The following is a 63,517-nucleotide window of genomic DNA, read 5'->3' as shown; positions in this document are numbered from 1 at the left end:
TAGCAGCCCATAGACACTCAGGTGGCCAATACATACTTTTGTTTGCTTCTTTGGGGCTTTCTCTTTTCTTGAGAGTCAACTTAGGTTTGTTTGTTTTTAACTGTGGTAAAATACATTATATTGGTTTGGTCAGGCTGCTATGACAAAACACCACAGACTTGGTAGCTAACACAACAGAACTTTATTTTCTCACAATTCTGTAGGTTAGAAGTGTGAGCTCAAGATGTCAGCAGGTTTGGTTTCTTCTGATGTCTCTCCTCCTTGGCTTGCAGAAGGCCACCTTCTTGATGTGTGTTCATATGGTCGTCTCTCTATGCATGCAACTGCCTGTCATATGTCTCTCTATGTGTCCAAATTTTCTCTTCTTATAAAGATACCGGTCATATTGGATGAGGGCCATTTAACAACCCCATTTAACTTAATTACCTCTTAAAAGGCCTTATGTCCAAATACAGTCACAATTTGAGGTACTGGGAGTTAGGACTTCAACAAATGAATTTTGGGGAGATGCAATTGAACTCATAACATGTATATAATATAAAATTTATTATCTTAACCATTTTTAAATGTAGTTGTTTTGTTTACATATACACCAAAGCTCATGAATCTTACTTGCTTTCTATAGTAAGAAGATATCTCAGGGCCAAATAACATCTTTCAGGCTCATTTTTGCTGCATAATAACAATCAGCCATTCCTATAAAAATCTCAGGTTCCTATTAGAAAGTATTTAGGGACCACAATCTAGACACTAGGAGTGATCATTGCTACCGGGTTGTCTTCTTCAATGGATAATGCTCTGAAATAAGTATTTTTTAAAAGAACAAAAAAGGGGGGGTACCTGGGTGGCGCTGTCAGTTAAGTATCGGCTTTGATTTAAGCTCAGGTCATGATCTCAAGGTTCGTGAGACCAAACCCCACATCAGGCTCTGCCCTGACCACGTGGAGCCTGCTTGGAATCCTCTCTCTCCCTCTCTCTCTATCCCTCCCTCCCTCTCTTCCTCTCTCAAAATAAATAAACCTTAAAAAAAACACACACACACAGAACAAAAAGGGTTTACACTGATACTTTCTCTTCAAATTTAACCTTACAATTGTTTACTTAACCTTATCAGCTTTGTACTTATATCACTTTTCTCTTCCACTGAAAAAAACTAGTTCCTAACAACAGTAAAACAATTACCTATTTGCTTTACCATAAAAGCAGAAATCCTAGGGAGTTAGGTCCCCAAGAATAGCCCTCCATCGACGAATGGGTGGGAACTGGAGGATAACTACCCCAGCTTCCTCATTGCTTCTTTGGTACCACGTGAGGCGTGTTATACACTGTTTCCCAGAGTTCTGCAGTGGGGTCCAGCTTCGATGCCATGTCATTCACGTAAAAGAGTTTCAAAGTGATACTACCAACATTGCTCTTTATGGTGAGACTACTGAACAAAGGTTAAGATTTCTTTGCAGCTTTATATGTCTTTAAAAAAATATTCCTCCAAGGATGTGTAATCAAAATAGTATGATCTAAAGTGACTTGCAATAATTTTTTGTCTCTCTGTTGTGACACCAACTTGATATACATTTAGGCTCATTTATTCCTGCTGTGCTCAAAACTGGGTACTGGCCACCTGAGAGTCTGTGCATACTGCTGCGGAAAATAATGGGATTTTATTTGGTTTTATTTTTGAATACATAAAACATGTAAATGATTGCAAAGCTGAAAATATAGAACAAAATATATTCAGTCTTATTTTCAGCCTAGTGCCTTTCTCTCATCCTGGCCTGGATAATCATTTTATTAGTTTTTATTTCTCCTTCTGATAGTTCTTCTTGCAAAATAAGCACATATAAACATACACACAAACCTTTGTTTCAATACACATTTACATTTCTTGAACAGAGTGTAACATTTTAGAGTTAATGTTTAAGTAGTATATCATTTTTTATTCTTTTACTTTCAACCTGTCTCTTTATATTTAAAGTGTATTTCTTGTAGACAGCAAATACTTGGAATTTGCCTTTTGGTCCAGTCTGATGATCTCTGCCTTTTAATTGAGGTATTTACACCATTTCCATTTAATGTAATTACCAATATGGATGTTTTAAAATTTATCATCTTGTAAACTGTGTATTATTTATTCCATCTGTTTCCTGCTCCATTTTGTTGTTTTTGTTGTTTTATTTTAGAGAGAGAGAGAGAGAGTGCAAGCAGGGGAGAGGGGCAGAGGGAGAGCAAGTGAGAGAGAGAGGGGGAGAGGGAGAGAGAAAGAGAATCCTAAGCAGGCACCATGCTCAGCCAAGCCTGACTCAATGTTCAATCTCACAATCCTGAGATCATGACCTGAGCTGAAGTCAAGAGTGGGATGCTTAACAAACTGAGCCACTCAGCCACCCCTTTCCTACTCTATTTTTGTATTTGCCCATCTTCTTTTGGATTGAGGATTTATTTTTCTTTTATGAGTCTACTTTAGCTCCACTATGCATTTATTAGTTTGACCTCTTTATTTTTTTAGTGGTTGTTCTAGATTTTACAAATATGCACCTTTAATTTAACACAGTCTACCTTTATTTGATGTTATATCACTTCATGTTTAATATAAGGACTCAACTACAATAAAAACCCATTTCTGGCTGCCTGTCCTTTCTGCTATTTTTGTCATAGGTTTCTCATCTATATATGTTATAAACATCACAGTAAATTATCCTATTTTCTTTAACAATGAACTATATTCATAATGAATTTTAAAATGAGAGGGAAACATATGAAAAGATGCTCAAAATCATTTGTTATTAGGGAAATGCAAATTAAAACAGTAATGAAATACCACTAGATACCTATTAGAATAGCTAAAATCCAAAAAAAAAAATGAACAATACCAGTTGCTGGTGAAGCTGTGGTAGGAAAACCTAAACTGGTTGACAAAGTGCTGGAAGCTAAGTGTGGACAAATTTGGGAGTAAAACTCTAGGGGACCCAGTATTAGGAGACTGCCATATTTTTGTGCATTTTACCTCTGCCAGGTTCCCAAATAAGGAGAGGGGCACCTGGGTGGCTCACTTGATTAAGCATCCGACTTTGGCTCGGGTCATGATCTCACAATTTGTGAGTTCGAGCCCCACACCGGGCTCTGTGCTGATTGCTCAGAACCTGGAGTCTGCTTTGGATTCTGTGTTTCCCTCTCTCCCTGCTCCTCACCCACTCATTCTCTCTCTCTCTCTCAAAATAAATAAACATTAAAAAAGAGAGTAAGAAAATAAGGAGAAAAATACCCTCATGTTTTTTGGAGGGGTTGTTGGGAGGTGGAGTGCCATTTTGAAAAATGCCCAGAATATTCTCTTCTCCTCAAGAAAAATTATTTCACCAGAGCCTAACTGACCCAGGGGAAGGAAAATACCAAACCCTAGCCCCCTTCTAGCTGTTCTGTCTCCCCTAAAGGGAGGCTGAAGAGATTGAGTAGCACGTGTAAAGGTCACAGCCCAGGAGTACAGGCTCACTAAAAGACCAAGATGTAGTCATAGGACTTTCTGATGTTCCCCTCCACACAACAGCCCAAGCATCAGAACCAGACCCAGATATGACAGCGATACTAGAATTATCAGACCGGAATTTAAAATAACTATGATTAATCTGCTAAGGACTCTCATGGAAAAAGTAGACAACATGTAAAAACAAGTAGCGTAAGCAGAGAGATGGAAATTCTAAGAAACAATCAAAAAGAAATGCTAGAAATCAAAAACACTGTAACAAAAATGAATGGCTTTGATAGCGTGGTAGATAGTAGACTGGACGCAGCTGTGGAAGGAATCAATGAGCTTGAAGATAAGTCAATAGAAATGTCCAAAACTTAAATGCAAAGAGAAAAGATACTGGGGGGAAAAAAACCCAGAACAGAATATCCAAGAACTGTTGGGACCATTCCAAAGAGTGTAATGTACACATAAATGAAATACCAGAAGAAGGAAGAGAGAAAGGAAGAGAAGAAATAGCTGAAGCAACAGTGGCTGAGAAGTCCTCAACATTACTAACAATGTATCCATCTTGGCTCTTTTGGCCCTGTTCCAATTAAGGACAGACCAGAAATCCTAGGGAGTTAGCTCCCCAAGAAAAGCCCTCCATCAGCGAATGGGTGGGAGCTGGAAGATAATTACCCCAACTTCCTTGCTCCTTGGTTGGGACCATGTGAGGCATATTCTACACTGTTTCCCAGAGTTCTCCAGTGGGGTCCAGCCTCCATGCCCACAGTAGGACCCTGCTCTATCATATACCTTCTGTTGCCTTCCTTCCCTTCCCTGTCTCACTTGCCCATTTCCAGCAGGGCTTCTTGGGATCACTTCCCAGATGGAAGGCTTGCACTCAAATCCTTGGCCACAAGATTGCTTTCAGGGGTAGAACCTAGTACATATAGGTATGTTCATTATGATGTATTACTTCCATAATAGAGGAAGACTTGAAAAAAGAATCACCCCATCTATAAAGTGTTTTCAAGCATGAGCCTAAAGACAACATTTTAGCCAGTGTATTATCTAAATAGCCAGTCATTTGATGTATTTGGAGGGCAGGGAACGGAGGAGTTACATGAGGGAGAGTTCTTTAAGTTGGATATTTGATATTATGGTGACCAGGCCGACTGTAATGCAGAAACAGGAAAACTTGTAATCTAGTTGTGGCCCCATTATCCATTGACCATGTGCCATGTTTTTTTGTTTTTTGTGTTTTTATGTGCCATGTTTTTTGGACCTAAAGAACAGAGAAAACAAAACAGTGTCCCTTTATGCAAATAAATCAAGAGTATAAACTGCTTTGAGGTCTCTGGAATTCAAGATATATTGTTATGCTATTGTTTGAACAGCTAGGTGAAGTTTACTTTGTATTTTTACTTGACATATATTCACATTGCTAAGTATTTTAAAGATGACCTTAAATACTGGGTAAATATTAGATTTTAATATATTTTTAAATTATAGAGAAAGTGACTAAAACTCTGAATGGGAAAAAATTATCTCACTAAATTTAAGACCATCTAAATGTTTGTGAAGGAAAATAGAAGAACACGTATTAAAATTATAAACTGATTTGTATTTAAATTGATAAGATAGGCTAGGGGTTTTGTTTGTTTCTGTTTTTCAAAATTTTGTTTGTATGATTACATTATTTTCATAACGAATACAATATTTGAGAAGAAAGTTTGCTTCTGCAAACAATACAAGATTTAATTAAAGAAGAGTTACTTTAATATTCATCTGTCTGCTTATTTAATTTGAAATTTCCACAATAGGAACAGAAGACTCAGAAAACACTTTGCAAAATGCTGTCAGCCACTGGGTTATTAAGCAGGATCTCCTCATAGATTTTTTTAAAGTTTATTTAGAGACAGAGAGAGAATGGGCAAGGGGTGGAAGAAGAGGAAGAAAGAATCCCACTGAGTGCAGAGCCCAACACAGGGCTTGAACCCAAGAACTGTGAGATCATGACCTAAGTCAAAAACAAGAGTCAGATGCTTAACCAACTGAGCTATCAGGTGTCCCTCCTCATAGATTTTTTTAAATATTTAATTCTCTTGAAGTTTATATATTTAATTTGAGAGAGAGACAGAGACAACATGAGCAGGGGAGGGGCAGAGAAAGAGAGAGAGAGAGAGAGAGAGAGAGAGAGAGAGAGAGAATCCCAAGCAGGCTCCACACCACCAGCGAGGGGCCTGATGTGGGGCTCAAACCCACAAAACTGTGAGGTCATGACCTGAGCCAAAACTAAGAGTCGTACGCTTAACCGACTGAGCCACCCAGGCGCCCCACATAGATTTTTTTAAAGTATATTTTTAATAAACTTTTATTTTATTTTTAAAAATTTTTATTTAGAGAGAGAGAGACAGAGTGCAAGCAGGGGAGGGGCAGAGAGAGAGGGAGACATAGAATCCGAAGCAGGCTCCAGGCTCTGAGCTGTCAGCACAGAGCCCAACGCGGGGCTCAAACTCATGAACCACAAGATCATGACTGGAGATAAAGTTGGATGCTTAACCAACTAAGCCACCCAGGCGCCCCTTAATAAACTTCTAAATGATGTATAATATAAAAGGGCAAAAGCTAGACATGCGGAGGTCAGTGAAATGTCAGTCAACTCACCTGTGTAACAGCCATCCTGTTGGAGAACTAGAACATCCCCAGCACCCCAGAATCCCCCATCGTGCCCCCTCCCAGTCATTACTACTCAGTCATCAGCCTGAGTGGGTGGCAACCATCAGCCTGACTTCTAACATCGTAGATTAGTTGGCTGTTTCTGAAGTTTATGTAAATGGAATTTACAGTATGAGTTCTTTTCTGTCCTGTTTCTTCAGCATATTTTGTGAGATTACCATGTCCTATGTATAAGTGTAGCTCCTTCTCACCGTTGATGACCATGCCACAATTTATTTATTGTACTGTTCTGGGTATTTGAGATGTTTCTGGTTTGGCATTATTATTAATGTTTGTACATTCTTGTGCACGTCTCTGGATGCACATGTACATAGGCAGTTCTATTAAGGAAATACCCAGGAGTGGAAGTTCTGGATCATCGGGTATGTGTTATGTTCAATGTTAGTAAATACTCTCAGTTTTCTAAGAAGGTGATACCAATTTCCACCCCACCAGCAGCGTGTGAAAGTCGTAGTCAATCCACATTCTTTGTCAGTACTTGGTATTTTCTGATTGTTGTCTTTCTGGTGGGTAGGTGTGGTATCTCGTGGTGATTTCAATTTGCATTTCCTTGTTGACGAAAGAGGTTAAGCACCTTCTTCCATCTTACTGACCATTTGTGTGACCTGCGAAATGTCTATTGAAGTGTTTTGCTCAGTCTTCTATTGAGCTGTACCTTTTTCTTATTGATTGGTAGGAGTTGTTTATATAACCTGGATGCGAGTCCTGTGTGGGTTATATATCGCACAAAAACCTTCTCCTACTCTGTGATTATCACTTCACTCTCTTCATGGTGAACTTTCATAAACACAATAAATTTTTTTCTGAATGGTTAGCGCTTTGTGTATCCTGTTTAAGAGATCTTTGCCTACCCTAAGATATTGAAGATAGTTTCCTATATTGTCTTCTTGAAACTGTATTATTTAAATTTTCACATTTAGATCTACTATGTACATGGAATATATGTTTGTATTATGATGTGAAGTAAAGGTCAGGCTGCTTTTTTTTTTTTTTAACATAAGGATATTCACTGGACTCAGCATCATTTATTGATGACTGTCCTTTCTGCACCATTCTGCTTTGCCAATACATAAAACAAGTGATTGTATATATGTGAGTCCATTTCTGGATTTGGGCTCTATTCTGTGCCGGTAGACTTCACAGATTTTTTAACTCATGAAAGACTTTCAGAAGGAGAAAGGAAAAGTTTAGGGGCATTCATTTTAAATGTATATAAATTGTAAAATTTATTACTATCATTTTATTTGTTTTAATTTCAAAGTTATTGGTTTTTCTCTTTAAAAACAAATATTCAAAAGTATCAGCCACTTTTTTTTTTTTTTAGTTATATAGATTATTATAGATAAAGGGATGCTGAGGTCAAATCCAGCAAACTTCAAAATGATTCTTCACGGGGTGCTTTGTGCCAAATGTTTAAGGCACTAAGATTTGCATATAATCTTTTCTTTTCTTTCTTTTCTTTTCTTTTCTTTTCTTTTCTTTTCCTTTTTGAGACAGAGCATGAGCAGGAGCAGGGGAGGGGCGGGGCGGGGCGGGGGGGGGGGGGTGCGGGGAGAGAATCCCAAGCAGGGATCCCGCACTGTCAGCGAAAAGCCCGGGGCTGCATCTCACTAACTTCCAAACTGTGAGATCATGACCGGAGCCAAAATCAAGAGTCCGACACTTAACCAGGCACTCCTTGAGTATAATCTTTTAAAATTATTCCAACCAAGGTTAAAAATGTTTTCTTAGAAACGTATTTGTCTAGAAAGCATTTTATATACAAATAATTTTTAGATTCCAATAACAATAGCATACATTTCATAGTTTAAGTGCACTGGGATATGAAATGTGGAATTTAACTTTGGTATCTTTGTAGGGAAGTGTCAGCCGCTTTGTTTTGTTCTGTTTTGTTTGTTTCATACTAGTTTAGGGGTTCCATTTTCACTCTTCAATAGATTTTATGTATTTCTCATATGCTGCTTCACTCATTAATGCATCCAGTTCTGAAGCATTACTGAGTGTTCTCTTGATCAGCCAACCATTTTCATAACAAGATTTGTTGATAAGTCCTGGATTTTCTACAAGAGCTTCATTAATTTCAGTTACTTCTCCTGATAGAGAATAGAATTCACAAGCAGCCTTCACACTTTCCAAAGCACCAAACTCATCTTGTTTGGTCAATTGTGTCCGAAGTTCAGGCAGACTGCAGTAAACAACATCTCCCAAAGCTTCCTGTGCAAAATTGCTGATTCCCACTGTTCCTATACCATTTTCTCTTGTCACCCGTTCATGTTTGTGAATTTACACACGGACAGCAGAGTGGAGCCCAGCAGAGCGTCCTAGACGGCGCCCTGCTCAGCCTCCAGCCTCCAAACCGCTTGTAGCGCCATTATTATTATTATTATTATTATTATTATTAATGTTTATTTATTTTTGAGAGAGAAAGTGCAAGGGGGGAGGGTCAGAGAGAGATGGGGACAAAGCATCCAAAACGGACTCTGTGCTGACAGCAGCAAGCCTGATGCGGGGCTCAAGCTCACAAGCCGCAAGATCATGACCTGAGCCCAAGTCAGAGGCTTAACTGACTGAGCCACGCAGGCGCCCCCAATCTCTTAATTTTAAATGTCTGTTCAAGTTTTTGAGTATATAATACATATTTGTGGCTCAAACATTAAAATGTATATAAAGTTATACAGAGTAAAGTCTCTTTATATTTCTGTTGGCCCATTTAATTTCCATTTACCCTAAGAAGTAACTACTGCTATTAGTTTCTTATTTTTCTTTCAGATATTTTTAATGCATATATAAGTTACCAGGAAAATATCTTTCTCACTTTTTTTTGCAATGATGGTATGCTCTATACACTCTTCTGCACCTTGCTTTTTTAGACTTAACAACAGATCTTAAATATTTTCCTCTAACAGTGTAAAAGAGAGATTCCCCAATCTTCAATATGGCTTCATAGTGTTTTAGTTTATACATATAAAATAGAATATATATACATATATATTTATGTATATGTATATATATTTATGTATATATTATGTAATATATACATGTATAATATATATAATATATAATATAATAAATATATGTATACATGTATATATATATATATTTATACATATGATCATTTAATTGCCCTGGTGAGGGACATTTTGTTTGTTTTTAGTCTTTCGCTATTGTAAATAATATGACAAAAAGAAATCTTGTGTGAATGGTATTTGACCTGTGAGGGACTGTAATTGTGCGATAAATTTCCAGAAGTCCAAGTGTGAAGTCAAAGGGTCTCCTTGACCGACACTGACAAATTCCCTTAGAGGCCGAGGCTGTTCTGGTTTACATCCCCCACCACCAATGGACGAAAGTGCCTCTTTCTCAAGAACTTTGCTGGCATTATCATAACCTCGTCATTCCCAGACAGGGCACACGGTCTTCCATCCCAGACCGTGCCGATTAATTCAGAGGAGAGATCACAAGCTGGGTCAAAGGAAAGCATCCATGGGCTTTTCGCTCAAGATAGCTGAAAGGAAGTCCTCTTTTCTCCGAGACTGTGAGGTGTAAGAATCAAATAAGCCTGGAGCGGCCCGGGGTAGCCTTCTGTGCCCCCAAGGGTAGGAGCTGCCTGGGAACCAGCCAATCCAGGGAAAAGCAGAGCCAAGAGAGGGAGAGTGATGTGAAGGAGCGCCCGAATCCAGGAGGCTGCGTGTGTCAACGATAACTTCATCAGGGGCGCCTGGGGGGCTCAGTCGGCTAAGGTCCGACTTCAACTCAGGTCATGATCTCACGGTTCATGAGTTCGGCCCCACTTTGGGCTCCTCGCTTACAGTGCGGAGTCTGCTTGGGAGTCTCTCTCTGCCCCTCCCCCACCCACTCCCTCTCTCAAAAGAATAAACAAATAAACTTAAAAAAAAAAAAAGAATAACTTCATCATTTGTTCCTTCTTTTTCTTTTTCTTGTTCCTCCTCCTCTTTTTTCCTCTTCTTCCACTTATTCTTTTTTTTTTTTTTTAATTTGACAAGATTTAATACCCATTTATGATAAAAACTTTTAGTATAATAGGATTAGGCATGAACTTCCTCAAACTATTAAAAAAACCTATAGCTAACATAGTATTTTTTTTCAATATATGAAATTTATTGTCAAATTGGTTTCCATATAACACCCAGTGCTCATCCCAAAAGGTGCCCTCCTCAATACCCATCACCCACCCTCCCCTCCTTCCCACCCCCCATCAACTCTCAGTTTGTTCTCGGTTTTTAAGAGTCTCTTATGCTTTGGCTCTCTCCCACTCTAACCTCTTTATTTTTTTCCCTTCCCCTCCCCCATGGGTTTCTGTTAAGTTTCTCAGGATCCACATAAGAGTGAAACCATATGGTATCTGTCTTTCTCTGTATGGCTTATTTCACTTAGCATCACACTCTCCCGTTCCATCCACGTTGCTACAAAGGGCCATATTTCGTTCTTTCTCATGGCCACGTAGTACTCCATTGTGTATATAAACCACAATTTCTTTATCCATTCATCTGTTGATCGACATTTAGGCTCTTTCCATAATTTGGCTATTGTTGAGAGTGCTGCTATAAACATTGGGGTACAAGTGCCCCTATGCATCAGTACTCCTGTATCCCTTGGGTAAATTCCTAGCAGTGCTATTGCTGGGTCATAAGTTAGGTCTATTTTTAATTTTCTGAGGAACCTCCACACTGTTTTCCAGAGCGGCTGCACCAATTTGCATTCCCACCAACAGTGCAAGAGGGTTCCCGTTTCTCCACATCCTCTCCAGCCTCTATAGTCTCCTGATTTGTTCATTTTGGCTACTCTGACTGGCGTGAGGTGATATCTGAGTGTGGTTTTGATTTGTATTTCCCTGATGAGGAGCGACGTTGAGCATCTTTTCATGTGCCCGTTGGCCACCCGGATGTCTTCTTTAGAGAAGTGTCTATTCATGTTTTCTGCCCATTTCTTCACTGGGTTATTTGTTTTTCGGGTGTGGAGTTTGGTGAGCTCTTTATAGATTTTGGATACTAGCCCTTTGTCCGATATGTCATTCGCAAATATCTTTTCCCATTCCGTTGGTTGCCTTTTAGTTTTGGTTGTTTCCTTTGCTGTGCAGAAGCTTTTTATCTTCATAAGGTCCCAGTAATTCATTTTTGCTTTTAATTCCCTTGCCTTTGGGGATGTGTCGAGTAAGAGATTGCTACGGCTGAGGTCAGAGAAGTCTTTTCCTGCTTTCTCCTCTAGGGGTTTGATGGTTTCCTGTCTCACATTCAGGTCCTTTATCCATTTTGAGTTTATTTTTGTGAATGGTGTGAGAAAGTGGTCTAGTTTCAACCTTCTGCATGTTGCTGTCCAGTTCTCCCAGCACCATTTGTTAAAGAGACTGTCTTTTTTCCATTGGATGTTCTTTCCTGCTTTGTCAAAGATGAGTTGGCCATACGTTTGTGGGTCTAGTTCTGGGGTTTCTATTCTATTCCATTGGTCTATGTGTCTGTTTTTGTGCCATTCTTCCACTTATTCTAATTTTAGGTTTTTTTCCTACAACTTGCAGTCTATAGAGACTCAACTAACACAACTCCCCACCTTCAAGTTCTCAAAATAATTTAACATTTTAGTTCACCGAATAAGATGCTCTATGTTTTACCTTCAGCGTCATTCACCTCTCATTCACTTGTGGTTTTCTGTTACATAATTCTCGTTTAATTAACGAGTCGTCCAACATTGAACGTCACACCTGCAAGGCCCACTGTAGGGACTGTGGGAGATACGGTCCCTTTCCTTTAGGTGCTAAAGGCTGGGGGGGAACCCGGCATTCACATTCATCAGGGAAACATGATTGGCACCATGGGGAAGATCACTAAATGCCTAACCTAGCGGACAGGAAGCCAGAGTGGAAAAGCCTCACTCTTCCCTGGGGTAGTTAGGAAAGAACTCATGTAGAAGAGACACGACTTTTGGGTTTTAGGGTTTTATTGTAGTGGATGGTACACTGACATGGTCCCACATTCAGAAGGCACATCATGTAATGTATGCTTGACAGCTTAACAACGCTGAAGTGCCCAGGTCAGTGGCACTGAGTCCATTCACATGTCGTGTTACCGTCACCACCGTCCAGACCCAGAACTCTTTTCATGTCGCGCGACTGAGACCGTCCCCTTTAAACGCGGACTCCTCCTCCCCACTGCCCCCAGGCCCTGGCGAGCACTGTTCCACTTTCTTTTTCTATGAATGTGACTGCCCTAAGTACCTCACGGACGTGGAATCACACAGTATTTGTCCTTTTGTGACTGGCTTCTTTTACTAAGCATAACATCCTTAGGTTCGTCTAAGTCGTAGCATGTGTCAGAACATTCTCTCTTTTTAGGCTGCACGATGTTCCATTGTGCGCGTATACCACACCTTGTTTATGCGTTCAGGTTTTTCAGAGTTCTTACTCTCCTGATGTCCCACTCCTTCATGATTTGTGCCCCCAAGCACCTTTCTAGAAGGTCAAGGCCTTACATGACTCTTCTTTATTGGGCAGAAGGACCTACTGGCGTGACTGTCTTTTCCCAGAGACAAGGAGCTGACCTCCAACACCTCCAGAGGCGAGAGGCCTCGTCTCTTAGTTAGCTTGGTTTCTTCAAAGAAACACTTCCTTTCAAAGCCCTTCAGGCTGTCAGTCCTCTCAGCCCAGATGTCGTCTGGGAACTGAGCTCCCAGTGCTGACCCGGAGCCCATTAGCATCCTGCCGAGCGGCTTCTGGCAAAGGCCTCCGAGTGGATTTTCTTCGGAGCCTTGGCAGGGAGCTTCCAGAAGTGCTGCCTGTTTTCACCCTGCCCCACTCATTGGGTGCTGAGGCATGTCGTTCTTCGGGGGGAGAGGGGCCCTCTCAGCTACATCCTTTCAGACGCTTTATCTCTCATTCGCCTGGGACCTTTTGTGCCACCTGGGGCCTTTGCTCAGTCTTTCACAGGAAAAGATGGGGGGCCACTCAGTCTCCTTCAGTCTTTTTCCATTGCTTTTTCACCTTCTTAAAAAAACAAACAGGGGCATCTGGGTGGCTCAGTCAGTTAAGAGTGTGACTTCGGCTGAGGTCATGGTCTCACAGTTCGTGAGCTCGAGCCCTGCCTCGGGCTCACTGCTGTCAGAGCAGAGCTGGCTTCTGATTCTCTGTCTCTCTCTCTCTCTCTCCCCCCCTCCCCACCGGTTCTCTGTCTCTCAAAATAAATAAACTTAGAAAACAGCGCAAAACAATCGTGCTGTCCGAGAACGCCCTTGTTCTTAGGAGATACACTTACGTGGTTCACGTGGCGAGCGCACCAGGACGCCGATGAGCTGCAGGCAAGCCCGTTCCTGGATATTTAGGGGTAAAGGAGTGCAGTGCCTCCATTTTACAAGTGATTCAGAAAAAAATGCGTCTACACAAACAGGCAAAGGAAAGGGGTGACAGGGGCGCCTAAGTGGCTCAGTCACTTAAGCATCTGACTCTTAATTTCAGCTCAGGTCATGATCTGGTGGTTCGTGAGTTGAAGCTCCACACCACTGTCAGCACACGGCCCGCTTGGGATTCTCTCTCTCCCTCTCTGCCCCTCCCCGGCTCTTGCTTAAAAAAAAAAGGAAAGAAGAAAGAAAGAAAGAAAGAAAGAAAGAAAGAAAGAAGAGAAAGAAAGAAGAGAAAGAAAGAAAGAAAGAAAGAAAGAAAGAAAGAAAGAAAGAAAAAGGATGATAAAACAAATAGGGTAAGATGTAAGAATTGGTGATTCTGGTGCCGTGGGTTGAATGTTGTGTCCTCCGAAATTCACGGGTTGAAGCCCTAATCACCAGTGTGATGACAGTTGGGGGCAAGGCCTTTGGCAGGTGATGAGGGCCTCAGAATAACAGTAGGTGGAGCCCTTGTGAATGGGATTAGTGCCTTTAAAAAAGAGACACCAGAGAGCTCTGCCCCCCTCCACCATGTGAGCACACAGAGCGAACACAGTCATCTGTGAATGTGGAAGCGGGCTCTTGCCCGGCACGGAATCTGCTGTCACTTTGATTTCAGGTTTCCCAGCCTCCAGAACTGGAAGAAATAAATTCCTGCTTTTATAAACCACTCGGTCTACGGTATTCTGTTGTGGCAGCCCAGACAGACTAGGGCAGAGGGGAATTCTCAACACAGCAGATTATCGGATATGTTTATATGAAAAATTGGATTGAAAGGCTGTTGGAGGGTATGTGCCAGAGAAAACAAAGTAAATGAAAAGCCAAGGTAGATATTAACTTGGGAGGTGGGGTGGGGACGAATTGGACAAACAGTGCAATTAAAGCCCAGTAGATCAATAGGCTCAGCATTCATTCACTGCAGGTGTTTACCGATAACCTTCTACACGCCAGGCATGTTCTTAAGCCCCGGGGGACACAGTGGTTAACAAAGTCCCTTCCGTCAATAAATATATAATCAATATTTACATCAATAAGTATATAATGTAATGTCAAAGGGTGTGTGTGTGTGTGTGTGTGTGTGTGTGTGTGAGTGCACAGGATAAGTCTGTGAAGAAAAGTACAGCTGGGAAAATGGATGAAGAGGGGGAATGATTTTAGATAGGACAGTCTGGAAAGACTTCCCTGATCAGGTGATATTTGAGCAGATCCATGAAGGAAATAAGGAAGGATTTCAGGCAAACATCAGGGAGGAGAGTGTTCTGACAGCGGGAAGAACAGGTGTAAAGGCCCTGAGGTCAGAGTACAGCCTGGCCGCATGTTGGGGGAACCAGGGGAGGCCACTGGAGAGGCACACAGCAGGGGGAAGAGGGAGCCCAGATCTTTAGGGTTTTACAGGACACGGCAAAGACCGGAACGATTCGTAATCGTAACGAAGTACACACTGGATGCTGATCTAACTAAAACCTGTGGTAAGAGGATGGAGGCAAAATGTTAAATCCTCATCTACCATGTCAGAAAGTCAACAGATAACAGGGGTAACAAGAAATTTGAGAATAAGCGTATTATTTGGAAATGTGGAGATAAATACCAGAAGAAACAGCTAAAAGAGTGGACCATGGTTGCCTCTGGAAAGGAACCCGGTTGAATGGCAAGAGCGTGGTGACAGAGGCCACTGTTGATTGTTACGAGCATTTTCGTATAATTTTTCAGGCCGTATGCCATATTGCACTGACAAAACCACAAAAACAGAACAGGAAACAAAACCCACCAAAAAACCAAGGAGTGACCTCCCATGTCCTAGTTTCATAGGCAACGGCAGGGATGACCTTCCGTTCTGCTGAAGGTCACCGTGATCGCCCCCCCCCCCCCCCCCCCCCCCCCCCCCCCCCCCCCCCCCCCCGTGGCCTGGTTCGGCTGTTTGGAAAGACCCCGGGAAGGCTGCTCCCGCGTCCCCAGGGCGGCCAGCAGGCGTGTGCGGCAGATGTCTCGGGAAGTGCCCTCTGAGCCCTCCCAGCTGCTTGGACTCTTCCTCACGAGACAAGGCTTGTGCACAGAACCACCTCCGCTCAGTGATAAGCAGCAGCCACTGCGGCAGGCTGGGGCCTATGATAAGGGATGGACAAGGTTTGAGCTGAAAACCACACCGAACACCGCATTCTTGCTCTACTCCCCAACGCCGTGGGCCACGTTCAGTGGGAGAAGTTACGGGAAAGAACCTCCATTCGCTGAGTGTTCACTGTGCTTTAGTTTACGTGCTGAGGCTGTATATACGTGATTTCATCTAATCCTCACAAACAGCCCTGTGTGTTTAATGCCGCGAAGCCACACATTTAAAAATGGTTAAGATTGTAAATGCTATGTTACGTGTATTCTACCATAATTTTTGTCACTTAAAAAAATTTTTTTTAACGTTTACTTATTTATTTTTGAGAAAGAGAGCAAGCACACAAGTGGAGGAGGGACACAGAGAGAGAGGGGGAGACACAGAATCTGAAGCAGGTTCCAGGCTCCAAGCTGTCAGCTCAGAAGCCGGCTCTGCACCAACAGCAGTGAGCCCGATGCGGAGCTCGAACCCACGAACTGTGAGATCATGGGCCTGAACCAAAGTCGGATGCTTAACCAACTAAGCCACCCAAGTGCCCCTTTTTAAATTTATTTTTGAGAGCGAGAGAGAGAGAGAGAGCAAGCAGGGGAGGGGACAGAGAGAGAGAGAGACAGAGAGAGAGAGAGAGAGAGGGAGGATCTGAAGTGGGCTTTGTACTGACAGCAGAGAGAGCCCGATGCGATGCGGGGCTTGAATGCACAAACTGTCAGATCATGACCTGAGCGGAACTGACGCTCAACCAACTGAGCCACCCAGGCGCCCTCTACCATAATTTAAAAAGAACAGCAACAACCTTGTGTGGAAGGTATTGTTTTTGTTTTCCAGAAGAAGAAACGGAGGCTCAAGAAATTAAAAAACTTGTCCAGCTAGTAGGTGTGTGAGCCGTGTGCATCGGGCTTTGATGGCTTTCTGCCCTGTCGGGAGGGCTCAGTGATAAGGAAGAGAGTAAATGAAACGGAAGGAATGGGCTCTAGGGGGGAATCGGAGTCTTCCTTTAGGGCCTCACGGCTGTGCCCGCTACCAGCTTGGTGCCCCTCCCTGGCGCAGGGAGCAAACGCGGGAGTGAGGTGCACTGATGAACATTCCCCAGCTCAGCAGCTCCGGGAAAGGGGCTCCTGCCGGCTGCTCGTCCGTCACCCAGGAAGGCCACGTCGGGGACAGGCTGCGTATGCCTGCAGCAGGTGAACACAGAGCTCTGAGACTTCTTAGATACTCCACGGGAGGTTCCTTTCACTCGATTTCAGGTTCTGAATTAGCTGAATTTTTAGATGACGCAAATCTGATTCTTTCCCTGCAGGAGTCGGAGGAAATGACAAGTGCTTGGCAGAGGGCAAAGAGAGCATCAGCATATCATTAAGATGCGGTTGGGAGAGCAGGGGCGCGGTGGGGCGAGGGGAGGGAGGCTTAAGAGGGCAGGTGAAGGGATGAAGGATAATTACAATAATAACACCATCCAACACTTCTGCAAAGCATGCTGTGCGGCAGGCACTGTTCTAAGCACTTTATGTGTATTAATTCATTTAATTCTCAAAACCGTGCTAGGAGCTTAGTATCAGTTATCAGTTAGCTAAAGAGTACACAGTTTATAAAGCACTGAAGGATCCTATATGCCAATTTCTACCTAACAAAAGTATTATTTGTAATACACAAAACCTAGAAACTACCTAAATGTTCAACAACAGGGAATATTATAGCCATGGGATTTATGGAGACATAAGGCCATCACATTACCTCCCTTAATCTTTACGACAACCCTGTAAGAGAGGTGGGAACCCATTTTCCAGGGATGGAGACTGAGGCTCAGAAGCCTAATAAGGTTAGATTTGAAAGTCGATTTGAAAGCCAGCCCCATCTAACTTCAGGACCCAGGCTCTTACCTACCATGTTATCCCGCCTCGAAGACCGGAAGATAAAAGGTACTGCGCAGAACTGCCATTCAGCAGGACGACAGTCACATGAAACCTGAGGCTGTGGGCAAATGCCAGTCATGACTACAGTATCTGAACCAGGTAAGGGGGTAACTTGAGTGAAATGAGTGAAGTCGTTCTAAGTAAGATCCCCACAGGAAGCCCGGGACAGGGCATCCTTTCCCCCACCTTCACTGCGAACAGCCCCGTTTGGCAGTCACCTTGCCCTGTGCCGCTTTGAGCTCCTGGGCCTTTGCGTCCTGGGTTCCAAAGTGAGAGAGGTGGCAGAAAACGGTGCTTTTCTTTCTCGGGTTCCCCTGGGACCTGCTGACCCGCCTGGACGAACCGTCCGCTGAAGCCACCCCTGCTTGGAGCAGAAGAACCCGGCCGGGGTGTCTCTGAGGACAGCGTTTCCGCCGCGTCCCACGGCCTCCGGGAGCCGGGACTCCACGCACACGGCCTCCTCTGTGCCGCGGACGCCTGTGTCCTTACGTGCACTGTCAAACGTCCAGGGGTCTCGGGCGAACCTTGGCTCCTTTGGCCGCCACGAAGCAGACCACGCCCCCAGAGCTGGTCACCACTGCTGAGTTTGCAGCCGACCTCAGAGGGGAGGCGAGGAGGCCCCACAGTGTCGTCACCTGTCGCAAGTCCTTTGCCCTTTCTCACCGGGGCTGGCTTCCTGCCACCGTTCTGGCTCCGCTCCATGTCTTTCGTGGGTCCCCTTGACCCTCCTCTCCTCACTGGTCTCCTGTCTACAGGAGCCAAGGCCGGAATTCCTTCCTCTGCTTCGTGCACAACAGCTCGCCCTCCCCGCCCCTCCCCTCCCTGCCAGTTCCACTCACAGGTCACACCGACCCCGGAGACTCACCAAAGGTTTTCTCCTCAAAAGAAACTTCTTCCTTCCTTCCTTCCTTCCTTCCTTCCTTCCTTCCTTCCTTCCTCTCTCTCTCCTTTCTTCTTTCTTTCCTGCTTTCTTCCTTCCTTTTTAAATATTCTTATTTATTTACCTGCTTGTTTGTTTGCTTTGAGAGAGAAAGGGCACACATGAGCAGGGTAGGAGCACAGAGAGAGGCAGAGACAATCTTAAGCAAGCTCCACGCTCAGCATGGACCTGCTGAGGGCTGGTGGGGCTCAATCCCACGGCAGTGAGATCCTGACCTGAACAAAAATCAAGAGTCGGATGCTTAACCAGCTGAGCCACCCAGGCGCCCAACGCCTTTCTTTTTCTTTCTTTCTTTCTTTTAAATTTTTTTAAACGTTTATTTTTGAGAGAGAGAGAGAGAGAGAGAGAGCGAGCATGAGCAGGGGAGGGGTGGAGAGAGACACACACACAGAATCTGAAGCAGGCTTTAGGCTCTGAGCCATCAGCACAGAGCCCAAAGCGGGGCTCGAACCCAGAGACCCCAAGATTATAACCTGAGCCGAAGGGGGACACTCAACTGACTGAGCCACCCAGGAGCCTTCTGACACCTCCTTTCTTAAGAGGAATTCTAGTAACAACTGTTTAGGGGGGAAAAAACATTATTTAAAAAAACTTTTACATTTCCATTCATCCGAGCTTACCCAGAAAACAGAGGTTTAATGGGACATTCTCTTCGAACGATGCCTGTAAAGAAGGAGGGAAGCAGGACTGAATAGAGGGAGATGTTAAGGTTCCGTGCAGTTGCAATGAGTCTTCACCTAATCCCACGGCAAGTTCTGGAGGTGCAACGGCCCCTGGAGTTACGCCATTGAGGCCAAAGGGGCCAGGCCTCTGTCCTCTGTTTTCCACACACACATTGACCGGTCGTGCACTGTATGGGAGACAGCACAGGCTCAGGACCAGTCGAGACAGGGACAGAGCAGGCCAACGCCCAGCGGCTGAGGGTATGAGTGCCTCCCTCCTCAAGGCGGGACGTGGATGGTGCACCGCAGCAGCCGCTGCAGTAATAATAATTTTATAGAAGGGTGAAACAATCTCAGTGCCTATCTATTGGAGATTTGATAAATAAACAAGGGAACATCTACACCAAAGAATACTATATAGTTGTTAAAACTTATTTGTCGGGGCACCCACGTGGCTCAGTTGGTTGAGCGTCTCACTCCGGCTCCCGTCATGATCTTGCAGTTCACGAGATTGAGCCCTGCGTCGGGCTCTGTGCCGAAAGCTCAGAGCCTGGAGCCTGCTTTCGATTCTGTGTCTCCCTCTCTCTCTGCCCCTCCCCCACTTGCACTCTGTCTCTCTCTCTCAAAAATAAACATTAAGGAAAATTTCTTTAAATAAAAAAAACTTTGTTTAGTAACGTAGAGTGATAGGATATATTATTATTATTATTGTTATTATTATTATTATTTTGGGAGAAAGAGTGCGAGGGGGATAGAGGGGCAGAGGGAGAGAGAGAGAGAGAGAGAGAGAGAGAGAATGAATTTTAAGTAGGCTCATGCTCAGTGAGGAGCCCAATTCAGGGCTTGATCTCACGACCCCGGGATCATGACCGGAGCCGAAATCAAGAGTCTGACGCTCAACTGACTGAGCTACCCAGACGCCCGTCAGGATATATTCTTAAGTGAAAAAAGTGAGTTGCAAAACAGTACTATCTCATGACTCCATTTTTATATTTAATAAATAGTCTAAAAGTATCGAGTCCAAACTTTTAATACTGACTACCTCTGGAGAGGTGATTATACAAAAAAAAAAAAAAAAAAAATTAACCATAAACATTACTTTCACTACGATAATCTTGAGAGTAAAACGTTTTAGGAAAAGATTTTCTTTTTAAGTCATCTCCACACCCAACGTGGGGCCTGAACTCACAACCGCGAGACCAAGAGTCCCATGCTCCACCCACTGAGCCAGCCGGGCGCCCCAGGGTGAAACTTTTCTGGAAAAAAAAAAAAAAAAAGGTCGGAGCCAGTTGAAACCAGGTAGCTGTGGATGAAACGTCAGTCAAGGCAGTGACTGTTCTTGCCGACCTGAATTCCTCTCCCATCCGTTCTCTGGGAGAAATGGCATTTCTCTCCACTTCCTGCCTTAAATTGTGTGGCAGCCCGTGCAGCTGTTGAGCAGCTGTCGCATCCCCTTCCCACACCGCGGTGGCTGCGAGCACCTCTGGAGGAGGCTGTTGGCTCCGTGTGGGCGTCGGAGGAACAGGAAGAGCTGGGGTTGCCCACATTCCACAAAGCCCCGCAGCACACCCCCGGGGCTGCAGCTGTGGCCGGCATCCCTCGCTCAGGGTGGGAATCCTGGGCCGCTCCCTCCTCCCCTGTCCTCCTCCTTACCGTTGTCATCACAGTGACAGTTACCGCTAAGTCAGAGTTTACCCCCCCCCCCCCCCTCCCCCCGGCCTCGCGACGTACCGGGCGCCTTAGATTCACGATCTCCTTTCCGCCTCGCAACAGTCTTAGGAGGTTATATGCGATTATCTCGGTTTACAGACAAGAAACTGAAGCCTTTGCCCAACCTGGTGAATATATTAAAGCCCGCTGAACTGTCCACCTTAAATGGGTGGCTTTTATGTCGCCTCAGTAAAACTGGTTTTAAAAAAGAGAAAACTAGGCACCCGGGTGGCTCAGTCGCTCAGTCGGTTAGGCGTCCGACTCTTGGTTTTGGCTCAGGTTGTGATCTCGCGGTTGGTTAGTTCGAGCCCCACGCTGGGCTCTGCGCTGACAGTTCGGCACCTGCTTGGGATTCTCTGTCTCCTTCTCGGTCTGCCCCCTCCCTCTTGCTCTCAAAAAAAAAAAAAAAAAAAATCAACATTAAATAAAAACAATAAAAAAGAGAAAAGTAAAGTCCACGTGGGTTAGATAACTTGCCCAAGAGCACAGAGGCATAAAGTGGCAGGACGTTGTTAGCAAGAAGGAAGCAGGCAACGGATGCTGTGCAGGGTCTCTTACACCAGACCCTCCCGACTGTCTCAGTCCACCAGTATCTCAGTCCGTGGAGGTGACGGGTCGGGAGTGGGCAAGCCATCTGGGCATTCACTTCTAGCTGTGAGCAGCAGCATCTGGGCTCCTCAGAGAGTGGCTCTAACAGGATGGGGTGGGGAGGGGCTGGTACGAGAGAGAGAAAAATGAGTGACATCTGTCACTGGATGCCCCATGCCGCAAATGCTCGAGGTGGAGCAAGGGCCGGAGGAACTGATGGGTTTCTGTCTAGTGTCCCGGGAGCCCGGCGTTCAGCTAAGGCAGTGGAGAATGGATTGGGGGGGGGGGGGGGTGCCGGGAGAAGGCGGCCGATGGAGGGGCCGCATCAGGCTGGGTCCCAGCTCACTGTCCTCCCCCGTGCAGGCACCTCCCCACGTGCCTACGAAGTGGTATCCAAGCTAGGGGGCATGGGTGTTGCTCTAACGACACGTGCATGTTCTACTAACGAGACCATCAGCATTCTCTTGAAATAGTTGGTGTGAAAAAGTTTGATGGGTTTGAAATCCTCTGCCTTATCACAAGAAATTTCCATAAGAGCTGTTAAACTCTTTAAAGATAATTTCAACTGCTGTAAAAATTTGAAGGGTGATAAAAACACTTAAAATTTTTTTTATCTCCTACTTGGGCAAAATTTCTCATTGGTGGTGATTACCAAGGACTTGAATAGATCATTATCTTAAAATCTCCATTGGCAATTATTTATTGCGAGGCATATAGAAAAGTTTTAAAAGGGGTGCCTGGCTGGCTCAGTCGGTGGAGCATATGACTCTTGGTCTCAGAGTTGTGAGTTCTAGCCCCACGCTGGGTATAGATATCACTTAAAAATACAATAAAATCTGGGGGCGCCTGGGTGGCTCAGGCGGTTAACTGTCCAACTTCAGCTCAGGTCGCGATCTCGCGGTTCATGGGTTTGAGCTCCATGTCGAGCTCTGTGCCGACAGCTCACAGCCTGGAGCCTGCTTCGGATTCTGTTTCCCTCTCTCTCTGCCCCAGCCGCCCCCTGACCTCTCCCTCGCAAATAACCATTTAAAAAAATAATAAAATCTTAAAAAAGAGGTTTAAAAGAATTATGCCTGTGCTATATTTATTACCCTCACTCCAGAGCAGTGCTGTGCAGTCGGGCGGCCACTGGCCACATGTGGCCACCGAGCCCTTGAACTGTGTGGCTGGTCCGAATGCAGGTGTGCTGTATTTCACTTACAAGTGAAAATACACACCAGACTTAGTAAGAAAACAGGAATGTAAAATAGCTCACTATCGATGTAATTATTTCATAAAATATCTCGTTATTTAATTTTTATAATATTGTGAATATATGAAGTTAAATATATTATAAAAATTTTTTTAAGTATGTTCATGGAAACAAGCTCAAGTTTCTCATTAAAAACTTGAAAATATTTTATTTGGAAAATTTTATACAAATTCACTCTTTAACATGTTCTCTAATGACTTTATATTTTACTTTTATACTTCTTTAATATAAAGAAAACATAATTATTTTTTCCATCAAGCCCCACACAGATGTCCCCAAATCCCCTCCAGTTTACTTGAGCGTGCCGTAAATGTTTCCTGTGAGTGCGATGACGTGAAATCGTTTCAAAGAAGGTAGGACTGAGCATCTATATTGTTCAGAAAGATACTTTTGAGTACCTTTAAGGTTTGAGGGGCGCCTGGGTAGCTCAGTTGGTTACGCGTCCAGCTCTTGATTTTGGCTCAGGTCTTGGTTTCACGGTTCGTGAGTCTGAGCCCTGCACGGGGCTCTGTGCTGGCAACGCAGAGCCTGCTTGGGATGCTCTCTCTCTCTCCCTCTCTCTCTGCCCCTCCGTGCTCTCTCTCTCTCTCAAATAAACAAACGTTAAAAAAAACTTTTTTTTTTTAACGTTTATTTATTTTTGAGACAGAGAGAGACAGAGCATGAACAGGGGAGGGGCAGAGAGAGAGAGGGAGACACAGAATCCGAAACAGGCTCCAGGCTCTGAGCTGTCAGCACAGAGCCCGACGTGGGGCTCGAACCCACGGACCTCGAGATCATGACCTGAGCCGAAGTCGGACGCTTAACCGACTGAGCCCCCCAGGCGCCCCTAAAAAAATTAAAAAAAAAAAAGTTTGTAAAAGGCATTTTTGTGCATCTCTGCGTGCCAGATGCCGTGCTGGGTTCTGGGGATACACAGCTCCGCACCCTACATTACGGTAGGGCGTACAATATATACAGCGACAATCATGTGAGGGAAATCTTTGTGGTCCCACTAAGCAAAGAAACACCTGGCAAGGAGCTCCCACAACCTGCTCTGTTGGCTGCAGAATTCATGGACATCTTAGGCCCAGACCAGCCACTGAGCAGTGGGCCCCGAGACCTCAGTCTGAACAGACGGACAAGGGAAGGTGGGGCCCTTTGCATTTTTGAGCTTTACGTTTAAGCAGAGCCCCTAGCAGGGCTCCTTACTGCATGTTTCCGCTCCGCGAGGCTCTCTCTCTGTCCTCCCGTAAACTCCAGAAGCCCTGCCTCAGCTGTGGAGCATCTGTGTTCGGGTTTCTTATAATCCGTATGCCTGAGGCGAGGCATGTCCTGAAGTCAGAGGCCAGGCTACCCTGGTGCTTGTAAACTCGGTTATTTTTTACATGTGTGACTTTGGCAAACCATTTAGTTCTCGTTATGGGCGAGTATAATGCCAAGGCTGACTTTCTGTTTCCAACTTCACCCCACCCCCGGGGTGGAATCCTGCATTCTCCATAATCGGCCTCTGCAATGCAGGAAGCCACCCCTGTCCTTCACTTGCATAATTTGAGATGCTAGCATTTTCTCGGCTCTTCCGAAGTGGAGCCCAGGACACTGTCCATCTGGAAAATCGCCAGAGAGCACTGAAGGTGACGGATATCAACATTAGATCCAGACTATGGAATCACTTCCTGGAAATGCGAAGAAACAATACGGCATCTGTTCAGATGAATATTACTTTCTCAAGTTCTGTATGGCCTTGGGCCTGCTCTGTGATGTAACTTTGTCATAACTTTCTCCATCTTTGCCCCCAAATACCCATGTAATTGTGCCTACAGCAACTGATATACAAATGAAGGTACTGGCGGGGCGCCTGGGTGGCTCAAACGGTTAAGTGTCTGACTCTTGATTTTGGCTCAGGTCATGATCTCACGGTGCGGTGCGTAGGTTAGAGCTACCTGCTGGGCACGGAGGTTGCTTGGGATTCCGTCTCTCCCTCTCACTCTGCCCCTCCCCTGCTTGCATGCGCACGCACTCTTTCTCAAGAACTTAAAAAAAAAAACAAAACCCAAAAACAAATGAAGGTATTGGCATACACATTTATCATAAAGACTACGTAAATGTATGGATGTAGTGGAATGGGTGTACTTAGCTATAAGAAGTGTTATCCGTGTTTAAGAAGGAAGGAATAGACAGGGGAATGGCAAAGTAAATTCTAGCACTTCTATACGTGAACTGTTTGGGCAGCTTTCTTAAAATGCAGCAGTTCCCTGGGCACCAATGCTGTGACATGAAGAAGCTGGTTTGGGGCCATTAGTTAAAAAGCTGTTTTGTAGGAGTGTACAAAAAGGTCTGCAAGGATGAAAACTAAACTGTTAAAAGTGGTTTACCTCTGAGGCATGGGTGGGGGGGGGAGAAAGGAGGAGGGAGGGGAAAGTTTTACCTTTTCCTTGATATTATTTCTGAATTGTTTTAATTCCTTACGGTGAGCGGGTATTACTTCTGTAATTAAAACAACTAATATGGAAAAAATGTTAATGTTTTCAACCAAGTTTTAATGATACGGGAAAATATTGTAACAAGTGAAAAAAATCGGAGCATGAAATTATGTATACGAGTATGATCTCAGCTGCAGAAAAATGCATTTAAACTCTAGAAAGGAAATCTATCAAAATGTTAATAGGGACTGCCTCTGGGTGGCAGGATTATAGGTGGATTTTTTTTTTCTGCTTTACTTTTCTATACGTTCTAAATGTGCCTTATTATTTTTATAATTAGAAAAAAAATTAAGTAGGTCTGCCAAAGGTGCACGGCGGGTTGTAAAACACGAGCAGCTGCTGCCCATACTGGGTGGCATGGTCCAAGATTCCTGACCACCGAAGGAAAATGTCTTAACTGCCAGGGGACAGATGAGGAGCCAAGATGGGTTTTCTTCATTTTGACTTTCTGATTAAACTGCAGGAGGAAGGGGCACCTGGGTGGCTCAGCAGGTTAAGCATCTGACTCTTGATTTCAGCTCAGGTCATGATCTTGAGGTCCGTGAGTTTGAGCCCTGCATTGGGCTCGGTGTTGACAGTGCAGAGCCTACTTGGGATTCCCTCTCCCCCTCCCTCTCTGCCCCACCCCTGCCTGCATGTGCGCGCACACACACACACTCACACACTCTGTCTCTCTTTCTCAGAAATATAAAAGCAAACATTTGAAAAAAAAAAAAAAAAGAAATTGCAAGAGGAAAATGGAGAGGGAAATACCAAAGGAAGGGAGAGTCTCCTGGCAGAGAAGGTGAGACTTCTGAAGGTGAGGGCACTGGGCCCCCCCTGGGAAGGTTTCCCAGCCTGAAGGTCAGTGATGGATTTTGCAGGAACTGGGGATCGCTGTGGCTTTATTTAATGGCATGTGCATGCCACAGTGACCGGGCGCAGAAGGTTGCTGTGGCCCAGCAGCACCACAGGGGATGGTTGGGGGGGGGGGGCGGGAAGTGGGCATCACACCGGAAGGACCTGTGTGGTTTCCGGACTGGCTGGATGCTGCATGACACAGTGCAGAGGTTGGGGTCACAGTGTTGGTGGCTGCAGGGAAAGCAACTGTGTCACTTGACCCATATGACCCACTTCTTGAAGTATCCGAGAATTCCTGGGGTACTTCATGGACCAATCATAATGGCAAGGTCTAGGACTCTGGAGGACAGTATCTTGAAAGCGTATCTCTTTTAAAAGTAATTCTTTTGGTAGAGAGCTCTTGTCTTTTGTGCCAGTCCCAGGCCGGTCAGTCATCCCTTTCTTGCTCTTCTCTTGCTCTGCTTCTGTGATACAGAAGGGCTGCTTCCTGAAGGCTATGTTTCCTCGCCTCCCTTGCCTGCTGAATTCTGGCTCAGTGTGGCCAATGGGAGACACCGTTGAGAGGCTGGAAGACAGGAGGCTGGGAGAAGTTGAAGCATTTCTCCTCTTCCTGCCTCAGGGGACATCTCTGGCAGCAAATGAGCTTCCTCCCTCACATCAGCTTCCCTCGGGTAATCTTGGGTTCCAGTAACCCCACCTCCTCTCCTTGTCCCCTTGAGGGTTGGGGCAGTCGTGCTTCCTGTTGCTGCTGACCTCCACTTGTTTGGCTTCCCATCTAACTCTTCTATCACATACGTAATCAATCCCTTGCATTCAATCCTCTCTACTCAAAGTACTGTAAGTGGTTTCTGTGTTCCTGGCTAAATCCTGAACTGATGCCTTCTTGGTCTAGGGCAGTCCCAGTAAAGAGAACCTCAAGATGGCAATATTGAAGAAGACTTATTCTGTGAGACTGGCTTACCCCCTCCCTTACTATGTCCCCCAGGAGTGCAGGTGCTTCTCACCCGTTAGCTTGTATGCATATAACCTGGAGGTCTCATTCAAGTGCAGATTTGAATTCAGTAGTTGTGAGGCAGGGCCGGAGAACCTGTATTTCTAACACGCTCCCACGTGGTGCCAATACTGCGCTGCAGACTTGACTGAGTTGCCAGGCACGCAGGCGTCTAGAACCGCATTAAGGAGGGAAACGGCGCCCTGTGATAGCTCCGAGGCACTGGTCCTCCGCAGCACTACCACTAGGGGGCATGACACTTGGTGGAACTCTGTTAGAAGTAATATAATTCCACATTTGAATATACTGTCCCGACATACTCATTGAGTGCGAGGTGGAAGCCAGCTACCTGACAGCAGGTTGACTACATTCATGTAGCTGCAAGCGTCGGACTCCTTTCTTCTGACATCTAGATTTGTTGTGCCTGAGTATTTACTTATTGAAATAAGTTTTATTTTTTCTAAGTTACCTATGTCCCCTTTAGTACCGAGGACATAGTTAGATTTTTACCTCTGAATTTCATTTTCAGGGTAGTCAAAGGGATGTTACAAAATGTTTGGTTTACAAAGAGGCCTTGGGGTGGAAGAAGGTTGTGAACCACTGGGTTAGAGGGTCTAGAAGAGGGTGGACACCACCCAGAAATCCTGGACCAGAAGCAGAAGTAGGCACTGATAAAAGACTCTGGGTTGTTCCCCTTGCGGAGGGGGGAGACTGGGGGACCGCGCACACTCTTGATTATACAAGCGGTAGCGTCATCGTGTCGGTGACAGCATTTTCATTTTCAAAGTGTAAGAAGAAGGAGAATTGTCTTTGTTGCTGCCAAGCAGCCGGAGGCGTGGGCTGTGGCGGACATCTGTCATTCCTCTCGGCCGCCCAGCTCCCGGATGGGGGCCATTCCTCGTCGTGTGTGTCCTCAACAGCAGGTAGAGCCTGCCTCCTACGACAGAAGCTAACCGCCCAGACACTCCCTCTGGGGCTCCCTTGCAACTGGATGTGGACTCCTGTCCTAGGCACACAGGCACAGATGCACCTGTCCCGGATGCTGAAGGAAGACACAGTGACTCTTCCCTGAGTCGGGAGGAAAGCCATTACTGGGGAGGTGATATTTAAGCTACGTTTCGAGGGATAAGTAGAATTCCAACAGGTTGGGAGGCTGGAGGAATGAGTAGGATAGGCGGATCAGAGGGTTGGGTGAGTGGGCGGGCATTCCAGCTATGGCAAAGGTGTACGTGTGAAGATATTTCAAAATAGATAACATAGATAAAATGCCATTAATTTTACTCAAGGAGCTTGGCACTGGAAAGAGGTCAGAAGAACGAGGTTCAAATATGGATCCCGCAGGGGTGCCCGGGTGGCTCAGTCGGCGAAGTGTCCAACTTTGGTTCAGATCATGATCTCGTGGTTCCTGAGTTGGAGCCCCAGGTCGAGCCCCGTGTTGGGCTCTGTGTCGTCAGCGTGGAGCCTGCTTGGGATCCTCTCTCTCCCTCTCTCTGTCCTTCCCCCACTCACACTTTCTCTCTTTCAAAATAAATAAATAAACTCAAAAAAAAAAAAAATATGGATCCTGCCTTGTACGACCTTGGGCAAGTCCCCAACCCTCTGGGCTCAGTTCCCTTATCCGGAGAAAAGGTAATACCTACGACTACCACCGATTGCCATTCTCACACAGTTCTTTTTTTTTTTTTTTTTTTTTTTTAATGTTTTATTTATTTCTGAGACAGAGAGGGACAGAGCATGAACAGGGGAGGGGCAGAGAGAGAGGGAGACACAGAATCCGAAACAGGCTCCAGGCTCTGAGCTGTCAGCACAGAGCCTGATGCGGGGCTTGAACTCACAGACCACGAGATCATGACCCGAGCCGAAGTCGGACGCTCAACCGACTGAGCCACCCAGGCGCCCCTCTCACACAGTTCTTGTGTGAACATGAACATGAATGTAAACTGCTGTAAATGGGAAAGTCTAAACGAAAATTAATAATTATGAATAATGTGTGCATAATGAGAGTACAAGCCCAGGCTAAGAGAGGTTAGAGAAAACTCAAGGCTGAGGAGGAATCTGGGAGAGACCACTCTTCCTGAAGTGTGAGTTGGGTTGGGGATGAACAGACAGCAAGTAGCCAGGAAGCTTTCACACCTGGATAGCTGGCAGGTGTCAGAAGGAGGGCAGATACTCAGAAAAGGAAGGACACTTGCTTTTCTCCTCTTCTGGGGCAAGGCTCGTCCCGTGTGTCCCAGAGGTTCTGGGCTGACGCGGCCAACTGCTGTGTGGGCGTTTCCAGTCTTTCCGCCACTCTTGCTACAAATGCCTCGTGTTATTTGCTTTCTCTGGTTGGCCAATGTCTTCGATCACGTTCTGGTTCTTAATTTTCACCCCAGAAAGTAACTCTAATTTCATTTTTGAGGAGCTCTGCCGACTCCCCCGTGTTGTCTCAGGTGGAGAACGTGAGGTATGGGAGTCAACAGCCAGTCAGCCTGGTGCAGGAGGGCACAGAGGCCATTGTGCCCAGAGGCTACTTGTCAGCCCTGTCCACGTAAACAGCACAGGAGGGCTCCTCAGAGCCCTCAAGGTCAAGCCTCTACCCTCCTACTCAGATAGCACCTTCCTGTTTGCATTCCAAACCATCACTAAATCTTGATAAGGCAGGAGGCCTTTGGGAATTCACAAATTAAGGAGTCAAGGGTGTGATTATTTGGGAGCAACTCCAAAGTCCATGATGTCCAGCCCTTTGGAATGGGATCACCACTCACCGTGTAGGGGTGTTGTCAGGGGTTTCCTAGAAGGTTCTACAAAGCCCAGCAGGAGGTGAAACTGCACCGTGAGAGCAGATAACCTGCAGCCTGCCGCCCCTTCAGCACAGTGAATGCTGCTTTTAAAACCAGAGATTCCAGACAGTCTACGAAAGCACCCCCTCTATGACAAGGATCCGTTCCCCACTCTGTAACTCTGCGAGGTCCCCCTCCTTTCCACCCCCGCCCCGTTCCGGTGCCCATCTCTGCAGCACCTCCTCCCGTTTCCTCCTGTCCAGGAGCACAGGCCGCCTCCGCGGATCCCACAACACACCCCTGGCTGCATCCTGCTCAGACCTCCGGAGGGAGCCCCTCTGCCTGCCTCTCAAGGCCTCACCGCCAGGCCCGTAGCCCTTTTTCCACCCAACGGGCCTCCCCCCGCCCCGCCCCCCCCGAGGCCGCCCCTCCTCTTCCAGCCAAATTCATCTGTGCCATGACTCCACCATTGAAAAGGCTGAAAAGGTGCCCACGTCACGTGCTCTGTCCAGTCAGTGTTGCCAGTATCCTGTGCATCATGTCGTCACTCTTACTGACCTTCCAAACTACACCTGGTCAGCTAAGGAAGACAAGGCCAGCAGGCACTGAGACTGAGCTGATGGTTCAGGTGGCATAAATGAAGCGTGCAGGGGGGAGGAGGCGGCAGGACAGGGGCTACTGCCCCAGTGGCCCTGGGCTGGAAGGCAGGCCCTGACCCCCTAGGGCCTGGAGAGCTAGGGAGGAGCCCTGCCGCTCTGAGAACCCAGAGCCTTGGTAGATTCCAGCAGGGGTTGCAGTGAAGGAAATGGAGGAATTGAGGTCAAGGTCCAGTCCTTGATCCCGTCCCGGGCCTGGCCTTGGGCTTTAGGGGAGGGGCGGAAGAGGCAGGAACTGGAGAAGAGGGGCTCTATCCTGGAAGAGGAGGGCAGGGAGAGTGCCAGGTAGGAGGCTAAGCCCAGAAGAGGATGTCTTCTTGCAAATGAACCCAGGATTTTGGTTTTTATCCAGGCCAACAGATCAGACGACTGCCACAGGAAAAATACTTTGTTACTCTCTTTCTTGACTCCATCTGGGTGGAAGCGGCGCTGGTGGTCACGGTTCAGTCACTGACATGCAGCTCTTTGTCCTCACCCCGAAGCTACACGCCCTTGGGTTGACCGGCCACGAGATGGGTGTCCAGATCAAGGCTCGCGTGGCCTTGCTGGAGGGTGTCCCTCCAGAAGATCAAGTCGTGCTTCCGGCAGGCACGCTGCTAGAGGATGAGGCTGCCCTAGGTCAGTGTGGAGAGGAGGCTCTGAGCACCCCGGAAGTAGCTGGCCGCATGCGTGCAGGTTCCCTGGAGGCCATGGTTCCCTGGCCCGTGATGGGAAAGAAAGAAGCGGAGCCCCAACGCGGCCGAACAGGGGATAAAGAAGACAGGCCGAGCCAAGCGGCGGATGCAGTAAACCGGCACTTTGTCAGTGTTGTGCCCAACTTTGGCAAGACGGGTCCCAAAGCCAACTCTTAAATCCATCGTAATCCTGCCTTTCCCCTGCAAAGCCGCTTAGTCCAGGAAAACAAAAAACAGAAAACAGGAAACAAAACTCTTGTTGCTCACAGTTCCCAAGAGGAGGGGCACACCGCTGCTCGAGCCTCACTGGGAGCCACCAGCATCAGGAATGAGGAGACAGCACGGGCCGGAGCCTTTATTGTGGCTTTTGCTGGAAGGATCGGACAAGGCAGGGTGTGTAGGCAAGCAAGGCAGGATGGGCTGGTTGGGGTAATTTCGGGGGCCTCTGGCTCCAGGGGCAGCCCCTAGTTGTCTGCTATCTGGCCCTGGGGCGATTTAGGGTAGGATAGTGTCCTGACTGTAGGAACCTGATAAAAGGAGGCAAATGTGGGGGAGAGGGGCGGATTGGTTGGTTTGCGTATCAAAGGTAGGCTCACAGGAGAGTTGTCTGCTATTTCTAAAAAGTAACCATGGGAGGGGCTGTCCCTCTCCGGGCCTGCAAGGCCCCAAAGATGCCAAAACATCACAAAATACAGAAAATAGAAAGCAGAATGTCAGAATGTGCCAGGGCATCAGTGAGCCTTTGAGATGGTGTATGTAACCTTGCTATGAACCCCACCCAGTGAGCTTGGGCACAAAAGAGCGATGTGAAAGCAGGAGGCTCCCAGGTGCCGGCAACAGCCCCCCTGGATGGTCCGCTGGCGGAATGGACCCTTCCACTCTCACTCACATGGGGTGGACTCAAGCTCTGGCTTTGGAGTCAGATCTAGTTGAGTACCGCCGTGTGACCAGGGGTAAGTTACTTCACCCTTCTGAGCCCAAGAGGATCGCTGGGAGAATTCAAGAAATGTGAGGACAGAATCTTCTCTACTAGATCAGGCTCCTCTCTCTGAGTTGCACGACTCCTGCCTCAGAGACCTCTCTGTAATTGGCTAAAAAAAAAAAATGCTGATTTCCTGGCTCCGCCCAGACCTTCATGTGAGCAGTGCCTGGGCCACACTCAGTAAATTGAGTAAAGAGAGCAAGACCAAGAGAAATGGGGGGTGTTGGGGAGATGGTTTAACAGGGAGACACTGGGGCAGTGCTGAATCGCTCCAGGGAGGTGGAAGCCAAGGCCACTAACGCCATTAACGGGGGAAGCTGGCCAGGCTGGGTGGGCTGTCACCACTAGCGGCTGGCAGCAGGCAACCAGGGCCCTGGGACACAAATACCAGCCCCAGAGTGTGAGGAGCTCTTTCTGGTGCCACACCCAGGGCTGGCACCCCTCGGCCGGGTCCACAGACCTGCCGCAGCCCCGGGACTGGAGTGGGAGGTGTGCAACCTCCCACGACAGCATCTTCAGTCAGCTCTCTGAGGCCCAGAAGGAGAAATGAATTCACATCCTCAGAGGAAAGCAGAAGTGTCCTATCCTTTTCAAATTCCTAGTAGTACCTGTACATTCCAAGCTTTGGAGAACGGACTCTTTGCTTATTTATTTTAAAATGGCCTTTTTTTTTTTTTTTTTTTTAAAGCAAGTCCATTTTTTCCTGGTCATCTCTGATCTGCAAATTCCGTGAAGGCTAAAAATCAAGAGTGCTTCTCTTGGAACATTCCTCAACCCTGCCCACTCCCAACACCACCACATCTTTGTACGACTTCTGATGGAGCAACGTTTTGCTGAGGTGATTTTTTCTCCCCCCGAGGTGATTTCACCGAACTCTGCAGGCTACCCCCGGCTATCCCCATCTTCCGGCCGGCGCTGGGGCTGTGAGTCCAGACCTCGGGTTCTAGGGCATCCCTGTTTTCTGAAATGCCTGACTCCTCTTACCCAGGCTTTCTTGAAGCAAGTGAGGTGAAATTAAGCCCTCCCACACTCCTTTAAAAATGTATACTCTAAGTTCCAGTTGTCGTAGTAACATCTTCACGCTGCCCTGCTGCCTCTTCTATATTTTGGTGCTGATGGACCATCAGTTACCATGAGAACGGGAGTGCCTCTGAACAGTGAATCTTGTGGAGCTTAGCTTTGTGTCTTGTGAAAAACAAAGCCCACGTCCACACGGACCGCCTTGACGGAGCCCCGACAGTTTAACCACAGAATGGGACCTGGGGACCACTAAGAGTTTCACTTGGCCTTCTGAATTTTATTTTGAAAACAAGATGTAGTTTTTGAAAAGATTCAGTTGCTCTCTTGTCACTCTGAAGTGGGTAGATTAGTTTTAAAAGCACATGACTTCCTTCAGACTTGAAGACAGGTCCGTTCGCTCCCGCCACGAAGCTGTAATCATTTCCCGAGCCATGCTTCGCTCCACTTCCCCAGCCGGACCCGCTAGTGACGGGGCAATGCCAACTGACCAGGGGTTCCCTGCTGTTTCGGAGCCACGGTCGATGCATTTATTCCCTTTCGAAGCTGAGTGTTTGAAAAATGTAAGCTCTCTGAGTTCAAGGACATAACACATGCTTCTTCAGAACTCTCTGCACAGTCCCTTTTTTTTTTTTTTTTAATTTTAATGTTTATTTTTGAGAGAGAGAGAGAGAGACAGAGCACAAGCAGGGGAGGGGCAGAGAGGGGGACACAGAATCGGAAGCAGGCTCCAGGCTCCGAGCTGTCAGCACAGAGCCCGATGCGGGGCTTGAACCCACGAACCGCGAGATGATGACCTGAGCCGAAGTCGGACGCTTAACTGACTGAGCCACCCAGGCGCCCCTGCACAGTCCTTTTTGTTAATTGATTTGACTTTAAGCTTTCCGTTCTGATGTACAGAATGAAGTGCTGGCTGAGAATTTAAAATAGTTAATTTCAGAAGATTTGTGTGTGGGAACAAACTTGAAGGCAGGAAGAAACCAGTCCCGCGGTCTGAATAGCAGGCTGCATCAAAAACACATCCCTTAATAAGTCCTATTGCCGTAACTACGTAACGTGTATTGTGTGTTTCCCAGGTTCTGGGCACTGGGCTGAACATGTGACGTGTCGTATCTCATTTCTATCTTCGCAATAGCCTGGGAAATAAGTTCTGTTTTTAAGCTTTCGTTTTACAAATGAGGAAACTCGACCCAGAGTCACACACCCAACTGCCCGGTGGAGCTGGGATTTGATTACAGACATCTTGCTCCACATCCCATGCACTTGACCTCCAAGCTAAGTAAACCTACAGTTTACGATGACATCCTAAATCCAGGGCCAACTGGATAGGTTTTGTACATCTGTGCAAACGTGAGCAGCAGATGACAGCGTGAAGACCGTGCTTTAACTGGTCATTCCCTGAATTCTGCCCTCCATTACTACTCCACCGTGCCTTCTCCAGCAGAAGCAAACCAGGCTCAAGTGCAAGTGTGAGAATCAAATCATTACAGTGGCCCTGCAAGTCAATTCCTGGTCCTCTGGAAAATAATGTGCCCCATTTTTGACCCAGTAATCCCACTCATGGGAATTTACTGCAAGGAAATTATTCAAAACAAAAGGCATTGTTTTGAATTATCTATATACAAAGAGGCATTCATCCAGCATTATATATAACAGCAAAAAATGGAAGCAATATAAACATCCCACTATAATGGATCTTCAGGTAAATTACAGTACGTCAACTGAATAGAATACCACACAGCTATTAACAGACAGCTTTGAAGACGATGAAACCACACATTAAAAAGATTATAATTCTGCAAACATCCAGTTCAACATCTAAAAATTGCCCTTCGCTAAGACTATGACAGTGCTTAAAAAAAAAAGTTTATAAGATGGCCAACAGACACATGAAAAGATGCTCAACATCACTAATCACCGGGGAAATGCAAGTCAAAATATAATGAGATATCACCTCACACCAGTTAGAATGGCTAAAATAAGAATGACAAGCAAGAACAAGTGTTGGTGACGATGTGGAGAAAAAGGAACCCTCATGCACTGTTGGTGGGAGTGTAAATTGGTACAACCACTGTGGAAAACAGTATGGAAGTTCACCAAAAAATTAAAAATAGAAATCTCATATGATTTGGGGGGGGACCCGGGTGGCTCAGTCAGTTGAGCCTCTGACTATTGATTTCAATTCAGGTCATGATCCCAGGGTCATGGGATTGAGCTCTGCTGAGCATGGATCCTGCTGAAGATCCTCTCTTTCCCTCTGTCCCTCCTTCCCACATTGTGTGCATGCTCGAAAGAAAGAAAGAAAGAAAGAAAGAAAGAAAGAAAGAAAGAGAAAGAAAGAAAGAAGAAAGAAAAGAAAAAGAGAAAGAAAGAAATCCTATAAGATCTATAATTTCACTGCGGCTTTTTACCCAAAGAAAATGAAAACACTAACTTGAAAAGATACATGTACCCCTATGTTTACTGCAGCATTATTTACAATAGCCAAAGTATGGAAGCAATCTAGGTGTCAATCAATAGATGAATGGATAAGGAAACACACGCACGCACACACACACACACACACACACACACACACACACACACTAGAATATTATACAGGCATAAAAAGGATGAAATTGTGACATCTGAGACAACATGGATGGACCTAGAAGGTATTATGTTGTTATGTGAAATAAGTCAGATTGAGAAAGACAAATACCATGATTCCACTCATAAGTGGAATAAAAAAAACTAAATGAATAAACAAATGAAAAGCAGAATTGGTCCTATAAATTCAGAGGACAAACTGATGGTTGCTAGATGTAAGGGGTGAGAGGGTTGAGCAAAATGGGTGAAGAGGAAAGGGAGATACAAGCCTCCAGTGATGGAACGAGTAAGTCATGGGGAAAAAAGGCACAGTACAAGGAATACAGTCAATGGTACTGTAATAGTGATGTAATGAGACAGATGGTAGCTACCCTCATGGTGAACACAGTATAACGTATAAACCTGTCAAATCAATAAGTTGTACACCTGAAACTAATGCAGCACTGTGTATCAACTAAGATTTTAAAAAATTATAATATTAAGTAAAAAAAACAAATAAAATGTATTTGTGTTATTACAAGAGTAAATATATAATGATACATTGACTGCGTTTGCAAAGAACCTGGAAAGACTGGAAAAAATATCCAAAATGAACAAGGGTCAAGTCTGATTCATCTTGATGTTGCCAACACCCAGATAGTGCCTAACACATAGGAGGTATTCAGTCAAGATTTTTGGATAAATTCTAAAATATGAAAAATAAAGTCACCTGGTATATTAGTATGGAAGAATCCAGATTTTTCCTTAATAACTAATTTAATGCTATTATAATAATGTTAATAACCATTTTTTAAAGGTGGGGTCCTAAATGTGTCTTCTGGATCTAGAGGGTGATCAGTGTATTAGTCTGCTTGGGCTGTTGTAACAAAATGAATGGCTTAAACAACAGCAATTTATTTCTCCTCATTCTGAAGGCTGGGAAGCCCATGGTCAAGGTGCCAGCAAGATAGGTTTCATTCTGAAGCCAAAAGGCTTGGCTTTGTCTCCTTCTTGCCATGTGCTCACGTGATGTCATCTTTGTGCACGTGCAGGGAGAAAGTGAGCTCTCTGATATCCCTTCTTATAAGGACACCAATCCCCTCTGACAAGGGCCTTGCTTTCATGACCTCATCTAACCTTAATTACCTCCCAAAGGCCCCATCTGAAAATCTCATCACACTGGTAGTTAGGGCTTCAACATATGAATTCAGATGGGGAGGGGGATGACATCAAAATTCTGTCCATAACAAGCAGTTCTTGCCCATAAGCCTCCTGTACGTGATAGCAGTTGAAGACCATTCTGGGCTGGGCTGACCCCAGCAGTGGTGTTGGGGCTGGATAAGGCATTTTGATGTTCCTTGACCATCCTGGAGCCCACAAAGGGATGCGGTCAATATATAGGCTCTAGGAAGACAGTGGGAGACCCCAGTAGTGCCAATGAATGGAGGGATCTGGATAAGGAGCAAAGATCTGGGGCAATGGGTAGGACAGATGGACCTTGGTAAGCTCTGACTGGGCATGGTGTAAGTCAGACTGGTCATGGAGGGAAAGAGCAGTCAATAGGCCGCTTCATTTTGGCCAGAGATTGAAACTAGAAAAGGATTTTAAATTGATCCATCAATCACAGCAAAGCTGGGTAAAGGGATTCTTCATGCCAACACTGCTCCCATAGTAACTCCTTCCTCGTACATCCTGTGCAGCCCTCCTTTCACTGTCTCTCAAGGCTCCTATCCTTGGTAGGTTCTCACAGGGTGACTTCCACAGTGGGGATAGAGCTCAGCAGTCTTATAGAACAGAAGCCCATGGGCTGCACACAGCTGGGGGCAGCCTTCCAAAGAAGTCCAGGCTGAAGGACACCTGGAGACAGAGAATGAGCCAAATGGCACTGGGTGATTCAACTCCCATTGCCAATGGGTAGACCCAGATGGGTGGACATTGTTGTTTTATAGCTCTCCCAGTGACCTATCTGCGTAAAATAGGACTACGGTCAGTATGATGGTGACTGGTGCCCCAGAAGCCAGAGTCTGAGGGTCACCCAGTGGCCAGGGGCCTGAAACTGATGAGCCTGCAGGCCTGAGTCTGCCCAGCCTCCAGATTCCTGCATGCTGTCCTTGTGCTGACCCCGCCATGAGCCTGACCTTTCACTCATGGCTTCTCTGTCTCATTTATCATTAAGCATTTTACATCCTCAAACAGGAGAGAAAACACAAGGCTGATATAACTGGGGAAGGCTGTTCACAGAGTAGCAGATCCAAGGTGCACATTAGGAGGTAGGAAGTGCAGACTCTGAACCAGGGAATGTCAAGCAAGGCCAGGGATGAAGTGTTTTCTGTGGGAAGTAGGTGAAGGCAGGTGGAGGGTCAAGGGATGGGTGGTCCAGTGGGTGGTGGCAAGTATGTGGTTTGGGGGCCTTGAGTTGAGTTGTGCAGGCGGCCAGAAAGAGCATCCGGGTTTCTCTGAGTCACAGGGAAAAGATGAACAATAAGGCTGCGTGCAGAGGGAGGGAGCCAGGTAAGGGAGGAGTCCTGGGGGGTGGGGATCACATCTGCTTCCCACCCTCCCACCACTGCTCCATTGCAGACAGAAAGTTTCTTGTGGGAAGTCTGTGCTGCATAAGCTGTCCCTTCCTTCCCACTTCTACAGGAGATCTAGAACAAAGAGCCTTGGTTGGGTTTGTGTTTTGTTTTTTTTTTAAACTTAAATTTTAGTTAATTAATATACAGTGCAATATTGGTTTCATGAGTAGAATTCAGGGATTCATCACTTACAAACAGTGCTCATCATGACAAGTGCCCTCCCCTTAGTACCCATCACCCATCTAGCCCATCTCCCACCCACCTCCCTCTGTCAACCCATGGTTTGTTCTCTATCACCAAGAGTCTCTTGCGGTTTGTTTCCCCCTTCCATATGTTCATCTGTTTTGTTTCTTAAATTCTACATATGAGTAAAATCATTTGGCTTTCTCTGGTTGACTTATTTTGCTTAGCATCATACAGTCTAGCTCCATCCATATCATTGAAAATGGCAAGATTTCATTCTTTTTGATAACTGAGTAATATTCCATTGTGTGTGTATGTTATATATATATGGCCACATCTTCTTTATACATTCATCAGTCAATGGACATTTGGGCTCTCTCTATAGTTTGCCTACTGTTGATAATGCTGCTATAAACATTGGGGTGTATGTACCCTTCAAATCTGTATTTTTGTGTCCTTTGGGTAAATACGCAAGAGCTGGATTGTAGGGTAGTTCTATTTTTAGTTTCTTGAGGAACCTCCATACTGGTCTCCAGAGTGACTGCACCAGTTTGCATTCCCCCCAACAGTGCAAGAGGGTTCCCCTTTCTCTACATCCTTGCCAAGACCTGTTGTTTCTTGTGTTGTTAATTTTAGCCATTCTGACAGGTGTGAGGTGGTATCTCATCATGGTTTTGATTTGTATTTCCCTGATGATGAGCGATGTTGAGCATCTTTTTATATGTCTGTTAGCCATCTGGATGTCTTCTTTGAAAAAGTGTCTATTCATGTCTTCTGCCCATTTCTTAAGTGGGTTGTTTTTTGGGTGTTGAGTTGATAAGTTCTTTACAGATTTTGGATGGTAAACTTTTATCAGATATGTCATTTGCGAATACCTTCTCCCATTCCGTAGTTGCCTTTAGCTTTGATTGTTTCCTTCACTGTGCAGAAGCTTTTTATCTTGATGAAGTCCTAACAGTTCATGTTTGCTTTCGTTTCCTTTGCCTTCGCAGATGTGTCTAGTAAGAAGTTGCTTCAGCCAAGGTCAAAGAGGTTACCGCCTGTGTTCTCCTCTAGGATTTTGATGGTTTCCTGTCTAACATTTAGGTCTTTCATACATTTTGAACTTATTTTTGTGTATGGTGTGAGAAAGCAGTCCAGTTTTCCCAATACCATTTGTCGAAGAGACAAGCTTTTCTCCATTGGATATTCTTTCCTGCTTTGTCAAAGATTAGTTGACTATATAGTTGTGGTATGTTTTCTAATTGTGGTAAAATATATGCAACAAAAAATTTATCACTTTAACCATTTCTAAGTATCCGGTTTAGTGGCATTAGGTGCATTCACAATGTACAACCTTCATCACTGTTCAAGAGAACATTTAAGAGAACTCATATAAGTGAACCATACAGTATTTGTCCTTTTGTATCTGGCTTAGTTCACTTAGTATAAGGTTTTCAGGGTTCATCCATGTCGTAGCATGTACCAGAATTTCCTTCTTTTTTTAGGCTGAATAATATTCCATCGTCTGTATAGACCGCATTTTGTTTATCCATTCACCTGCTGATGGACACCTGGGTTATTTCCACCTTTTGGCTGTTGTGAATAATGCTGCTATGAACATTGGTGTAGAAGTATTTGTTTGGCTCCCTGCTTTCAATTCTTTTGGGCATATACCATTAGTGGGATTGCTGGATCATACGGTAACTCTATGAGGAACTTTCTGAGGAACCACCAAACTATTTTCCACAATGGCCACACCAAGCCTTGAACTATTTAAATGAAGAATGAATCTATTCCAAAAGTCTCAGGTCAGTGTGGACCGGAAAGATGGTCTAAAGTCCAGAGTTCGGGAGGCCAGAGCCTTGCTGGGATGTGAAATATGGATGCCCCATCCTAGCTACAGAAGAAATGACACACTGGAGGCATCCAGAATAGCGTGACCAAGATGAGTTATGTTAAGTAAAAAGTGGTAGAAGGGACTGGAGTGTTCGGCCTGGAGCAGAACAGGTGTCCTCTCCACAAAGAACTGTCTCTAGGAGTGTGGAAGGCTGTCAGGTAGCAGAGCGGATGGACCTTTCTGCAGCCATAGAGGTAGGAGGGGAGAGCCAGGTGAAATCCACCAGGGGACCACCTCTGGCTGAATGCTGCTTCGAGAGCAGCAGTGCCAGCCCCCCAACGCCCCTCTCCCAGGGCAGTGGCAGCAGGCTGTAGTCAGGGTTCCGGTGATGGATCATTGCTAAGGCTCCATGACTTGGGGAGGCCACTGAAGAAGATAGCACAGAGCAGGAACTCAGGCTTCATGGTATTCTTTCATTGTTGATCTGTCTTGAACAAATGGGAAGGTTGAACTCAGGGGATTTCTTTTCTTTTTTTTTTTTTTTTTTGCAATTGACAAAATCTTAGGTTTTTCTTTTTACATAGGAAATCAGGAAGCATGCAGTCTCAATACAAATAATGTAATTGCTGGATTATGAGTTTCATTTTGATAAATTTAAACATCGATCAAAATAAAATATTTAAGAACAGTCATCTTATTTGAATAGTCTCTCAAGAAGTTGGAGAAGAAAATGTGATCGGAGATAAGAAGAGTTTTGAAGCTTAAAACTCTGTTTTGCTCAGGTATCCTAACACCTGTGAACCCCTCTATGGGTGGCGCAATAAACAGAACACAAGAGCACAGATGCAGCATCTTGAGGATGCATTCCTTCTTGAATCGGACTCTCTGTACCACTTGTTTCTCAGCCTTAATTATTGTGTTTCCTTTTTGTTTTCTGGGTCTTTTTTATTACAAAGGTAATGCGTGCTTCAGATGGTCATTAGTGCTGCTCAGCAGATATTCCTGGTCCCCCCGGGGGGGCGGGGGTGGGGTGGGGACGGGGGTGGGGGGTGGGGGCATGTGTGGCATCGCATTTCCCCACTCCCTTAAAGTTAGGTGTGGCCATGTGACTTGTTTTGGCCAATAAAATGAGAGAAGTGATCTGTCACTTCCAGGTGGGAACTTTAAGAATCCATGTGCAATTTATACTGCTTTCTTTCCTTCTCTCTGCCTGGCAACCTGCAGTACTCCAAGTGGTGGCTGCTCTGTAAGCCTGGGTCCCTGAGTGAGGATGACCAGGGGCAGGACCCCAGCCCATGCTCAGTGGACGTGGATCCCAAAGGAGAAATAAGCCTTTGGGTCAGCGCTCCATGAGCTGAAGCTTTAATAAGAAATAAACCTTTGTTGGGGCACCTGGCTGGCTCAGTTGGAAGAGCCTGTGACTCTTGATCTCAAGGTCATGAGTTTGAGCCCCACATTGGGTGTAAGAGATTACTTAAATAAATAAATAAATAAATAAATAAATAAATCTTTAGGGGTGCCTGGGTGGCTCAGCTCAGGTCATGATCTCACAGTTTGTGAGTTTGAGCCCCACGTCAGGCTGTGCACTGACAGTGCATAGCCTGCTTGGGATTCTCAATCTTTCTCTCTGTTCCTTCCCGTTTGTGGTCTCTCTCTCAAAATAAATAAATAAACTTTAAAAAATAAAAAAAAAAATAAACCTTTGTTGGGATGCCTGGCTGGCTCAGTCAGAAGAGTGTGTGACTCTTGATCTCAGGGTTGTGAGTTTGAGCCCCATGTTAGGTGTAAGAGATTGCTTAAGTAAATAAATCTTTAAAAAAATTCAAAATGGAAACAAACCTTTGTTGTCTTAAGCCACAGAGATTTTGGGGTTGCTACTATAGCGTAAATAGCTTGTTAGAAAAATCCTTCGACAAATATTTATATGCCAGGGTGCTGGCAATGTGACAGGGCACAAGAAAGTCATCAACAAGGCGACAAACCCTGCTCTCACAGAGCTACATTCCAGCAGGGAAGATAACCATTAAACAATTAGCCACTTAATTGCAAAAGTATGGAAGATACAGAGCACTGGAGAGTGCATACAGCACATGACCTGCTTTGGCCCAGGGTCAGGGAGACTTCTCTTGGAAGATAGGAAGCTGGGGTCTAAAGGATGGCCGGGAGCTAGCCAGGGGACAGGGAGAATAGTGTCCCACACAGGGGGAACAATAGGAGAAAATCTCTGAGGCAGAAGGGAGCTGGAGTGGCTGGAATGCCGAGAACAGGGCGCAGAAGTGCAGGGAGGCGGGAGGCAGGCAGCACCCTGGCCACCCAGCGCTGGTGGACCTCGGTGGGAAGTTTGGTCTCAGCCCAAGAGCGGTGGGTCACCATGGGAATATTTGAGGCAGAAGAGTAACATGATCATATCGTATTTTTAGAGGGCAACAGCCAACACGGGATTTGTATGTGGTACAGAACGTCAAGTGAGGAGAAAATCAATCCGGAATTGGCTTTGACCAGCAAGACAAAACATGATGCAGCCCCCAAAGCCACCAGCAGGTGGCTCTGCCTGCACGTCTGCCCAGCCACCAGGAGTACCTGGCCACCAGTGTGACCCAGCTTCAAGCAGGGGCATCTCTGGGCTCTCACAGGAACTCAGGGACACGCGCTGCGTCTTCCTACCACCAGGGGGATATAAGGACGCATGGCTCCAGCCTGCGGGGCAGGGGGCAGACCCGGATTCTGACAGGAGGAGGACTGGGTTTGTGCACCAGCTGAAGCCCCCTTGTTCCTCCCTTCCACTTTCATGCTCATCCCCTATTATACAGAGGAGACTGACACAGGAGAACCCTTCATCCAACAGATCACGGTCCCTGTTCCCATTCTCTCACCCTCCCTGACACCTTTGCAGCATGTAGTCCCACAGACCACCCCCTTTTCTTCCAGGTTTCCTCACCTTTCTCCTCGTCCTCCTCCTCGTCCTCCTCCTCGTCGTCGTCGTCGTCCTCCTCCTCCTCCTCCTCCTCCTCCTCCTCCTCCTCCTCCTCCTCCTCCTCCTCCTCTATCTGTGCCAGTCCCAGTGTGCCTGGGTGGCTCAGTGGGTTGAGTGTCCGAATTTGGCTCCGGTCATAATCTCATAGTTTGTGAGTTCAAGCCACACACTGGGCTTACTACTGTGAGCGCAGAGCCTGCTTTGATCCTCTGTTCCCTTTTCTCTCTGCCCCTCCCCAGCTTGTGTGCTCTCTCTCAAAAATAAATAAAACATTAAAAAAAATGCAATTCTATCTGTGACAGTCTCTCTTCTTCCTTCTGCCTCTATGAAAGGAGACTATCCCCAAGGCTCCTAACTCTGCACTACTTTCTTATTTCCACAACTGACCAGCCCTTGATTTCAACCATGAGCTTCCACTGGATACATCTAAACCTACACTCCTGGCCAACATTTCTCTTCTGAGCCCTAGTTCCAAATTCCCCAGTGCCTGCAGGACCGCTCCCTGGATTTTCCAAGGCCACCTCATGTCTCCCAGGGAGAAGGTCTGATTCACCAAGCTCAAGGCTTACAGGCCGGTGCCCAAACCTGGTGCAATCGCCGAGGGTGAGGAGGGTGGGGGAGTGGAAAGGAGAGAAGTGGGCACAGCCAAGGTGGGGCGGCATGGGGAGAACCTGGTGGGCAGGGAGGAGAGAAGCACAAAAGATGGAAAAGCACAGTCAGAGCCAGGAGAGACGGCATCAAAGAAGCCAAGAGAGGGAGTCTCAAGAAGAGGGGAATGGATGCAAGCATGGCGTTGGCTTCAGCAATTACCACATTCTATCCGTTCTAAGACATTTTTTTTTTCACATTTGGGCATAAATGTGTCCAATGTGTCATAAAGCTGATGGTATTTCATTGTTAATTGGTGACGGGCTTCCCCCCTTCCTTAGTGGTACATAAAATGATGGTATGGTTTGCAATCCATGGAATTTGAGCATTGATGGAACAACGGCACTTATCAAGCAATTTTACAGGAGTAATGGAGGCAGAAGTCTCAGTGTAGTAGGTTGAAAAGAGAGGACATCCCAAAAAAACAACTGGGTCTGGACTTTTCAAAAATGTCAACGTCATAAAAGACCAAAAAAAAAAAAAGTGGGGAACTTTTTCAGATTAACAGAGACTACAGAGACACAACAACTACATTACCATGACAGAGATATTGCTGACCAAAAATCCATAAAGAGTATTAGTGGGATAGTTAGAAAAAAAATGAATATAGGCTATAAAAGAATGCTGTATTGATGTAAGTTTCTTGACCATGATAATCTCATTGTGGTTATATACTGGAACATCCTTGTCCAAGGAGCTGAAGTATTTAGGAGGAAGAGTAATGATGTATGCAACTTACTTTGAAATGTTTCAGTGGACTTCAAGCTGCATTACAAAGCTGTAATCATCAAGACAGTATGGCTCTGGCACAAAAACAGACACTCAGATCAATGGAACAGAATAGAGAACCCAGAACCCAGAAATGGACCCACAAACGTATGGCCAATTCATCTTTGACAAAGCAGGAAAGAATATCCAATGGAATAAAGATGGTTTTTCAGCAAGTGGTGCTGGGAAAACTGGACAGCGAGAAAAATGAACCTGGACCACTTTCTCACACCATACACAAAAATAAACTCAAAATGGATGAAAGACCTAAACGCAAGACAGGAAGCCATCAAAATCCTGGAGGAGAAAGCAGGCAAAAACCTCTTTGATCTCGGCTGCAGCAACTTCTTACTCAACACGTCTCCGGAGGCAAGGGAAACAAAAGCGAAAATGAACTATTGGGACCTCATCAAAATAAAAAGCTTCTGCACAGCGAAGGAAACAGCAAAACTAAAAGGCAACGGACAGAATGGGAGAAGATATTTGCAAATGACATATCAGATAAAGGATTAGTATCCAAAATCTATAAAGAACTTATCAAACTCAACACCCAAAAAACAAATAATCCAGTGAAGAAATGGGCAAAAGACATGAATAGACACTTCTCCAAAGAAGACATCCGGATGGCCAACCGGCACATGAAAAAATGCTCAACATCACTCATCATCAGGGAAATATAAATCAAAACCACAATAAGATACCACCTCACACCTGTCAGAATGGCTAACATGAACAACTCAGGCAACGACAGATATTGGCGAGGATGCAGAGAAAGAGGATCTCTTTTGCACTGCTGGTGGGAATGCAAACTGGTGCAGCTACTCTAGAAAACACTATGGAGGCTCCTCAAAAAATTAAAAATAGTTCTACCCTACGACCTAGCAATTGCACTACTAGGTATTTATCCAAGGGATACAGGGATGCTGTTTCAAAGTGGCACATGTACCCCCATGTTTATAGCAGCACTATCAACAATAGCCAAAGTATGGAAAGAGCCCAAATGTCCATCGATGGGTGAATGGATAAAGAAGATGTGGTATATATATAATGGAGCATTACTCGGCAATCACAAAGAATGAAATCTTGCCATTTGCAACTACGTGGATAGAACTGGAGGGTATTACGCCAAGTGAAATTAGTCAGTCAGAGAAAGACAAATATCATATGACTTCATTCATATGGGGACTTTAAGATACAAAACAGATAAACGTAAGGGAAGGGAAACAAAAATAATATAAAAACAGGGAGGGGGACAAAACAGAAGAGACTCTTAAATATGGAGAACAAACAGAGGGTTACTGGAGGGGTTGTGGGAGGGGGGATGGGCTAAATGGGTAAAGGGGCACTAAGGAATCTACTCCTTAAATCATTGCTGCACTACATGCTAACTAACTTGGATGTAAATTTAAAAAAATAAAAAAATAAAAAATAAATAAAATAGAAATGTTTCAGAAAAAAAGTGTGCATATATACATATTTATGTGTATGGAATATACATTTTAACATGTTGCCACATTTGCATAAATACACATATATGCATACATAATACATATACTTGTGTAATATACATATTATAGAGATCCACAAATTAATATTTTGCCCCATTTGCTCACTATGATTATATGTATATAGAAAAAATATACATACATATATGGGTGTTTACATGAATATACATATATTTGTATTATACATGTATATAACATATGCACATTTACATATGGGTACATGTATATACACAGTACGTGTGCATGTGCAAATATGACAAAATGTTAGTTCCTGAATCTCAATGGTTCTCAACTGGGAGCTATTTTGTGTCCCAAAGGACATTTGGTGATGTCTGAGATATTTTTGGTTGCCTCAGTTAAGGGGATGCTACCAACATCCAGTGGGAGAGGTCAGGAATGAACATCCCACAATGCAGTGGACAGGTTCCCACAGTAACGAGTTATCCAGCCCCAAATGTTAATGGTGCCAAGATTGAGAATCCTGGTCTAGGTAAAGGGTCTGTGTGTTCATTGTACTTTCTTTCAACCTTTCTATAGGCTTGGGATTTTAAAAAATACAAAAATGGTGTTTAAAAAAAAAGGTGAGAGGAAGAATGTGTGACAGAAAGGTGAGGAAGTGAAGAAAAACGCAGAAGCAAATTCTTTCCAGGATCTTGTCTAAGAAGGGATGAATTACAGCCAGAAGGAAAGAAAGCACTCCTGTCAACCACGCTAATACCCACCCCCCATCCCATTAAGAGTCATCTTGGGTGTCCGTGTTTAGTAATACCTGACCAATAATACCAGTCCTATCCCTCAGGCACAGCTGGTTGGACCAGCGGGAGGCCCCTGACCCCCCAACAGCTCATCCACTGGCTGCTACGACAGCGCCTGGTCTATTGTAAGACCAGGTGGGTCCATCAGAGTCTGTCCTGTAGACCCAGAGAATGAAGCACGTAGGAAGCCGACACTTGAAGGAAGCACAGTAAGAGACCACAAGCTACAACGGGACCCACAGGGGTCCCAACAAGCTGAAGTTGGGGAAAAGCAGAAACCTACAGGAAGCAGAACTCAGGAGGCAGAGATGGGTGGAGCGCAGAGGGAGGACACGGCATCAGCGGCCGGCCTGACCAGGTGGGCACATCATCAAAGGTGAACCAGAGACTAACTGCCCTCCTCGTGATGGAACCTGTGCATCAGCCTCCTTCACTAGGTGTCAACCGTGCCCGATCCAATCAGATTAGCGCTTCCTCTAGTCCAACGCTTACTAGCCTTTCTGCTCATCATTTATCTCAAAAGAAAGCGTTTCCACTTCCAGATATCTCCTTGGCCTTTCAATGTCTGCTGCCTGGCATGTCTTTGTAGTCCCCTAAATGAGGTCATCTATGCTGGGGACAAGATCAGAAAAAAGCTCTGCAAGTGCCACCTCCCTGGCCTTCCAATAAACATACACTGCTCAGATACGAGCTCCTGAACCAAGCGAGGCAGAGAAGGGCATTAGACATCCTATAAGCTTAAAGACTCAACTAGCCTTTTAGCACCTGGTTAGGCAGCCTTAACTAGAGCAGTGCTTCTCCAAGGCTGTGGTCTGGCAGCAGCACTATGGCGGGGGGGGGGGGGGGGGGGGGGGATTAGAGGGAATGCAAATTCCCGAACCCACCCTTCCGCGGAGCAAGGCCCAGGGGTCTGGACTCCGACATGTCCTCCAGGTGACCATGAAACCGGGTTAGTGTGATCACAAACATAAACCACTTGGATCCATCCCAGCAGTGTCTAGGAGAGTGGGAAGGTGTTCCCTTTCCAAAGCCTGTCAACAGAGGACTGAGAGGCCCCCCTTCAGGTGAACAGCAGCACCAACCTTCGCCCGAGCAAGCAAGGGCCCCTCTGACAACTAGCCAAGGTCCCACACAGAGTCGGCACATTCGGGGCAGCTAGACCAGTGCCATTTCCAACAAACACACCCAACTTGTCTAGTGCAAGGTTTCACGTGATTTGCCTTTTTCTCTGATATTTATGAAATCCTGAGTCTTAGGTTGCAGCCTTCCTTGGCAAACTTTATGAGTCTTTGAGATCCTCACAAGGCAACCTGTGGAACCATTATAAGCAATTCAGATGAACTAGATCATCCCTGGACAGGTGCTGCCTTAGAGGAATCGGCTTCGGGCTCACAGCTGTGACTGGAGACCACAGTGCAGGTGTCAGCGTGGGGGGAAGTGACACGACCTGCCAGGAAGACAGAGCAGAAGCAGGGAAGGAATGCTAAGTGATTTGGGGATGGTGTTTATACTTAAAAATGCCTTTCCTTCCAAGTTGCAGATTTGGGGCTTTGGGGTCTTTTGGACTGAAGAGAAAGAACCGTAGTTTTATCTCTTAAGCGTCTCAGCACAGCCTGGGGAGGTTGTGGAATATCAGCAAAATGCCCATGGCAAGTTTCTAGCACCAATTCCATAATTAGGGTCAGCCAAGTTTAAAAGAAAGCCTGCAGAAAGTGGAAAGAAGATGTAAGTGTGGAGGAAACCCTGGTGAAGAGTCCAGTGAAACAGAAAGAAGGGAGAGATTTGCTCAGTCTCCCCACCCCGGAACACGCTCCTTTGAGTCATTTGTTTACATGTCCTAGCAAAGTCAGAGCAGGGGGGTGACAATCTTAGTCTCCACCGGTGTCCCTGGCTAATTAAAATCAGCCAAGAGTCAGACGGCTGAGAAGAAAATTATGGAAACGAAGTATTTATTATTTTTCCTGAAAAAGATGGGGAAAGAGTGCCCACGAGAGGGATGTTCATAAGCAAATCCTCTGCTTTTTGCCACGCCTTTTCTAAATAACAAACCCTGTTTGGCAAACAAAAACAATTCATGCGAGCCAGAACTGCCTTTTGAGAACAGGTTTAATTCTGACCCAGAATTATAATTTGAAAAATCCTATCAATTCCACCACGCAATTCCTGAGTAGGAACTACTCAGACTTTTTTCCCCCTTAACTTCTTCTGAAAAACCAAACTGGCTTACTGTAGCTGCATTTAGCTGGGAAGTAAAATGCACTTCTTTATCGTTAACTACCATAGAAAAGCACACTTAGCTTGCGTCTCAAGTTGTCTTCGGTAAAGTCTATTTTGCTTGCAGTAGTTGTATTTTCCCGATTTCTCTTCCCCGAGTTCTGCTCTCTGTGGAACGCCATTAAGTCTTGTTTTTCCCCTTTGACTTGGGAGCACCGGGCCAACGGAAGCCTCGCAGGTGCAGGCAGTCGGCAACGTTGTGGGCGATGTAGTAGAGGTTCAGCATGGCAGCTGGGCTGAGAATGTCCACTTCCGGTTTCTTCTGTTTCTTCCCGCGAGATTTGTCCGGGCCTTTTCCTTGTTTCCCTTTACCTGGCTTTCAAAGACAAGTATATTCACAGGGCGTAAATTAGTTTTTATAACCTTGACATAATTTTCAACATTTCTTATTGAACTGAAAGGGGGGGGGGGAGGACTCATGAAAGGAAAAAACTGTAACAATAATAAAGACTTTTGCTGGGAGTGGGAGAAGTCACATGCAATCGAATTCAACAAGTGAAGCACCCGGATTAAAGAGAGACCCAACCCAATGTAACAAACAGGTGGCCCTTGTCTGCATTGATTTGAACAAATTATAAAAAGACATTTTTAGGCAATCAGGGAAATTTGGTAATCTCAAGGAATTATTAATTCTGTTAGGTGTGATAATGGCTTCTATTGGGTCATGGAAGAAAATGTTTACACATTTCAGTGATGCACACTAAAATCTGTGGAAATGAAATGAAAGAAGGCCTCAGATGTGCTTTAAAATACTGCAGCTCCGGGGGCGCCCAGGTGGCTCAGTTAGTTAAGCATCCAGTTCTTGGTTTCGGCTCAGGTCATGATCTCATGGTTTCTGGGTTCGAGCCCTGCGTCAGGCTCTGTGCTGACAGTACACAGCCTGCTTGGGATTCTGTCTCCCTCTCTCTCTGCCCTTCCCCTGCTTGCTCGCTCACTCGTGCGCTCTCTCTCTCTCTCAAAAATAAATAAACATTAAAAAACAACTTTTTTAAAATAAAAATACTGCAGCTCCCCCTTGCACCCCACCCCACAGAAGGCCAGATGAAGCCAATGTGGCAAAATCCTGACAATTTTTGAGTCCGAGAAATGGATATGTGGGGAATCATTTTACTATTCTATTTTTGTGTATGCATACAATCTTTCGTGATAAAAATGTAATTAAAAGTATTAGCTAATCGGGACGCAAACACACATTTTGCTTGGCATTTCTTATGTTGTAGTCTCGACCTCATTAAGTAGTCGTGAGGGCGGAGACATGAATGTAAGGCGCTTAACCGCAGTGTTTGACTTCAAGGAAACAATAAGTGATTGTTCCCATCACTTTATCACCACTAACCCCCTGAGCTGTATTTTGACGGAGAGAGACCTTATTTATGTCTTCAAAATGGAAAAGTGGAGGCTCAACAAGGTCACAGTGCAAACCAGTGTCCAGCAGCCCAGCACCTGTGCTCTTGCCATGACTACACAGCCAGGCCGGTGTCTTTTGGGGAGAGGAATGGATCCCATCCTAATCTGGGAATAAACTGTCTGAAGTTTTGCTACAGCCACACAAAGCTGAGTTGACTCCTCATGTCCTATGACCCACCATACATACAAGAACAGAAGGAAGTGTATTATTTAGAAAGTGACTCTTCTAGGCAAGGGAAGGGAGAGTGTAAGTTATCAAGAACATCCGCAAGGGCTAAATGTTTGTATAAAATGGATGTTATGTTGATAGCATCTCACTCTAAAAACGTCCCAGGCTAAACAAGGAGGAACACAGGCAATGTGTTAAAAAATACTAAAACACATTTTTGTTAAGTGAAACGGAATACACTCCTAGATAGAAAACCCAGGAATAAAGATGAGAAGTATCTTGCAACACAGTGGCCTGGCTTTCAGGTGGAAATCCAAATTAAAAAACAACAACAACAACAATATGAAAACCCATATGATAACAGTACCTCCTGGTAAAACATCCCCTGGGGGTGTAGGATGCACGTTGCCATAAGCTCCTAAAAATTCTGAGTCTTGGCTTTCTTTATGATTTTACACTTTTTTGCATGTCAATCATACAACTTACCTGGAATAACTGACAAAAAAATGTGTTTTAATCTCTAAAGTGGTTTGATGACTAAAACTCGCACAAAGGTTTGATATGTTTATTCAAAGTTCTCATCTCTCTGTAGAAATTGGCTAACTGACTCTAAGATTCATATGGAAACGCAAAGGACTTTGAAAAAACAAAGCTGAAGGACTAATTCTACCTTGTTTCAAGAATTATTATAAAGCTACAGTATCCAGACAGTATGGGATTAGTGTCAAGATAGACACATAGATCAATGGAAAATAATAAAGAGACCAAAAATAGGTCCACACATATATGAACAACTAGTTTTCAACAAAAGTGCGAAAGCAATTCAATAGGACAAGGACAATTGATGAGAGACAGATGCAGAAAAATGTTCTTTAGCCCAGAAGGCTGACCTATAGCCTGCATAGTTCTGATAAGGATCAAATACACACTGGTTGCTCTATTCTTTTTTTTTTTTTTTTTTTTTTTTTTTTAATGGTTGCTACATTTTTAAAGGGTCTCATGACTGCCTGGGAATCTCACCAAGAGTTAATATCAAGCTGAATAATGCACACAAGAGAATTCTTGCGAAAGTAGTTTTACACGTAGAATTTGAAGAAAACATTTACGATCTAATACTCTCTGCACATACCCTCCCGTTTGAGCACTAAGCATATAACCACCAACTTCATTCAGGAAAAGTGCAGCTCTTCCTGCCTAAGGGTCCTGTCCCCATGCTACTTAAATAAACTTACTAAGTTGCACCTAAAATGTCTCAAGAATTCTTTCTTGACCGTTGTGCTCAATGATCCCACAACAATAATTTTTTCAACAAGTGGGGCTGGAACAATGAATATCCATTTGCAAAAAAAAAAAATAAATAAATAAAAATGAACCTTAATCCAATGTTTTTACCATATACAAAAATTAACTCAAAATGGCTCATACACTTAAAACCAAAAAGCAAAATGTCCTAGAAGAAAATACAGGGGAAAACCTTTATGACCTTTGGTTAGGCAAAAATTTCCTGGATATGACACCAAAGCACGATCCATAGAAGAACAAATTGATAGAGTCACCATCAAAATTAAAAACTTGTGTTCTTCAAAAGATATTAAGAAAATGAAAAGCTAAGCCACAGGCTGGGAGAAAATATTTGCAAATCATGTATCTGATCAAGCCCTTACATCCAGAATAAAGGACTCGCGAAACACAGTAAAAAAAAAAAAAAAAAAAAAAAAAAACAGCCCCAAAACATGGCCAACAGATCTGAACAGACACTTCCCCAAAGAAGATATACAAACGGCTGATAAACACACGAAAAGGTACTCAACACTAAGTCACGAGGGAAATGCAATTAACACCCCAATGAGGTATCAGTACACGCTCATCCAGCCACGGATGGATGGAATGGATCCAGGCATTCCACTGTGAAGTATTTACCAAAAGAAATCAAAGTGCATATCCATTCTAAGACTTGTACATGGAACGTACATAGTAACTTTATCTGTGATAGCTAAAAACTGAACACAGCTCAGAAGTCCATTAGTGAGTGAATGGATAAACAAACTGGGTATAACCATACACTGGAATACCACCCAGCAATAAAAAGGATTAACTATTGACGCATGCTACAACATGAGTGAATTTAAAAGGAATTGATTGGCTCAGTCGGTGGAGTGTTTTGACTCTTGACCTCAGAGTTGTGGGTTCAAGCCCCACATTGGGTATAGGTATTACTTAAAAAATAAAATCTTGGGGTGCCTGGGTGGCTCAGTCGGTTAAGCCTCCGACTTCAGCTCAGGTCATGATCTCACGGTCCGTGAGTTCGAGCCCCGCATCGGGCTCTGGGCTGATGGCTCAGAGCCTGGAGCCTGCTTCCGATTCTGTGTCTCTCTCTCTCTGCCCCTCCCCCATTCATGCTCTGTCTCTCTCTGTCTCAAAAATAAATAAACGTTAAAAAATAAATAAATAAATAAAATAAAAAAATAAAATAAAATCTTGGTGGGTGCCTGCGTGGCTCAGTTGGTTAAGTGTCCGACTTCAGCTCAAGGTCATGATCTCATGGTTTGTGAGTTCAAGCCCCGCACCAGGCTCTGTGCTGACAGCTCAGAGGCTGGAACCTGCTTTGGATTCTGTGTCTCCCTCTCTCTCTGCCCCTCCCCTGCTCATGCTCTCTCTCTCTCTCAAAAATAAATAAACATGAAAATTTTTTTAAAGAATTGGGGGCGTCTGGGTGGCTCAATCAGTTGAGCATCCGACTCTTGACTTTGGCTCAGGTCATAATCTCATGGTCGTGGGATTGAGCCCACCATAGGGCTCTGCACTGTCAGTGCTTGGGATTCTCTCTCTCTCCCTCTCTCTCTGCCCCTCTCTGGCTTTCTCTCTCTCTCAAAATAAACAAATAAACTTTTTTTTTTTTTTTTTTTTTTTTTTTTTTTTATGAGTAAAGGGCTGATTACAGAGGAGCACAAGGAGACTTTCGGGGGTGATCAACATGCTTGTCATCTTGATCGTGGTGATGGCTCAATGGGAGCGACAGATGCCAAACTGATCAAATTGTACGTTAAAATATGTGCAATTCACTGTGCATCACTTATACCTCAGTAAATCTGTTAAGAAATTATTGTAAGCGAGTGAAAACTTTCAGTTTCTCAGCTGGTTGGGTTGGCTTAATACAACTCCATGGCCCTTGGTTGTTCCCAGTCGCAGAACACATAACTCGTGACTTGAAACTCTCCAAACTGCTTAATGAAGACCACTTGGCTCCAGCCACACTGGCCCTCCTTCTAGTTCCCTAACCTGCCCCACTCCTCCCTGATCCCCCTGATCCCCCTGATCCCGCCCTGTTACTTCTCTTCGTGTGGGGCTCTGCTCAGATATCACCTCTCTAGAAAAACCTCTCAGATACTGTACCTATATTCTATCTATAACTAGGGTGACCATATAATTTCTTGCCCAAACCAAGATACTTCAACAAACATAAACTGGGACTGTCCAAGGCAAGCAGGGAGGGGATACAGGTGGTTCCCAGCCTCCCCCTCAGCACTGTCACTTTCTAGCTCCCTACCCCAAGCACACTCCACTATGTCATAGGGCTATTTTGTTTATTTATTGTTTGTCTCCTAACCAGAGGTTTGTCTATGAGGTCACCACTTGAATTCCCAGGGCCTAGACCAATGTCTGGGACGAACAGATACTTGCCGAGTGAATAAACTGCAACTCAGATGTAATACAGTCCTAGGATTTAGAAAGCAAACGTAGATAGCTGCTTTTCTGAATTTTAAGAGGGGCTCCTTCGTTCATTCGACAAATATTTAACAAATATCTACTGAACACCAGGACCTGCAGTTCTGGGCTCCTGTCTTCATGAGGCTTACTCTCCAGTGAGGGAGAAATTACAAATACGTTCACTCCCTCTCCCGTGAAGGAGAGGCCAGGTTATCTGGCATTCCGATGACACAGGATGGGCAGGGTGTGACCCAATCTGGGACATGAAGGGTTCCTGAAGAGCCGCCTGTGGGCTGAGGGGCAGGGACTTCCCAAACAGCCTGTGCAAAGACTTTGAGGTTGGAGGGCACATGCCAAACTGAAGGGACCTCACAAAAAAGGTCAGTGTGGCTGGCCTATACGCAACCATGATGGGGGGCGCCAAGTGAGAAGAATTTAGGCTGGAGAGGTAGGCAGTGTGCAACTCTGGCCTGCAGGCCTTTGAAGCTACAGTGTTTGACCTTTATCTGAGGAGCAGTGGAAATCCATTAGCTTAAATGGCTTTATTGAACCGTTTTTGCTTCAGTTCCCTGGGCTCTGAAAGAAAATGACAATACCAACCATGCGAAGTAACCCGGGGGATGACACAGTTTAAATCAAAAGAAATCTATTTAGGGGCGCCTGGGTGGCTCAGTCGGTTGAGCGTCCGACTTCTGCTCAGGTCATGCTCTCACGGTTTGTGAGTTCGTGCCCCGCGTCAGGCTCTGTGCTGGTGGCTCAGAGCCTGGAGCCTGCTTTCTGTGTCTCCCTTTCTCTCTGACACTTTCCCGCTCATGCTTTGTCTCTCTCTGTCTCTCAAAAATAAATAAACATTAAAAAAAATTATTTTAAAGAAATTAATTTAAAAAAAGACATCTATTTAGTGCTTTTACGTGCAATGAAGTAGAAGGAACACAGATTTACCAAACACCTTTCTATACTACAGTCAAATGGGGGTGAGGAGTGAGGCTTTCCAAGGTGAAATAGGTGAAGCTCTGTGAGGCATAGAGGGTCATAGATACTTAGGGGGCAATACGGCAGCAGGAGGGCCCATCTTGGAGAAAAGTAGATCTGTAGCTTGAGATGGGGCAGGAGGCTTCGAAAAGAATGTGGGTCTAGTGTGGAATGTGTTTTTTGTTTTGGTTAAAGCAAAGAATATGGGAAATAGAGCTCAAGAGGTTGAGGCCTTTTTACCCCGAACTCTGAGCAGTACTTAGTTGAGCAGACAGTAGAAATTCCTGAGGACGTGGGGTGGGGGTTACAAGGTCACAGCCATTCTGGGACCATCAGCCTGGCATCCAAAAGAGATGGAGAGCCCTGGGACAGAGCTGCTGGAATCCAGGTAGGTGGTAAGGAGGGCAGGACTTGGCCAGTGGCAGAGAGGGTGGGAAGCAGGTCGAAATGACTGGATGAGGGCTGATGAACGGTAATGTTTAGGAGTTTGAGGCCAGGGGAATGAACATGCCATTGGAAAATGCAGAGAAGGTAGCGGTTAAAAAGGAGCTGGATTTTGAACACAGTTGGGAAATGCTCTCTGGTGGAGAGATCCAGTAGGAAGTGGGAAATAAGGTTTAACATTTCAGAGTGGTTTGGCTTAAGATGGAGCTCTGTGAGCCAACGACTTGGAGGGGAGATAGAAGTTTAAGGATGTTGCAAGCCTTCCCAGGCATAAAATGCAAGCATTTCCTCTGCTAAAGGTTTCCTCCAAAGTCTTTCCTCAAACTAGGGTTGGAAGAGAGACTCACTCCTTAGAGCCGGCAGTCTGGATCGCACCAGGGCTCATTCTCTACTTCTTAATCCGAAGAGAAGAATCCCGCAAGGGACCCCAGAAGGCAGCGGCAGCAGGAGGTAAGGGCATGGGCCAGTCGCTGTTGCCACGTACTGGCACCCTGGGGTTTCACAGCACTGCACCAGCCTCTCTTTATTGCCCACACATATGATTACGAAAGTGGCTCAACAGAACCAAAGAACGAAACCTCACAAAAAGAGGGCTCAGGCTGATTCTGCTTGGCTGTCCCCTGTGACGCGCGCAGACCACCTGGGGAACCCGTCTTTCCCATCATCTTTATACCCCAAGTGTTCAGATCACTAGGTTGGACACCACCCACAACGATAGGAGACGAAGGCGCCACTCTCGTGGCGCGGGTAACAAATCTTGCTAAAGCGTGCCTCGATGAGGCAGAACGGTATTAAACTAACCTGGCGAGAGCCTCGGTATCTCTTATACTTAAATAAGACGTGTATTACCATGGTAATTCCTCAGTTGAGCAGGTGAGTGTGGCATGGGTTCCCAATCCTGAAATAGAGAGCCCGGTTCTCCGCATCACTTGGAGGCGGCACCCCCGCTCCCATCGCTGCCGCACACCGGGCTGTCTCCGCACTCCACAGCGAACCTCCGCGGGTCCGGGGCCTTGCCACGCTTCTCAGGAGCCCCAGACGTTCAGGGGAGCCCGGCGGGGTCAGGGGGCAGCCAGCCACCCAGCTGCCGCCACGCGGAGCCTGGACACCCACCGCACGGAGGCCGCTGACCGCGCGACTCACGGCGAGCACGCCCCGCGGGCTGGGAGCACCGGGCTCACGGGCGCCTGCTGGCCGCGCGCACGAACACCCGGCGCGGCGCGCCGCGTGGGGCGGGGCGCTCAATGTTTACCTGTTGCCAGGACACCGGGGCCTGGCGCCCAGTCTTGGGGCCTCACCCGGCAGTCCTAGCGCGCAGGCGGGAGTGCGCGCCAGCCTTCCGGGGAGCGCGCGGCTGGCTGGGCCACTTCGCCTCGAGCGACGTTGATGACGGCTGCTAGTGCCCGGAAGCCCTGCCTCGCGCTGGGGGGCCTGACCCGGCGGAGCAGGGGCGCGGGGCGGGTGTGGTTCTGGCCTTGGGGTGGGCCGATTCTTCTGTTTGAGCTTGGCCTTGGAGAAGTCCTCGAAGACTCCATGACCTGTTTTGGAAAATGAGATAAAGCCTTTGGAGGATTGAAGTGAGAATAACATGGGGGGAATGTTCATACAGAGCCTGGTACAGGTTCCAAGAGAGAAAAGGCCTGAGAAAAAGGTTCTTAGGCCCCAAATGGGAGTCAGGAAGGCTACAGTCGGTGCAGTTCCAGTGCCAAACTTGAGTTCATCCCGATATACGTCTGTGTTCTCCACAGCGAGCAACCTTTTCTTAGACTCATTTTTTTGTAAGCTGCAGCAGAAGTGAGAGACACTAATGGAAAAATTTTCATGATTTGGTAGGAAGTATTATCCCCTTCATTCTATCAACCGGGGCGACTTGTTCTCATTGACGTCTGAGCCTAAGTTAATTGTTGCTCCCCACTTCCCCTACTCCTGGTAAGTCTCCCCACTTGCTTCCGACATGAGCGTCATGCTCCTTGCTCATCCAGACCTCAGTCATCTCATGTCTATCTGCCTCTTGCTGCACTCCAAGTGTTGGCAGATTTCAAAGTCCAGTCCTTAGTTCTCTGCTGTTCCTCAGTGTCTCCTCACCTGATGGCTCATCTGATAATGTCAGTGACTACCTGCCTTGGAATGACACAGCCACCGTCTGAAAGAATGGCCTCCATCTGAGCTCCAGTCTTCAGGCCACACTATTCCCTGGATTTAGGGCATCTCTCCCTCTGTCAGCCTCTCCATTTCCATTGTCAGTGGCAACACTACTCTCCCAGTCTCTCGCCCTTTGTCATCACTAACTCCTGTCTCCAGTGATGAGTCCAAGGCCTAAGCATCCTTTGTAAATTCTTTTATGGATCCCCCCTTTCACATTTTTATCATTCTAAACTGGACCTTAAAGGACCTTCATCATTTCGTATTGCAAATAATAGTTAGCAGTGAAGGAGCACTGATGTCCAGCACCTTGCTGAGCACTTTGCACACATTGTAGCATCACACTTCACTACAACTAGTGTGATAGTTTCTGTTACGTTCTCCAATTTGCATGAAGTCAGAGAGAGTAACTAACTTATCCAAGTTCCCACAAGCAGAGTCAAAGCCAGCAATGTCTGTCCGTCCAGCTGGTACATTAAACACTCAAATCAGGGGCGCCTGGGTGGCGCAGTCGGTTAAGCGTCCGACTTCAGCCAGGTCACTATCTCGCGGTCCGTGAGTTCGAGCCCCGCGTCAGGCTCTGGGCTGATGGCTCGGAGCCTGGAGCCTGTTTCCGATTCTGTGTCTCCCTCTCTCTCTGACCCTTCCCCGTTCATGCTCTGTCTCTCTCTGTCCCAAAAATAAATAAAAAACGTTGAAAAAAAAAATTTAAAACACTCAAATCATTCAGGAGGGCACCCTGGGCTTGAGGCCAAAAGATGTGGGTTCAAAACTTGGCCTCACTACTTATTAGTTATGCAATTTTGAGCAACTCTCCGAGCTTCACTTTCTTGCTTTGGGTTGCTGTGAAGGCGGTATGATGGAATGAATGTGAAAAAGCTTTGTGAATTCAAAGTATCTCCAGTAAGCCTTGCTCTAAAGGACATAAATTTATTCCCAGGTTAGGGAAAATGGAATGGGGAGAGGCTGGTAAAAAGGTACAAACTTTCAGTTGTAAGATGAATGAGGTCTAGTGTATAATATGGTGACTACAGCCAATAATACTATATTGTATAATTGGAAATTGCTCAGAGTGGAACTTGAGTGTTCTCACACACACAAAAAGTGAGGTGATGAATGTGTTAACTCAGTTGTGGTAACCCTTTCACAATGTGTGTCAAATCATCACGTTGTACACTTTAAATATATTACAGTTTTGTCAATTATACCCTAATAAAGCTGAAAAATAAAAAAGCATGCCAGTGGACAGGCAGGACATAAAATGAATGGTCTAGTGACAATCAGAACGACTTCAATGGCAGCACCATTTCCCATTGACCAAATGGGTGTTCAGCTTTTGCACCAGAGAAAGGCTTAGCACTGACCTGCAGGGAGGGGAGGAGGGCTGCTGAGGTGTGTGGCTGACAGACTTTGTTATATAACACAGTGCAGGCTGCTCTTAGAATAAAAAAAGTCATTGACAACATATGCATTTTTCTTAAATACCAGTCCACTTAAGAATCATTTAATGATTAGGACTTAAGATAGATGTGTTTCTTCTGTAAGAACTGAACAAATCTTCCTGTGTAAATTGGAAGATGAGTTAAATTAAGATCACCATTCAAATTCACATTACAATAGTACTACTGAGGTATCTGGCTTGCTCAGGCGGAAGAACACGTGACTCTTGGGGTCGTGAGTTCGAGACCCTTATTGGGTCTAGACATTATTAAAAAAAAAAAACTTAAAAGAATAGCACTACCTCATTTTATCTGTTTATGAATATATATCCTTATGTCTTCTTTATAAATAGTAATACAAACTGTGCTGTTCTTTTTAAAAAAAATAACATTACCAGAATTGAAGCATGCATTCTTAGAACATCCAAACTTAGAATATTCTATCATTATCTTTCTTAGAAGTTGCATTTAAAAATTCCCATTTCCTACTTTCTACTCTAGTCCCTCCCTCTCTTCCTCCTTTCTTTTTATCTCATTAAGTTCAACAGTATAGCACTGCATTCACTTCATCCTTTATAGCCATAATATTGAAGAGGAAGTTACAGGAAAAAAAAAAAATTCTTTGTAGGTAATTTCCTCTGGTCAGCCGCTAGGGTCCCAGCAGTGAGAACCTTGGGGTACAGTAAAGACCAGCTGGAGCGGATTCAGGAGACAAAATTATCTAGAGCAGGGGTCAGCAAACTCAGTAACTATTTTAGGCTTTACAGGCCTTCTGTCCTCTTTTGCAACTACTCTGCTGATGTAGAATGGAAGCATTTATAGACAACATGTAAACGAGTGAGCGTGGCTGTATTCCAATAAAACTATTATGGAAACTGAAATTTGAATTTCATAGAATTTTCATGTGTCATAAAATATTTTTCTCCTATGGATTTTTTTTCCCCAACGATTTAAGAATGTAAAAACCATTCTTAGCTCATGGGCTGAATAAAATCTGTTAGTGGGCCAGATTTGGCCAATGGGCTATAGTTTGCTGATCCCTGATCTAGAGGGTTAAAAGGCTATTAATTATTCTTGCTGAGGGATTCTTTGATAGGGAGGGGAATGAGGAGCCCGACACGGGGCTCTATCTCACAACCCTGGGATCCTGACCTGAGCCAAAATCAAGACAATCAACTGAGCCACCTAGGCACCCTTAGCAAGCATTATTCTAAGCACTATATGCGCACTGACTTATTTAATCCTTACAATTCTAGCAGATAGGCAGTAGTATTATCCCTATTTTACAGATGGGGAATCTGAGGCAGAGAGAGATGAAATAACTTGTCACTCTTCACTCAGTTACTGGATGCAGAGCCTGTATGTAATATCTCACCAAGTCGGGTTCAGCACCCTCAGTCTGAGCCATTATGCCGTATGGCCTTTCTGGGTAAAATATCTCACATCTTACCGTGAAGACATATTTTCACAGGCGTCCACATGGAGGATCTTTGTCCTGCCAACTCCATTAAGCATTTGAACAAAAAGTTACAGAATGTTCAAACTAATGTTTCCTTTTGGAGGCAAGGGGACAGATGGTATTGTCATATTTAGTAAGGAAGTCACTGTCACCAAAGGTGTTTGAGCAGAGATGGGATGACTTTTGTACTCTTGTAGTTCCTCAGAAAGACTTTGGTTATTTCCTGTAAAACATGTACAAGTAAAAATTTTAAATACTTGCTTTTTGAAATTTAAATCTGGCTAATTACTAAAGGAGCAAACAGCCTGAAAACCTCCCCATAGCCCACTCAGGCACAATCTCATTACATTTATAGGATCTGGGAGTCTGAATGGCCAGAGGAACTGCTGGTCAGAAATTATATTTCAAGTTGCTTTGAGCTATTGCTATGAGAACTGAGTAAATTTCCCTTAACCTCATCCCCCCCACCACACACAAATATGGATGCATGTGTGTGTGCACACACACATACATTTACCCTTTCTTCTTAGCTGAAACATACTTTAAAAAGCAGTGTTAGGGAAGAATGATTTCATTATTAGATATATTGAAGTTACAGTAAGACAATATTCATAGGGAAATATAGGTCTCTGGAATAAATATGAGAGAAGCAAGTACAGAACAGAGTATATTGTGCTCCCATGATCTAGAGGATTAAAACTGTTGTGGGGAAGAGACGGGTATTATCACGGGACTTTTCTGAAAGGATCAAAAATTGAAAAATAATATACTGATTACTTCTGGGAAATGAGGTAGGGATCTGGGGTGGGATGTTATATTTTTCATTGTGTACTCTGAAAAATTACTTGACCCTTTTACATGTATCTTCTTAACAAAAACACCAATAAATAACCTAAACGTATTCTTCAATTTTACACCTGCTTCCTCATGTCCTATCCTCTACCTAAGCTTGCAACTTTCTTTTTTATTTTTTTTTATTTTTATTTTTTTTTTTTTTTTTTTTTTTTTATTTTTTTTTAACGTTTATTTATTTTTGAGACAGAGAGAGACAGAGCATGAACGGGGGAGGGTCAGAGAGAGAGGGAGACACAGAATCCGAAACAGGCTCCAGGCTCTGAGCAGTCAGCACAGAGCCTGATGCGGGGCTCGAACCCACGGACCGCAAGATCATGACCTGAGCCGAAGTCGGATGCTTAACCGACTGAGCCACCCAGGCGCCCCTAAGCTTGCAACTTTCTATACTTCAATCTTCTTTGACTACATCAATAGCTGTAAGAATTTTTCAAATAAAAATAATTTTCTTCAGGTCTTGCCTTACACCTCTAATAATGATAGAAAAGGAAGAGTAAATTAATCAATTTTGCTGCTACGTGTCTCATGAGTGTTAGTGGGTATAGGAGGTGGAATGGTGGCCTCCCAAAAGATATGTCTGTGTCCTTATCCTTGAAACCTCTGTGAATACTACCTTATAGTAAAAGAGTGAATATTACCTTATATGGCAAAGATGTAATGAAGGATCTTGAGAAAGGAAGCTTATCTTGGATTATCCTGACGGGCCTTAAATTTAGTCAGAGGTATCCTTGGAGGAGAGAGGCAGAGGGACTTTTGAGAAGGAAGAAGCAATGTGACCACGGAGGCAGAAACTGGAGTGACATGCCACAGGCCAGGGAATGCCTGGAGCTGTCAGAGACTAGAAGAGGCAGGAAACAATAAGAGCCTTTGGAGGGAGGGAGTCCGGCTGACCCCCTGATTTCAGACTTCTGGCACACGGAACTGTCAGAGAATGAATTTCGTGTTTCACGCCCTGGAAACTTGTTACAGCAGCCCTAGGAAACTAACACACGGGAGAAGAAAAGTACAATTAATAGCTAGTGTTAGTTTGGATTCCACAGATGTATTCATGTTTCTTCTGGCTCATGTAATACCATAAGTTGATTGTATTGAGGTAGTTAATTCTGTTGTAGACATTTCAGTTATTACTACTGAAACCATGACGTAGTGAGATTCCTGTTTGTGAAAATATTGAGACTAGATAAACGTGAAATGCATAGGGGATACCATTCAAAATTCTTGCATTGGATGGACATTGTCCTAGATGATCTCTGATCCCTTTCAACTTAAGAATACATTTCCAGGGGCGCTTGGGTGGCTCAATCGGTTAAGCATCTGACTTCAGCTCAGGTTATCTCATGGTGCGTGAGTTCGAGCCCTGCAACGGGCTCTGTGCTGACAGTTCAGAGCATGGAACCTGCTTCGAACTCTGTGTTTCCCTCTCTCTCTGCCCCTCCTCTGCTCTCACTGTCTCTATCTCAAAAATAAATAAACATTAAAAAAAAAAAAGAATACATTTCCATAGAAAATTTTCCAAATATTGAGGCTTAACATTTTAAGGATAATATTAGAATAGTCAAACATTTAGAAAATGCATTCACTTGGAAAAGGTGTCTGGAGATATAAGGTACTCAGGACTTACCTTCTATCAACATTCCACACCAGGACTTCTGAAGGAATACAAGCCTACTGAAAACTCATTAGTTGGAAAAAACAAGTAAAATAAGGTAACTCCTATGTTTTCCCAAAATCACCAATT

General features: G+C 45.1%; 1 protein-coding gene, 2 long non-coding RNA genes and 1 pseudogene across 6 annotated transcripts; 2 read left to right on the top strand and 2 right to left on the bottom strand.

The window, feature by feature from the left end:
* Positions 1 to 16,477: 16,477 nt before the first annotated feature.
* On the bottom strand, positions 16,478 to 20,863 carry LOC122211236. 2 transcript variants are annotated; one of them, XR_006198578.1, is made up of 4 exons: positions 20,837 to 20,863; positions 19,142 to 19,371; positions 17,553 to 17,639; positions 16,478 to 16,962 (listed from the first exon to the last, which is right to left on the bottom strand). It is a non-coding gene; the product is annotated as an uncharacterized LOC122211236 (long non-coding RNA). The 2 variants fall into 2 exon arrangements; XR_006198577.1 differs by lacking the exon at positions 20,837 to 20,863 and adding an exon at positions 20,665 to 20,820.
* Positions 20,864 to 20,920: 57 nt separating this feature from the next.
* Positions 20,921 to 40,927, top strand: LOC122211244. 2 transcript variants are annotated; one of them, XR_006198580.1, is made up of 3 exons: positions 20,921 to 21,021; positions 25,879 to 25,979; positions 40,848 to 40,927. It is a non-coding gene; the product is annotated as an uncharacterized LOC122211244 (long non-coding RNA). The 2 variants fall into 2 exon arrangements; XR_006198579.1 differs by lacking the exon at positions 40,848 to 40,927 and adding an exon at positions 26,511 to 26,625.
* LOC122211228 lies at positions 30,831 to 31,295 on the top strand (annotated as a pseudogene).
* Positions 40,928 to 49,001: 8,074 nt separating the features above from the next.
* SMKR1 (small lysine rich protein 1) lies at positions 49,002 to 57,045 on the bottom strand. 2 transcript variants are annotated; one of them, XM_042924363.1, is made up of 2 exons: positions 56,737 to 57,045; positions 49,002 to 49,503 (listed from the first exon to the last, which is right to left on the bottom strand). In XM_042924363.1, exons 1-2 carry the CDS (start codon positions 56,737 to 56,739, stop codon positions 49,309 to 49,311), a joined length of 198 nt encoding a protein of 65 aa, XP_042780297.1. In that variant the 5' UTR covers positions 56,740 to 57,045; the 3' UTR covers positions 49,002 to 49,308. The 2 variants fall into 2 exon arrangements, with proteins under 2 accessions (XP_042780297.1, XP_042780296.1); XM_042924362.1 differs by having other exon boundaries at positions 56,689 to 56,776.
* Positions 57,046 to 63,517: the final 6,472 nt, after the last annotated feature.

This window comes from Panthera leo, chromosome A2 (genome assembly GCF_018350215.1).
Source record: "Panthera leo isolate Ple1 chromosome A2, P.leo_Ple1_pat1.1, whole genome shotgun sequence".
Taxonomy (NCBI): Eukaryota; Metazoa; Chordata; class Mammalia; order Carnivora; family Felidae; genus Panthera; species Panthera leo.
The sequence above is the reverse complement of the archived record's forward strand: the minus strand, read 5'-3'. Positions and strand labels throughout refer to the sequence as shown.

Coding starts and splice junctions, on each gene's coding strand:
- SMKR1 (XM_042924362.1), bottom strand. CDS start 56,739: ATGGTAATACACGTCTTATTTAAGTATAAGAGATACCGAGGCTCTCGC. Junction 49,504..56,688: donor GATACCGAGGCTCTCGCCAG/GTTAGTTTAATA, acceptor TGTCTTTGAAAG/CCAGGTAAAGGGAAACAAGG.